General features: G+C 38.0%; 6 protein-coding genes and 1 long non-coding RNA gene across 9 annotated transcripts; 4 read left to right on the top strand and 3 right to left on the bottom strand.

Moving 5' to 3' along the window:
* Positions 1–10,385: 10,385 nt before the first annotated feature.
* On the bottom strand, positions 10,386–10,868 carry LOC116214443 (S-protein homolog 6-like). Its single transcript, XM_031549848.1, has one exon. It carries the CDS (start codon positions 10,866–10,868, stop codon positions 10,386–10,388), a length of 483 nt encoding a protein of 160 aa, XP_031405708.1.
* Positions 10,869–18,549: 7,681 nt separating this feature from the next.
* On the top strand, positions 18,550–19,807 carry LOC116213003. The gene is made up of 2 exons (XR_004157978.1): positions 18,550–18,899; positions 19,617–19,807. It is a non-coding gene; the product is annotated as an uncharacterized LOC116213003 (long non-coding RNA).
* A 2,454-nt stretch (positions 19,808–22,261) lies between these two features.
* LOC116212760 lies at positions 22,262–23,867 on the top strand. Its single transcript, XM_031547440.1, has 2 exons — positions 22,262–22,781; positions 23,416–23,867. Exons 1-2 carry the CDS (start codon positions 22,316–22,318, stop codon positions 23,493–23,495), a joined length of 546 nt encoding a protein of 181 aa, XP_031403300.1. The 5' UTR covers positions 22,262–22,315; the 3' UTR covers positions 23,496–23,867.
* Positions 23,868–27,390: 3,523 nt separating this feature from the next.
* On the top strand, positions 27,391–29,632 carry LOC116214442 (two-component response regulator ORR26-like). Its single transcript, XM_031549847.1, has 6 exons — positions 27,391–27,541; positions 27,814–27,975; positions 28,110–28,544; positions 28,672–28,796; positions 28,917–29,420; positions 29,522–29,632. Exons 1-6 carry the CDS (start codon positions 27,391–27,393, stop codon positions 29,630–29,632), a joined length of 1,488 nt encoding a protein of 495 aa, XP_031405707.1.
* A 528-nt stretch (positions 29,633–30,160) lies between these two features.
* Positions 30,161–33,102, top strand: LOC116212757 (pentatricopeptide repeat-containing protein At1g03560, mitochondrial-like). Of its 2 annotated transcripts, none has more exons than XM_031547438.1 (2): positions 30,161–32,083; positions 32,622–33,102. In XM_031547438.1, exon 1 carries the CDS (start codon positions 30,228–30,230, stop codon positions 31,977–31,979), a length of 1,752 nt encoding a protein of 583 aa, XP_031403298.1. In that variant the 5' UTR covers positions 30,161–30,227; the 3' UTR covers positions 31,980–32,083; positions 32,622–33,102. The 2 variants fall into 2 exon arrangements, with proteins under 2 accessions (XP_031403298.1, XP_031403297.1); XM_031547437.1 differs by having other exon boundaries at positions 30,162–32,121.
* A 104-nt stretch (positions 33,103–33,206) lies between these two features.
* LOC116212759 (probable glutathione peroxidase 2) lies at positions 33,207–36,580 on the bottom strand. 2 transcript variants are annotated; one of them, XR_004157914.1, is made up of 7 exons: positions 36,252–36,580; positions 35,297–35,373; positions 34,560–34,621; positions 34,307–34,425; positions 33,951–34,118; positions 33,735–33,834; positions 33,207–33,431 (listed from the first exon to the last, which is right to left on the bottom strand). XR_004157914.1 is itself a non-coding variant. In XM_031547439.1 (7 exons), exons 1-6 carry the CDS (start codon positions 36,444–36,446, stop codon positions 33,805–33,807), a joined length of 651 nt encoding a protein of 216 aa, XP_031403299.1. In that variant the 5' UTR covers positions 36,447–36,580; the 3' UTR covers positions 33,207–33,431; positions 33,797–33,804. The 2 variants fall into 2 exon arrangements, 1 of the variants encoding a protein (XP_031403299.1); XM_031547439.1 differs by having other exon boundaries at positions 33,797–33,834.
* Positions 36,581–44,748: 8,168 nt separating this feature from the next.
* On the bottom strand, positions 44,749–49,354 carry LOC116214725 (biotin synthase, mitochondrial). The gene is made up of 6 exons (XM_031550161.1): positions 48,878–49,354; positions 47,277–47,456; positions 46,873–46,979; positions 46,305–46,510; positions 45,929–46,068; positions 44,749–45,401 (listed from the first exon to the last, which is right to left on the bottom strand). The coding sequence occupies exons 1-6, from the start codon at positions 49,085–49,087 to the stop codon at positions 45,093–45,095; spliced, it is 1,152 nt and encodes a 383-aa protein (XP_031406021.1). The 5' UTR covers positions 49,088–49,354; the 3' UTR covers positions 44,749–45,092.
* Positions 49,355–71,109: the final 21,755 nt, after the last annotated feature.

The following is a 71,109-nucleotide window of genomic DNA, read 5'->3' as shown; positions in this document are numbered from 1 at the left end:
ACTCTCTACCACGGTCAGATCTGACAAACTTAATCCTTTTGCTGTGTTTGTTTTCAACCTCGGCCTTATACGACTTGAACATGTTCAGTGCCTGAGACTTCTCACTAATTAGATAGATGTATCCACACCGAGAGTAGTCGTCTATGAACGAAATAAAGTATTGTTGACCATTCCAAGCAGTCGTAGGGAAAGGCTTACAAATATCTGTATGTATAAGTTCTAAGACGTCTGAACTTCGGTTGCATCTAATCTCTTTACGTTTGTCTATTTTCATTTTATACACTTAATGCATACCTTAAAATCTGCCAAATTTGGAATATCGAGAATTCCTCCGGACACAAGTTTCTCTATCCATTGTTTGGATATGTGACCTAATCACTTATGCCATAAAGTGACAGAATTGTCCTCACTTAATTTACGCTTTGTACCATGCGATCTTATATGGAAGGTTTCGTTAAATGAGGCAATAGTATCAAACAAATATAGGTAATCATAACTAGATAAAGAACCAATACCAACAAGATATGAACCATCAAAAAGACTAAACTTACTATCTTCAAACGAACAAGAATAACTAGATTTGTCCAATGCAGAAATAGAAACCAAATTCCGCCGAAAACATGATACAACATATGTCTCTTTTAGGTCCAAATAAGAATCAATCCTCAATAATAACCTAAATGTGCCTATCACCTCAACTTCAATTGATTTGTCATTGCCCACATAGATGAATCTTTCAACATCACTTGGCGTTCGGCAGTTTAGGCAACCCTGCATAGACACACATATGTGAGTAGTAGCTCCTGAATCTATCCACTAAGTATGTCTACGTACTGAAACTAAATTAACCTCATAACAAACTAAAGTGAGAAGTGTACCTTTTTTATCACACCAAGCGTGATACTTGGTACGATCATTCTTCAAGTGCCCACCCTTTTTACAAAAGTAACAGGAGGAGCCCTCAGCTTGTTTCTTTGGCTTCTTTTGTTGTTGTTGGACACCCGTAACTTCCTTAGTCTTTTTCCTTTTCTTGTCTTTGTCCTTAGAGGTCGATGCCAGATGAGCACGCTCTGTCTTATCTTGCTTCAGTCTGTCCTCCTCTTGCACACAATGGGAAATGAGCTCATTGAGACTCCATTTCTCCTTCTAGTAGTTATAATTGATTTTAAATTAATTGAACTATGTAGAGAAGGAGATCATAACCAGATGCACGAGAACGTCATTTGTGATATAACTTTAGTGCCTTAAGTTGGAAGCAAGATTGGAAATCTCCATGATGTATTCCCTTATGTTCTCCTTGCCCTTGTATCTCATTGATACTAGACTCGCTAAAAGCGTGCTCGCTTCAGCCTTTTCGGTTCTTACAAAACGCTTCTCAATGGCAGCAAGGATTGATTTGGCATTAGTCTCTTCAGACATAGCGCCCCTGAAACTTTCAGAAATGGTTCACTTAATTGGCCCTAAACCAAACCAAATGTCCTTGAACCGATTTAAAAGTTGCACTGAACTGGACGGGTATTGATTGAACTGGTCAAATTGACCAAATCAATCAAACTAGCTGAAACCGGTCAAATTGGTCAACTCTTTACCACAGAGTCGAACTGGGCTGGATCTTTTAAACTTAATGGGCTTTAGGCCAAGCCCAACCTAGAAGGACTGAAGTGGATCAGAGTAGCTCAGTTGGGTCGAAATCCAACAATAATTCAGGTCAGACTTAAACTAGAGCGAGCCGAAACTTGGTAGGTCAGGCGAAGCCAAAATCGACTCGGTTCGGGTAAACTTCACATTCTCTACTCGACTCCTCTTCCAAGCCTCGAAACCCTAGCGTCGCTCCCCCTACACAACCCTAGCTCGGCCCAGTGCAATTTTTGCCAATCATGGCCTCCAACGCACCGGCAATGGGTGTGCTAGAGTCTGGCCGCGACCTTCGGGCCACAAGTCGGCTCGGGGGAGAGAGAAAGAGAAAGAAAGATAGAGATGAAGATAGTCCGAAAGCTTGGGATCGAGCTGGATTGGGGCACGAGTCATTGCGATTGCAATCGAGGAGGTCGCCCACGATTCTGACTCACTGGCGAGAGCAATCGACGGCCCAGACCCTCCTAATGCAGTTGGTGGCCTCAAATGGTCACAACCGCACTACCGTGACTAGGGCTGCGATCACAGGCCAAAAGTCGAGGCTCCAAGCCACGATCAGGTCTGGTCTCACTTGCTATTGTCTTTACCCAATCCTAAACATCGGCGGGAAGCACGCCCACCATTGATTCCGGGGCAGGCTTGTCCCGTTGGCTACTTCTTTCGATCGCCAGAGCTGACCGCGGCCACTCGAGGCCCTAAAAACCCTAATTTGGCCCTTAATCATCTTTAATCACAATAATCAACCATAAACAACAACAATAAAACCCTAATTTCACCGAATCAACTTTAATATGAAACCATAGACCCTAATTCTCAATGATTCAAACATGCGTGGCTCTGATACAAATTGTTAGAATACCATAATTTCAAATCCCTAAGTTCACACATGCTAAACCACTGAGTAATTAACCAAATCAGAAATGTACCTAAATCCTTAGTGCGTGAATCGTGAGCAAAGGACCGGTACATGGTCTTCCAAGTCTATACGCAGAGTCTGTGTTAGTTTGATGAGTAATGGGGTCTAAAGGGACTGCATTTTAACGTACGACTCAGATACCATAACCCCTCAATTGCATCTAAGTATCTGAGGTTATGTAATTTCTAATTCAGCTCATCACAGAAACCAGAAATTACATTACAGTATCTGATATTAGATCCCATATTTTACCGAAATATCATTAAGGCCCATTATTTCAAACTTTATTATATCACTTAATCTGACCTACAATTAGGATAATCCATAATACATAACTATTAATACATATGTGGATCCACATCATTGAATGAAGAAATTCAACGGAGACAACTGCCACAAGCAAATTGACAATTAAAGAAAATAAATATCATAGTGCACTACCAAAACACGCACTTGAGTTGAGGAATAACTTAGGCTAGTAAACATTACATTTGTTAGTGTTATAAGACTAACTTCTAAAGTTGAAAATTTTTTCGGTCTAAGACATGTCGAAGGAATAATACTTCACTTTACCAAAGGGATTTGGCCTTTCATCTCTTGCTCCTCTTGCCCGAAAAAGAGGTGGACATCCTACAGGTTATCGGCAATTATTTCGGCCACGCCGATCTCGAAATCCTCATCATATTTGTTCATAACAATATGGACTCTTCGTTTCTCTTTTGAGCGGCCATACCTCCTCTCGAAATCCTCTCCAAGAAATCTTTTGTAGTTGGCCGTCTTCTTTGACAACTAAAAAATTTACATCTTGAAACTTTTTTTTCAGCTTGTGCTCGAGGTCGTTTTTGCACAGCCGAACAAACTCATACTCGGGGAGTTAAGTTCGGCATGTTTGTTGTGCCAGCTTGAACCGCACCACATAATCTTCAACCCTCTCACCCAGCCTTTGGGTGAGATGAAACAAATCTGCGAGAGTTGTCTCCAATTAAGTCTGGTAGAACTGGATGTGAAACTTTGCCTCCATGTCCTCCCAATTCGTAATTGGTTGGGCCGACAAGATGATATACCAGTTGAAGGCCGTGCTCATGATCAAATTAGAAAATAATCGCAATTTAATGTAGCCATCTCCAGCCACCTTGCTGCACTGGCTGGTGAATCTTGTAATATGCTCAGCGAATGACTATGAGCCGTCACATAAAAATTGAGTAAATTTCGTTGTTTTCAAACCTCTTGGAAATTAATGCCTTGATCCACCCATTCGAGATATGGCTGGAGGTAGACTAGCCTATCCAAGGGGTTTAAGGTTGGCCCGTTCATGTCTCAAATCAATTATGGCAAGTCATTCCGATCAATTTGTGGCAGCCAAGCCTCTTGTTGTACTAGTTGATTGACTGGTAGCACTGGTAGCGTGGGTTGCACTCGCCTTTATTGAACTTGCAGCGGTAGTTGAACTGGCTGCAACTGTTAGGCCTAAAGTTGCTGGGCAACAACGGATAACTAGAACTAATAGGTAGCAGCGGCTGGCTGTATCTACTATAGCTAATAGGCCAGTTGTGTCTGTTGCTGCGCTGGTGGCTACACTAACCGATTCATTGCGACCTGCCGACGTTGTTGCGGCTGCTATATTGGCTAATTCACTGTTGATGTTGTTGTGACTACTGTATTGGCTAATCTGCAAATAGCGCCTGCTATTGTTGTGCCTGCACTTCTTACATGGATTACATTGGCTGATATGTAGAAGCCGACTGAGTTTGAGGCACCAAAGAAGCCGAAGGTTGCACTAGTTGATTCGAAACTGGTTGGAACTGCTGCAATTGAGGTGCTAACGGGGTTGGATGTTATATCGATTGCGACCCAACCAGCTAAGCCGGTTGCACGAATGGTAGTTGTTGTTGCATTAGCGGCTCAGGTGCGCTTGAACCTATGAAATGGTCGGCGTTACGGGCCGTAGCGTGATTGGCGTCATTGATGGTGCTTGCAACATCGGCGGGGCATGGGGTTAGCGTCGATAGAAACAATCCATTAGGTGAGCCTATTACCCATTTGCAAGCATGGACATGATGGTTGTGTTGACACGGACTGACACGTTAGTGCCATAGGATATGGAGGCGCACCACCTAATGAACTCGCTCCATTTGACCTGATATAAGCCTTCTCATTTAGCTGGGAAACTATCTCGCGAAATCCTTGCAAGATCGTTTGGGCTAAGTCTTACGAAGTTTCACCCATCTTTGAAACAGTCTGCTCGCTTTGTTTCTACGAGAAACCTCTTGATCTCGGATTCTGATGAAAGCATTTTCTTCTCGAATCTCATGCATTTGGCAATTCATCTTCTCTAGGAGGTCAGACGACCATCCAGGCGTATTCTCCGTGGGAGGCTACTTATTACCATCATGGGAATTCTCAATCCCGACTTCTTGAGGATCCTTGTTGTCGCGAGTCAATACGAGCATATTTCACTACACTGTGGGTTCTACCGGGTGTGCCAGAAACTGTTTCGCTCGGATTCTCACAAGCACCTCTCTGGCTTCCACATGACGGTTTAAGTTGCCAGTCATGTCAGGGTGCTGTGCCAAGGATGTTGTCGCGAAACTCCAGTTGTCCTCACTGATCTGAAGCATAGCTTCTCGGTCTTGCAGGCCTGAAGGGTCAGTTGGCAGTTGGGTTTTGGAAGAGATGTCGATTAGATAGCCATAGATTACTTAGACAACGTCATGGCTCGAGGATTTAGCTGCTTCGATCCTCCCAAGCGTACGCACGATAAATGCCCAAATCGATCGAGTAAACAACTTGGGAGCCGATCTTAGGAAAATTGCAGCCACAAAACCCGGAAGAATCATGATTGCGTGAATCTCGGCTAGAGGTAGCCGAGAGGAATCGTGCTCTGCTCGGAAGCTTGAGCTCGGGCGGTTGTCCTCTCTTTGCTCGGAAGCATGGATTGTGGTAGAAGTGTAAGGTGATGATGGATAGACTTAGTGTGAGAATTAAGAGTGCATTGTATTGAAGTGTGAAAAAGGTAGATATCTAGGGTGCGGTGCAAGAAAAGTAAATGTGCATGAAAAGTAAAGATAAGAAGAACCGTGCGATAAATTGATGTGCCGAAGGGGGCGTGATAGATGAAGATCGATCAGTATATATAAGCGTACATCTAGAATCGAGCTCAAAATACCGAGATCGGAGAATCGTTCAATAAAACGAGGAGCTAACCTAATGAAAGCAAATCCTACGACAGCGAACAATAATGTTTCACGTATTTAATAATCCCAATAGCCTAATAAAATCAATTATAACAAAAATAAGATTCATCATATATGGAAACAGGCTCTAGCATTGCCGTCCATAAATCCGTCGTCCATCTTCTCCGTGTGCCTTTCCTTAGCTGAGCCGTGTCTTACCATAATCGGACCCCAGCCGGCCTTGCCTTGAAGCTTGTCCACATACATCTTCAACTTGAATTGAAAATGGCCATAACCCTTTGCCTTTGCTACCATATGTGCTCTAGATCAATTTGGATTAAATCTTTCTTTCCTATCTCCATTCTTTTGAGCGTCATTTGCCTTGGAAACGCAAGTTAACCCTCCTTTCATTTGGCAATAATGGGTATCTCTTGCATGTGAAAGACATATATTTCAAAAACGTGGGAAACCTTGATGTAAGCCAATAATTATTGCCTTAGCTTGAAGACCCTTCCCACGATTTCTGGATGTTACCGAGATTTCCGGGTCAGGTCAACTTCAAGCTTTAATCGCGTGTTGCTCATTGCATGGGCCCTCCTTCATGGGCCGTCCCCGGGGGCATTACACACCTAATCCTGCATTTACTGCGAAGTACGAAAAATGAGTATAAATATGAATGTTGTCTAAATAAATTGTGGTTGAATTAGAAAGTTAGTATTGTAAATAAGGTAATTTGTATAAAGTTTTAATTCAAAAATGGAATTAATTAAGAACTAACACCGGTAGTCTTAGGAGTTAGATATGACACATGATGCAATTTGAGATGCCGCCTATGGAGAATCAATTTTCGCACTGAAGGTATGAAAATCCTAAAAGGTATAAAACACACACAGTAACAAGCACATAATTCATGCTAGAGTATTATGGTGTAAGACGATGCAAATCCCAACTTTTCCCTCTTTAAGGTTCTCGGTCATTGATCATGAGAATGTGCTTTAACGGTAAATTGAGCTTCTAGTGGGAGGATTTTATCCATAATGGAGAACTCTAAAATCCAGTAGAAATGTGTCATACTTAAAATCAAGTTGATGTACGAGTGAAATTTGTCTCAGTTAATATGCTAGAGCGATGCCCAACTGCGAGAAATGGTTGTCATTTATTTTTGTATTAATCGAAACGTCCTTTGTAATGGGGAAACCTTTTGGAAATTTCCAAAAGTGGTGCCATCTTCTTGCGTATGCTCTCTTGCTTTACTCCACAATCAACGGTAGTTGTTGAAAGTTGGATTTTGGTACTTGGAATTTTCTTATTTTGTTAAAGGACAAGGCCATTTTTATTTTAATATGGCAAGTGCATCTGAAGTTGTGATTAAGAATACAAAAGAGTGCAAAAAAGGTGATTAAAAAGAAGGGAGATCTTATATCCGTGATTTGTCAAACAATTAAAAGTGGGAGCTTTTCGAACTGTTAAGTGATAGATTACGTCGTGGATTTATAATAGTTTGTGCTATAGACGAGTGGATACTCAAATCGGCTTTATCATATCAAGGTCGCTAGCATTAAAAAGTTCTAGATCACGACCATGACTGATTCTTTCAGATCAGAAAAAGAGTCGATCATACATGGATGTTATGGTTTAGATCCGGATAAGCTACCCGATGTAGTTTAATCTCACTCCGTGGTCCAGGGCGAGGATAGGTTTCGCCCAAACTATATGCAATTTTGGAAATTAGAAATAAAGATTAATTCATATGATAAGAGAGTTTTTCTAAATATCTCGAATTCAAATTTCGGTAGGAGGCTCTAAGAAGTTCTTTTCACAAGGGCGCTAGACCCGACATAGATGACTTACCAGAACTTGATGATGGGGAGGAATTTAAGCTAGGCTTAGGTCCAGGAAACACTGACCGTCACCTGGTGAAAGAAACATAGGATTCATCAAAAAAAAGAAGGAAACATAGGTCTTGGAAGGTTTGAATTATAAAGGACACATCTAATTCGATGAGCCTGTCGACTTAATTAATGGGCCCATATTTTATGGGCAATCAAACTCAAGAAAAGCCCAATAGCAAACCCAAATGAGTTGGGCTAGAACTGAGAAGATACGATTGGGTCATCTGCGTGTATTACTAGTACAAACAAAAAAAATACTAAAATTGTGCTGAAATATAATTAATATTCTCTAAATAAAGCAAAAAAAAAAGTGCATTTAGCAAATATAGTCTTAAAGAAAAAAAATTGAAGTTTATTTCCCGAGATGAAGTATGTAAAGAGTTAAGTGAAATTTAAAAATTAATTAAAGAGTAATAGCAAATTCCCCAAAATATTTGACCGATGTCGAGGTTGTGAGAATAATCCTACTATTACAATTAAGCCCGTGTGATGCCGTAGAATTGAAAAATTGCATTTAATAATCTATTAAAAAATGTGCATAAAAAATCATTATTTTTATTTTTATTGAGGGTTAATTTTCAAAAAAAAATCTTAACTTTACTCTTTGATTAAATGTAGCTAAAACGGAAAAATGATATAAATTAAAGCATCTTCTTTCAAGTAGTTTTGTTTATAATCACTTTCAAGTTTTGTTAATTTTTCACTAGGAAACAATAAATTTTAATTTTAAAAAAGTAAAAAGTAAATATTTTCCAATAGTGAGGCATAATTTTGCTAGAAGGTTCCAAAGTTTTCTTTCTCCTATAATATTGAGTGCAAATTTGTATCATCAATTAGATATTTACTGGTATATATGTCTCATCTTAAGTATTATTCTCTATATGTATGAAAAGTATTGATCTCTTATTTATATGTATGCTATATTTCCTTCCCTTAGTGTAAAACTATTCACTAATTTTAATGATTATAATCACGTCGTATTTCTTAAGTTAATATATCAATATACATAATGATTAAGGCCATCAAAAAATATATTTTATAATGAGAAGCATATGTTATGGATTATAGTAACAATGAAATGATCCTTGAATTAAAATTATCTGTAAAGAAGTTATATAGTACGATTTTGAATAGTGTTGAAATTATGTATCAAGTGGTTGCCCATGTTGTTACTATAAATATTTGAAAAAATTATTATAATATAAAATTAACCATTATACTCTAGGATCTTTACAAAATATGTAGAATATATATAGCTTCCTCAATTGTTTTGGATGGCATGCATAAAAGATGAAAAATTCAACAAAAATATAATTTAAGATAAAGAGGAAAGATTTTGAAGGATATGAACGAAGAAAGGTGAAAGTTCAAAATAAAATTTATAAGAAAGTAATTATTAAAAGATTCGGCTAAAATTTCAAATGAAAAAGAAGAATACAAGTGACAACACTTGTTTATCGCACTCGCTTCATAAGTATTTTCTTCCTTCAAAATAAGGCTTTGAATTCAGTTATTGTCAAGGGAGAAAAACCACAATTATGAGAATTTTATCTTTTAAAGAGCAAATTTGAGTGGACCATAAATAATTCAAGGTCATTTGGGATTCAAGATTCACGATATCAATTGGTGCACGCTAAGGAGAAGAAAAAAGCAATTGTCAAAAAGGGGGAAAAATGGGAGGTCTGTGCGGGTGGGGAGACCCACCCCACTTGCCCCATACATTAAGTATGGGATGAGAAATCATTACTTGCATTATTGCATAACACAAAATATTTAATTGCATAGCACAACATTTTACAAAAAAAGGAGTTAATTCATATTGGTACATGAAATAATGGGTAAATATAACTCTTACTCCCTAAGGTATGTTTAACTTTTAACTGACTTTTAAAATTTTAAAATAAAATTTACTTCCTAAACTATCAAAATGTGAAAATATCACTCCCAAACCTAGCGAAATTTCAAAACTGCCCATTAAAATATTTAAGGAAAAAAGAATAAAGGAGAGAGAGGGCGAAGTGGCCTACTTTCCATTCCACATCAAGGGCAAGAGGTGAAACCCATGAATCCCGTAAATCAATTTCCAATTTCAACTTTGAAAGATATAATAAAATTTTGGGACAGTCCAATTTAATTGAATTTTTACTTTTGGGGATTAAAAAAAGGAGCTTTTCTCGTAGAACTTGATGGTACAATTAGAGAATGGTTTTTCGGGTCTATCTAAAATTAACAAATTTAAACCTGAAATAATTCTCCGGAATGTAAAGTCAGAAAGAAAACTATTAGGACCGGTTGCGAATGAGGCAAAAAAAGAAAACTCTTTTGGTTTATGTGGAATCACAATTTTATTGAATATTATCATACAGAGTTTGTTTATCCTTTTCTTTTGTCTAATAATTTTTATTATTTTTCCAGAAATATTAATCCTTTTTAGTTCTCTAATTTAACAGGGTCATTTTATCATTTTGCAATGGCCAGGAGAGCAATATTTTTATCTTTTATAATTGAGAGAGAATCTCATTTTCAAAGTTTTGGGGGCATTAAAGTATAGGAAGGCACAATTAACCTAAAATAAATTTACATCTCAACCAAAGTAGAAGTTAATCTGATAAATAATCAAAGTGAAGACAATCTGGAAAATAAATTCAAAATATTAATGAGATCCCTTTATTTTTCCTTTTTCCTATCCCTCTCTATACTTATTGCATGTGATTTCACAACCCTAAAACCTTGAAACAGTACTTATGCAGTGAATCATCTCTCTAAGATTTAATCGTTGGCATTTTCACTCGACTCATCAAGTGCCAAGTTAACGTCGAATATCTTTTGCTTCTTCCATTTATACAATAATTCATATTTGCGGATGTTCTCATTGAAAGAGTAGGCGCCATCCCGCCTTATGCTCCACCAGCACTTAAGCGAACACCTTGGATTATCTCTTATTTGCTTATAGACAGCAAATAGCTGTGGGCTGCCGCCATCCCACTGGATGGTACACCAGAAGAGGGTGTCCATAAGCCAACTGTTGCGGAACGACCACAGCATGTAGTCTCCCTTCACGAGGTTGTGAATGCCGAGATCATCGTCCTTCGACCAGCAGTGGACCATAAGTTTAGTTCCATCTAAGTCGTTCTGGATGCGCACCACCTTCTTTGGTCCATTTTCAGCTGCTTCCCCTGTGGCAGCGGCGCAGATATATGCTAGGAGTAGTAGAAAGGTTGTACCGAGGTATGAGGCTGAGAAGTTTCCCATCTTCCTTACTTTGTGTCGATTGAAGCATAGTTTGCCGGAGGATTTGTTATATATACAGAGTTGACCTATAATTACAACTGCAATGAATAAGTGGCCTTCGCAAAATAATTATCTGAAGTCAATGCATGAGGGTTGTTGCTTATGTAGAAAACAACAAATCCGAGCTGAAATTTGATAAAGGAATTAACAAAAGCGTAAGTTAATTAATTAGATATCGTGGGGCTTCGGCCCTGTAGTTAACCCAAAAAGAAAAAATTAATTTGATATCAGAGTTGCTACTTCAGTTTCTGCTGAACTCTGGGGTGTGCCTTGTTTTATGTGTTTGACGTGGTAGATAAGCTAATATTGTTAAATTTGATGATCGCTACCAATTTCCTTTTAGGTCTATTTTTATGTTTAATTTTTTTATTAGATTTTCACTTTTTAAGCTTAGGTTTGTTTTCTACGATTGTTATTTCCTTATCTTGACTTGATCAAATCAATGTGAATCAGGTCCTGTTTGATGGTGTATTTTAGTGGTCTACGTTCGCACTTATGGTTGGAGGATTAACTTGTGGTTAAGTTAGATTGCAGTTATCATTTGAATTTTATAACTGAGTTTAAAAAAAAACTGAATTCTTGAAGTTTGATTATTTAAAAACATTATTGAGTAGGGGTAGATTAAGTCGAAAAGATTATGAATTGATTAAATATATTAATCCACTACTTGAGTTGTCCTTGGTATGATTGTTATTTGGGGGTTCAAGCGTTATTATAGTGGATCACATGTCCCGTGGTGAGATTTTTAGCTTTCTACCGATTATGATCGATACATAATTTTTCAATCACTTCTCTTTCATGAGGGTTAATCCATATTTACGTTACTCTAGAACTTACTTCATATATTTGTCAAGGCTACATTCATATGCGTGCCTGAAAAAGACAAAAGCAATTAGATTGCATTTGAGCCAAAAAGCCTACCTATGACATTTTATATACCTTAGTGAGCTAACTTGAGCCTTATAATAGTCTCTTTTTTTTTTTTTTCAAAACTCAGTTAAGTGAGCTCTTAATCGTGTGATGAATTGTGTGCGTTGGTATTAATTATGGGGTGAGAATGAATAAGAAATTGAGTAAGATGATATGCAAATTGTTTTTTTCATGAATAGTTCTCTTCTTCCGAATGTGAAAAAAAGGAAAAAATGAAAAAAATGAAAAAAGAATAAAGAATAAAGAATAAAGAATAAAGAGAGGAATAGAAGTCAAGTGACGCTAATAAAAAGGGACACTCGAGACTCCTGGCTAGTAAAGGTTAATAGATTTGGAGAGTAATGAGTGATTGAAATTCATTGTGTGAGAAGAAAGATAAAGAGTCTAAGGTTTTGTTTGTATTCGAGAGAAAAGAGGAATACACCGTGGAGTTTTATCTCGGGATTTAGTTTATTTGGGTTTGAGCATCCTTCTTTTCCCTTATATTTCAACCAAATAGTTGGTTGAAATACCTAACCATATTACAATCAAAATTCAGAACTTCTGATTCATGTTCGCATCTGATTTCAATAGTGAAGATGTGATGAAAAAGCAAGTTATGATAGTGTATTTTCATGCAATTGGAATTGAGTGTAAATGCATACCCATAATATAATGAGAGTTGAGTACATACACATATTTGGCGAGGATCTAGTACCTTAATATATTAGACTTTTCAATGATATATCACGCAAAGACTCTTCTTGCAAAAAACAAATGATCATTAGCCATATTTTAAATAAAAATTTGATTCATATGTTTTGGAGATAGGTAATACATTGACTTCATGTCGAAATGGGAAGCCATAGAACCCGGCAAAGGAAAATAAAATGGATTAAATCTATGCTAGCAAATATAAAGCATTACAAAAAAAATTGTATTATTTTTATTCAACTATGATTACTTCAAATTTAGTGTTGCCATATTCCCAAAAAAAAAAAGAAGCACACATTTTATTACTTTTAATCATAATTTTTGTATAAAATATATGGAAACCATAAAATCACATTGAGTTCTTAGTTCAAATAACGTGGATGAGCTAAATCTATATCTATATACAATACTACAAGTCACAACGAAGAATCAAGATGCACCACATAGGGCGGAGCAAGTTTCTCATTGTGTAAGTTTTTGTGTGACCTCCAGTAACAATGTGACAAGCATCGACACATTATAGAGCAATCTAGCTTCTAAAAAAAATCTAATAATGAATCTATTGATTTACAACATTGGGTCCTCCGAGATGCAAAATCATTCACATTTGCTTAATTAAGAAGCAGGAGCCACTTGCTTCCTAAATTACCTTCATATCGAGAAAAATCTCGATGCCTTGCGATTTTGCTGACAATGTCTTCTCTGATAAGATCAGGTTGTCCTTCATTTCCCTTCATTAATTCGAACCTCATCATTTGTGTCCCCATTTGTATTGCTTTAGGAGGTCAATGTGGTTCTCTTCAACTCTTTTCAGCTACAAAATCCCAAACTAAAATGGAAATAATGAAAAATGAAAATCAAGTTCCAATTTGTAAAAGCTTTCAAGATACTTAGGATTGAAGCACAAGATATTAGAAGTGTGCATAAAATAAAAGTTAGAATTTTTATTTCAATTCAGAAAGCCAGCCAAAACAATAGTAGTACTTAAATTATCATAACTATTTGCAAGATGAAAACAGTTGGAAGATTACTATAGGGATGGGCACATAACATAAAATTTCGTCTGCGACTAAGGGATTGTTTATGAAGTTAGTTCTCATTCTTTTTTCCATTTTCAATCGCATATTTGCTTCAATCTCATTTCCATTTTCAATCTCATTGTATAGTACATAAGAGTTGAGAAGAAGTTTTGGGAGATGCCACCTAGGACAAATCTAATCCACCGTCTAGTGACCTTTCAATTGATGCAAATAAGAATGTGACAAATAGCGGAAATATTTGGTGCCACATCGTTAAAAAAGACCAAAAGTCTACCTCTTCGACCGATTATATTGTAGAACAAAGATTTACTTTGTTAACTTTAAAATTTCATTTGTAAGTTAAATAGTTATGAAATATGAAAAGTTAGAGACGTAAATAAGAAAAGATTATCACAGCAGAATCAGCGATGGCTGTCTTCTATTGGTTTCTCACCATAGATCATCACAACCAACAATGTGGGGATCGAGAGGATTGACAATTGTAATTACATAATGACTTCAACGATAAGGTATTTTGATATCTTCACTCACTAGTATTTTGTACAAAACTCACCATCTTAATAGTATTCCATTTTCAACCAGAAAAAATTGTATTCCAGTCTTTATGGACAATTCTCTACTTTGTACAAAACTTGTAATTTTTATTTTTGGCAATTTATAAGCACGAGTCTATATAAGAATGGTTTCAATAAAGTAGAAGGAGCAAATGCAAAATGGTTTCCCCTTACTAGGGATGGCAACAGGTTCATGTAAACATGTATTTTACCCGTTCCAAACTCTAATAGGTGCTTGACGTGTTTTACCCATTGAGTCATGGGCAGGATTTAGGGATTTGAGGTCAAAATCCTATAGGGTTTGTGAAGGGTTTTAGGGTTTAGGATTTTACCTCAAAATCCGTCCCAAACCCGTTAAGCGTAAATTTACTATATTACCCTCCACATTACTCATATTTACTAAATAATATTTATTATTTTCTCTTGTTTCCCTTCATTATAATTCCAATTTCTAATATTTGAATACTTGTTTATTGTTATGAACTTGAACGTGCAATATTATGAAATTATAAGTGTTGCGGTTCATTCTTCTCGAACATGTTATGAACTTATAAGTGTTGTGGTTTACTTTTTTTCGTATAATTATTTTTTTGGAATTTATATTTTGTATTTGAGTATTTTTTGTTATATCAAACCATTTGCTATAAATCAGATGTTATGATAAGCTAATACAAACTTTTTTGACAAACTTATTAACGGACGAAAAATGAATTCCTAGTTGATTTTTATTAAATTAGTGGGATGGATTTAGGAATTTTCCTTTAAAATATTAACGGATTTAGAAATGGTTTAGGATTGACTTTTCTTAACGGATATGAGTATAAGATGGATATAGCCGTCCAAAACCCTCCCCAATGCCATCCAGCTTCCCTTCATTCTTATCGTTTCGTTTATAAGTCAGAGTGAATACATATAACATCATTTTCGACTAAATGTTCATTTACAAAATGAATTGTTATATTTTATATTTGTAGATTTAAACAAAAGTACCAAGAAAAATCTAGTGGCACCAATACCTCTTGTCTATGCATATGTGCGGCCATGTTTGTCTAGTTTTTATCAATACTGCAACAGCATTTAGTATTTTAAGTGTTGTACTTATATAAAAAAAATATTTTTAGCCAACGAATGCTTGCTCTGTGTTATCCAATTAATGATTTGTAGTAATATTAATTGCCTAAAAAGTTTCAAAGAATGCATTTGGTTCATTTGTTGAGTTGAAAACATACGTGGTGCCAAATCTTTGCACCACGTATAAGGGACTGTTTTTTCATTCTTGATCAATTTTAATTTTATCACTTTTCTGGACATTTCAATAGTGCAAGGTCAGATACATTTTAAAACAATGCAAAAATTACGAATATCCTAAATATTGAAATAGACCAATCGTAGAATTAATCCCCGACAACAACAGTAATAGATGTTATCCGAGGTGGTCTATCTCAACCCTTTAAATATCCGGATTTAACAGATACGGGTCAAGGAAAGTAATACAATATGAGAATCCCACTAATTTTATCAAAATTTTAGATTATAGGTCTTTTATCACAACATTTAAATGATAGAATAGATATTCAATTTGCTATAAGCATAGGGATATATATATATATATATATATTTATTTTTTGCAGTTATCCCATTTGAGTATACATGCCCTGATTCAATTCAACTTATGCAGACTACTATAATTGGCTAATAATTTGTCCATGAATTTACAATTTTTATTAAGACATCGAGGAGATTCCGGCAATTATAATTAATCTTTGAGATATGGATATCTGCAGATAATTATGTGTGATCAGTTCACATGCATAGTTTGTGCAACAGCCATTTCATCAAATCTGCCCACATCATTAAATCAATTAATTAATGCCCAGAGTATGCAAGTTGCATAAATTCCATAACCCTTGCTTATAATAATCTTATTGATTTATATTATAATAATAACTTGTTAATATAATCTATATATATACGCGCACACAGCAAAACGAACTACACGCTTGCAATAAATGCGCGTATTAATTGTTATCAATATTTACAAAAATAATTATATATTTCATAAATTAAATATTGTTCTATATAAAATAAATATTATAGTTGATAAGATACAACAATAAATCTTTATCTATAGTAAAATTTACTTGAGTAGTAACAATGCTATTAAGTAGCTGGAATTAAATATTTTTAAAAACTTTTTAATTTTCAGAATTAAAATAGTAAAATGAACTACACTTGCAATAAATGAGAGTATTAATTTTTATGAATATCTAAAAAATAATTATATATTACATAAATAAATATTATAGTTGTTGAGATACAACAAATTAATTTATATCTATAACTATATATAAGTTGATGCAAATCTCACGAAAGATTGTGAAACCAGACAATCAAACTTGAATCAATTCTCGAATTGTCAAATTTCAGATTTAAATAGAAGATTATTGACACGTTGTTTATAGAGAAACAAGAACCAATAATATCAAAAATAAAAAATTACTAACCCGTTATTTATGAAGAAAGAATAACCAATAATATCAAATTGTGTCGAACCTCACAAGTTATTACACTTGATCATTCGAAGGAGTTCAACGGAGAACAAAAGAGAAAACTCACCAAAAATATTCTCCTATGATCAGCTTTTCAGCCTCCTTATATAAGCCTAGACGAAATAGGAAATAAATAAACTTAAGAAACAAAGTAATCTTAATTTCCTAAAAACTAAAAGACATGAAAGTAAATTAAAGACTTAACACCTAGAATAGCTGGCATTAATTTTATTCCATCTTCAACTTCTCTCGACCTTCCTTATGTATCTATTCCAATTTGGGTTAGACTATCCACTAACTCATTATAAGTTAATTAATTAAAGCACTCTGAAGACCCAACTGAATTAGAAACTTCTTAGTCCGAAAATATCCATCTCGCTCAAGGCTTTTAAATCTTTGTCTCTATGATTAGCAATCAAGCTCTCCATAACTTATTAGATCCGTCTTACCTTTACTCATGTGATTGGTCCACTTGACACATGCAAGTCTCCATGATCTTGTGCATCAGCTCTATCTTCACGCACATGATTTCCAAGCTCTTGTGCATCAGCCTCATCTTCACGTGTCCAATCCTCATCACTAGTAAAATTCACTTGAGTAGTAATCAATGCTATTGCGTTGATGCAATTAAATAAATAATAAATTATTTAGCTTTCAGAACTAAAATTTACTTATAGATATAGCAAAATTTTTATAAATATAAATATTTATACATATAGTAAAACTCACTCAAATATTAATTAACGTGCTTGACTTTATGCAATTAAAGATTAGGAATAATTAATTTTAATTTTCGTACTTCTTTAAAAATTTAATTTTTGGAATTAAAAAATACTTAAAATTTAGCAAAAACAAAAGTTTGTGAAATCCGATAAATTTGTGTTTTGAAATGTCTATATATATGACTTTATGTAGCATTCAATAACATTATGTAATACTATTAATTTAGAAAAGATTCAGAAGTTACTAATTTATCTATCTATATATAAGTAAAATTTACTTGAGCAGTAATCAATGCTATTAAGTTAATGCAATTGAATATTTAGAAAAATAATAATTTAATGTTTAGAACTAAAAAAATACTTATAGATATAGCAAACGTTTTATATATACAAATATTTATACTTGTCGTAAAACTTACTCGAATAATAATAAACGTGCTTTTGTTTATGCAATAGGAATAATTAATTTTAAATTTTGTCCTTCTCCAATAGAACATTTTTAATTTTTGTAATTAAAAAATAGTTAAAATATAGCAAATTCAAAGTTTGTATATTCTGTTAAATTTGTGCTTTGAAAATTCTATATGTGATCACTTTATGTAGCATTTAAAAGAACATTATATAATACTATTAATCTAAAAAAATAGCAGAAATTACCAATTAGATAAACTTATATTCATATAAGAAGAAAAAAATTTTGACAACTCACATGGTCATCAAATTTTATTTGCCTAAGAGACTTGTAATAATCCTAAAATAAAAAATTAAGTCAATACAAAATAAAATAGATATCAGACTATTTTCGGCTAAAAAATAATATATATAAATTATCAAAATTTGCTAATCATAAGAATGTACCATATATTAACAATGCCTAATATATTAAGATCATTCCTTGAAATTCTTAATTCTTCCAATTAATAAATCTTTTTTTAAAATTCTAAAAAATAATTATTAAAAGTAAGTCCGTGCAATGCAAAGATTTGAACTCTAGTTCATAATTATTGTTTTTGTGCCCAAAGATAAATTCAGTGTTATCAGAACCGGACCGGGCCGGCCGGTTCTACCGGTCGGACCGGAAACCGGACCTCTATCCGGTCCGGTTAGCTTAAAAACCGGAAATGCACTAATAGACCGGTGAATCTAAAAAACCGGCCGGTTTTTTGATAAACCCATCGAACCCATTCGAACCGGCCGGTTCATGGGTTTGTAATTTTTAAAGGAAATCCGAACCGAATTCCCTCGACCCGAATCGAAAATGAGCAAGAATTGAATCTTGAAACCCTAGTCTTCTTCTGTTCTTCATCATCTTCACTCTTCCCACTTCTCCGTTCAGTGACTGTCATCGCTCATCATCACCGATTTCTGCTTCGAGCTCGAGCATCGCAGATTCGCATGATTCCTCTTCTCCTTCGAGCGGTAGAGTCCAAAGTCTCCAGAAGATTCTTCCTCTAAAGTGAGCCCACCCAGGACGGAGAAAGTCTGAATTTCAGTAGTCGAAAAGGTAGGTCGATCTCTAAAATTCGATTAAGGTTGGTTTGAGAAACCGTGAAATCTTTTGTGCAAACTGCACAGGATTGTTTGACGAAGTTGAATTTCAATCACGGCCATACGGCATGAAACTCCCGTTGTGTGTTTGTATGTTGGCCGTGAGATTTGTACATATGGTGTGTTTCGGAGAGATCTGACCTTTTAGGGGTCTGACTCGTTATTAAGTGTACTTACTGAGAGGTGTTCTGTTCATTTTAGTGGTCTGCTTCTGCAAACGATGGGTTGAATATTGCTCGGCTCATACTGAGATTTAAGCATGTTTATCACCTGAGATCTTTAGAGGAAGGAACTGACGATGAGATCTGTTCTCAGTTCGTAGATGGCGGTGTTTATTGATCTGTGTTTCCTGCTCCTTCTTTTTCTTAACTGTCGATGAGCACTCGATTTCTATTGCTCTCCCACTTTTAACTTGATTTCTACTTGGCTTTAAATTCTTTTTCTCGGAATTCAAAATATTTCAGTGAAGACTAGACTTTGTGACCTCGGACATTGGCGTTGTAACATGCAAAAGCCGAAATTTTTTTGCTGAATAGCAAAAGCCGAAATTAACTCTATAGATTTACTGTCAAAGATTTTATCCTGGTTTTTCTTGATAGCGAACATGCATCATGGTTGGTTTTTGGTTTGTGGACACGGCCATGCTGATTCTAACATGTTGTTTTGGTTCTAGTGCTGCGTTAAAGCTCTATAAGGGAAAAGGAAAAAAAAGAAACATGACTGATTCAGGAAGGAGGGACTAAGGAGGAAGGAAAAGAAAAGAAACAGCTAAAGAAAAGTACTGAGGAAAGGTTCTTCAAATATATTTCTAATTTTTATGTTATTATTTTTAAATAATAAATATTTATTTATTTTATAATTAAATATGCGGTCCGACCCATCGAACCCCGGTTGAACTCATAAACCCGTGACCCCATACCTCGGCCGGTTCGATGTCCGGTTCAGTTCTGAAAACACTGGATAAATTTCCTATTAAATTTTTTATTTGTGCTTGTTGATTTTCAGATAAAACAAAACTAACTGAGCCGCTACATCAACCCACATGGTAGGTCCCCCACCACTAACTAACTACAGGCACCAACTCTTGGCCTGCCCTACCCTACGCCCCTGCACCTAAAGAAAAATTTTCCAGTTATAAACGGACACCCGTAACTCTAATGCAACCAATAAATAAATAACAGAGTCAACTCTATTTAAATTCTTTTATTCTAGAGAGATGACACGTGATGCCTCATTGGACGACACCCTTTCTTCCCTAAAACAAAAGTTTCTAGTTAAAAAAACATATTATTTTTCAATGAGGGGCAAAGCCCAATTCTTTGAATAAAATTCAATAAATAATAAAAAAGGCACGAATATTTCCATGATATAAAAAAGTCAATTGGAGAAGGTCATTAAGCATGACATGTACGTGAGACCAGCGGATTCGATTCGCCATTCAATGTGCGGGCAGTGGTTTTTCTCCTTATACGTGGGATTCACTCTTCAGTAGCACTTGCCATTATTGAGGAATTATACAAAGGACAGCGATTAGGAGAGTTTGTACAAAATGTTGGCTACGAGATCATGGTGAAGGCTGAGCTTTGGAGACTCTAATAATACGGCATGGGATGGAGCTGGTATATAATATATGAAGCCAGGAGGATATCTAATTTCATCCTGAGGTCGCCAGGCCCTCGACGGGAATCGCCATCTGCTCGGGTGACCTCGGGCCGAGGTCGCCCGAGCTCCTAGCCTCATGGCGAGCCTTATGAGCTCTCAGAGAGGCTCTTTGTCGTCCCCGTGGTAATCTAGTTTTCGCTCTATAGCCTTTCTGTGACGAGACCATCTGGGTGTTTCAGTTTTTTTTGTGTAAATCATGGTATTTAAAAATTCAATTGGACTCCGATTAATCCAGTCGAACCAGTCAGCCAACTAAGGGATAAAACTCTTCCAACGTAGATTTTTTCTATTCGCAAGACTTCAACTCGAGACTCTTGTTTAAGGAAAATCACGTTAGTGGTGTTTCAGTTTTTTACTCCATTCTTTATAAGTCAGAACTGCATTCGGATAAAATTGGGGGTTTTGCATATCCCCATCGGTATGGAATTGGTGAGAAGTCGAAATTCATTCCGAGTCCAATTCGCGACCAAACGTGGGTTTGGGAACAATTATATCCTCTTTTTCCCTTTATTTCTAGGCTCACTTGCGTCCCTTATGAACGAACAATTATATCATAATTTTTTTATCGAAAAGAAAAGCGATATCATCTAAGACATCACAATACTTTCACTGGAAAAGAAAAGAAAAGAAAGATATCACAATACTGTAAAACATGATTTCCAATTCAACATGGTAGAGAAAATCCATCAACTATATGTAAATTTATAAACATATATATACCAACGCTGTCGAATTAGATGGACAAACGGGCTAGGTCGAAATACTGGAGGAGTTTTGGAGAAATCTGTCGAATTTAAATCAAGATTCATCGAATGGCCTTCTCAGAATTAGTTTCGTTCATCAATTTGATAGGTCTTTTGAACTGTAATTTGAGCTAGTAAGTCGAAATTCAAGCTCGGTCGAGCACAACCACACCTATAAATTGGACCACGTCCTATATATCCGATGTGGCTATGTAAAGACATACGTTGCACTCCCCCATGCATATCATATGGCTATTTAAAATTAAAATAGATCCATGACTCATTTGGTGCGTGGGCCACTGCCATATGATGAGCCATTTTGTATACAACTGGCATATATTCAATCCAACTTTTCACGTCTTTTCTTTTCTTTTTTTTTCTTTTTTTTTTTTGTTATAGGGGAGATTCATTTACCTTATACAAGGTAATAGAAATTTACATAAAAAGACACAGTCTCACAAGTTGAGAATCGAACTTGGAACCTCTTGATTCTTAGTCGAGAGCGTATGTCATTACGCGGACTCCTTTCTCTCTTTCCCTTTTTGTTTTTGGTGACTAAAATGCATGTGTCGCTTTAACTTGTTCGACCTATTATTGCACGCTCTAATCTACACGTAATCTGGTGTTTTCCTTGATGAATTTCCGTGAGAGGTGTACATATCTATGTCGAGCATACATGCTATACAAACTAAAGTCCATATGCTATTGTAAATGCGAGTCAGACACGTAAACAGATGCCCGTAATATGCTAGCGTGGAGAATCGAATCGAAAATGAATACACCGCACTATCGATCGAAGCAGGTCCGTGTCCCTTTCGTGACAACGACATACACGTGGTGAATATTTTACACAATCTCAATTGATTTACGTCAATAATAACCTTACAATAATTGCTGCAAAGCCGATATGGAATAGATTCTTCTTCCATCTATATATGACACCTGCTCACGCCTGGTTGTAGAGCAGATGCTGATGGGGTCTTCTTCCGAATCAGAGCAATCAATCCCTGCAGAGATTCCTCCTGAGTACGAGGAATGGCCTTTCATCACGAACGACGACGACAACCACGAGCGAGGAAACAACAGCATGAGACAGACTCACCAGCAAGAGAGTAGACAGGGGCTGCTGGAAGAGGAGCCAGGTCCTGCTAGAAGGCTACGTGGGGGTGAGCCAAGAGGAAGAGTCAATGATGAGGACGAAGAGCTAATGTACGATGACCTCGACGAGCTCAAGGGCTGCCTGGATCTCGGTTTCGGGTTCAGTTATGATGAGATTCCTGAGCTGTGCAACACCCTGCCGGCTCTGGAGCTCTGCTATTCCATGACCCAGAGGTCTCTCGATGAGCAGCAGCAGCAGCAGGGCCGGTCGCCGGAGGTTTCCCCGGTGCCGGCAGTGTGGAGCCCCGTTGCTAGCTGGCGGATCTCTGCCCCTGGTGAGTCCATTGCAGTTTCTATGAAAGAAGTACTGATCTTTCTTACTTTGAGCGGTCTCTGCTTTCCAGAATTTATTTAGCTAAAAGATGGGATTCTATTCCTCGTGATGAGGGTGAAACCGAAGCCAGAACGGGATTAAACAACTCCGCCAATAGGCCGAGAACTTCCACGGTCTCACCAGAAAAAAAAATGGATAGAATAAAATAAAAGACGTGTTTTGTTTTAGATCTGAATTTATTGATTACCATTTGTATTTGTATTCTGCAAAAACCTTATACTGATGGTCGGGGAACAATTTTCATCAGCTACTTTCAGTAAAAAATCTTTGCAGTTCAATCCACTGTTCTTTTAAATCAGCATTTATTTATCATAAGATGTGGTTCGGCCGGCAAACTGCACTGCCAGTGGTTTTCGGAGGTGAAAACATCAAGTATGAGAATATTCTTAGGGTAAGGGACAACTCTGGGGCATTAGCAGTGCTGTTGATGGCTTGATGATCATACGATACGATTCTGTAATTTACGCTTCCCAGCGATGGACTCTTATTTCATTTTCGGTAATAAGGAGCGAAAAATAGAGCATTCGCACCGATTCTGATTACCACTGCTATTGTTGTCCTATAATTGTGGTCAGGTGACCATCCGGAAGCAGTCAAGGCAAGGCTCAAGGTTTGGGCACAGGTAGTGGCATGCACGGTTCGACTATGCAGCTAAGGATTGCCAAAGCCCTTCTCGAATCATCGTTACAATTCCTTAGAAGAGAACTGGATGTGCCCTTCTTTGTTCTAACTGAGGACCAACTTCACCTTGTTAGTGAATATCCCTACTCACATGAATGAGTCCATAGCAGCGGATCTATAGACCTCTGGGAAGACGCGCCACACCCTCGATCACTGGTGTTGGGTTTCAAAATTTTTGAAGGAGATGTGAATGCAAATGACAACATTTTAGACTGACAAAGAACCAGATTTTGTTCTTCATATGTTATTATGTATCGGTTTTGTGCTGGTAAGATGTTTCCATGTAAATAAGAAAGAATTACTTCTTGTGGGAATGAATGTGTTCGCATTTCACATTGCTTTTTCACCTGTTTTCGGAATGACAACGAGGTCCTACCCCGGCTATGGGCCAGGCTTTGCAGAAGAAAAGCAGTTCCTGCTCGAAATTGACCAAACACTAGGTATGAGTAGGTCTGAGAGTTGATTCGATCCACACATAAACCGTTAAACCCGACAGTTCAAGCCATTTTCGAAAAAAGACTTCGTTTCAATTTCATGATCTGCATCGGAGTTTCCTGATGCGGTTAGAGCTGCAGGTTGCCTTCAAGCAATTCTGTCTCATGAAATTTATACAAAAGATTTTGAACTATGCTGTGTCATTTTCGTTGCAACATTAGTCTATGTGGTTGAGCTCAATATTCCTTGTGTTAGTAGTTTGGGGAGCTGACTTTTCCATGTAAAAAGTTGGGGGACGGAAAGTCTCACAGAACCAAAATTCAAGGAGTGAAATGTGATTTCTTTATTTTTCTTCGTCTTCTTCTTCAGCTAATGCCTACTCTAGCCGAGGTGAGCTCAGAGAGGATGGAGCTGTGGTTGAGAAGAAGGGTTCCATCCACTCCGTCGGGGGCTTCGGGAGCAGCCCTCTCTTCCATTGTAACCATAGTCTTCTTCATTCATCTCTCTGTTGTCATGATTTCTGCTCGGAAACTGCAATTTCTGAGGCGGAGAAGGCTCAGCTGTTCTTGGATGAGATGAGGTTTAAGTGCAAGACTCATGGCTTTAGAACCCTTGGTCGAGCATTGTCTTGCTTCGACACGATGATGGGATTCCGGCCCTTGCCTTCGATTGCTGATTTTAATCTGTTATTGGGGGATCATTGTCCGGATGGGGCACTATGCTGATGTTATCGGGCTAATTGAACAGATGGAAAAGATCGGGATCCGCTCGGATTGTCATGTCCACACCATTCTCATCAATTGTCTTTGCTGTTTGAAGAAGGTGGACCTCGGGTTAGCTGTAATGGGCAGAACGTTCAAACTCGAGTTTAAACCGGACTTGGTAACATTGAGTACTCTCGTCAACGGGCTCTGCATTGTGATGAAACTTTCGGAGCGGTGTGGTTAGTTGATGTTACGAAGGACAGACGGTTTGAGCCTAATGCGTTCACCTGTGGAGCCATTATTAAGGGCTTGGTTAGGACAGGCAAGACATCTGTCGCCCTGTGGATTGCTCGAGCATGAAAGGGCAGAAGCTGCAAGCTGGATGTGGTTACGTACTCCACGGTAGTTGAGGGCCTTTGCAAGGAACAACGATTGGCGGAGGCTTTTGAGCTCTTCAACAAGATGATAGAACGAGTTCAGCAGGACAAAGGGAGGAGGTTGAAACCCTGCTGAAGGAAATGCTCCAAAGGGACGTCATGCCTGATGTTTGAACCTTCAACATGATAGTGGACACGCTTCGTAAGGATGGGATGCTTTCTGAAGCAGAGTCTAATTTTGATGCTGTGATTCGAAGAGGTATCGAGCCGACCTCTGTCACGTACAAGTCATTAATTGCTTGATATTGCCTTCATAGAATGGACGCTGCTGAGATTTTATTCTGATTGATGGTGGAACGTTGTTTTACCCCTGATATTTTTGAAGCGAAGGTTTGAGAAGGGGGCTTGCTATTTCCTGACCTAACCGATTCGAGACGACATCTTGAAGTTGACATGGACTCGTGTGTTCCGCTCTAGGCTACTCAGGAAGGAGGGCGTTGTCATTAACAATGACGTGGTCTCAGCGGGGCGGATTGGACTCCCCAATCCAGTCCTCGTCTGATGACTGGGCAATGCATGGAAGGAGTGAAGGAAGCTCGGGGATGAAGAGGGGCCCGGGGTAGTGCTGAGGATCAACCCGATGAATCAAATGACTGTAAGGGCACCAAATGACTGTGGTGAAGCTCGAATGGCACGGGATATATAGTGTCAAACCAACCCATCCGGCCATCGCCCTTCGATCTTAATCTTTCAGAATACTTCAATCCGCTCTACACTCCTTCAGAGATCCAATGAAGTTCCAGTTGAGCAACAGCATCGACATATAGAAATTCATTGGATCCCTGAAGGAGTGTATAGAAATTCTACAAATTGAAGTTTTCTGAAAGATTAAGCTCGTTCATTGGAAACCAGAGCTCCAACAAAAGTTTGTCGAGGCCCCACCATATAATCAGAATGGCAGCTCCAGCAGACCTGCAGTTCTGGCTTCCCTCTGTCTTTGCAAACCAAAACCAGCCACTGATTTCATCATCAGGTTTGCACTCGATCAACCGGTCAACTAATTTCTCTCCCATGGTCGATCATTGCCAGTTAGTCCAAGCCACTACAATCTAAATGAGGTCAGTCAGTCGTCATCTCATTATTGTCCAAATTGCTAGTTGAGTTTTTGACCTGAATGTTCCCTTCTGTTCCGACAGGAGAACTCATCATTCCTAAGCGTACATATATACAGGACAGTTAATTCAGTTATTTGATTGATTAGTTTCACCAGTTAAACAAAGTTATTATATATGGAAGGAGACTAATTCCTATTTTTTTTTTCCATGCAGGACATTGCACAACAGATCAGTTTCGATGATCTGCAACGGTTCGAGAACTGGACTGGGGAACTGATCGAGAATGCATGGGAACGAACGCTAAGTGCTGCTTGAGATTACATGAACATGAACAATTGGCTCATGAAATTATATATGCAGTTCTTATATTGAATGATCTTCCAAAATTGTTTCTAGTAGTATTTGTATTCGGCAGTTTTCCGCCATTGGCAATTGTATTGTCTAATCTAATGTTGACTGATTATCGAGAAATGGGAAAAAGATTTTGCAAAAAGTTGAGGCAAAGGTATTTGTTTGGTCTCTCTGTTCCCTCCCCCTTCTTATAGTGACATGAATACATAATTGCAAATTGAATAACTAATAATCCATTAATTTATAGTACAATATATAATTCCTCTCCTCTCCCTCTCTTTCCGTCCCCTCTCCCTCCCAAAAAACCTCCCAAACATAATGTTAGGGTTTTTCGACTCAAAAAAAAAAAAAAGTGTTAGGGCTCTTTTCAAGAAAAAGAAAAAGAAAAAGAAAATAAAGAGAGGTAATTAATCTTTTTGTTTATAATTAAGAGAGATAATTAATCAAAACATTCTAATTCACAGTTTCTTTTTTCGCCGGGGGAGAGCAGCACGAGACAATGTCGTGATCTTGACGCGTCAGACAAGAAATTTCCTTTTCCACCAACGGTCAAATTGGTCAAACAAAATATCTACAACTGTATTCATATGCCATGCCCTATATATATATATATATATATATATATATATATATGAGTTAACAGTAGATATCAAAGAGGAAATTATTTTAAAAGCAATCTCTCACCACACTCCCAATCACAAATTTCCTTTCTACTTTGTTCGGTGAAATTAGAAGCTTCCCACGTTCCGCCATTCTTGATCTTCGCCCCACTTCTCTCTCGATCAGCGTCGTGTCTTGTCGCATTATTTCTTCTTGTTGGTCCCTGATCAGTCACTGCAAAAGACAAACTTGCAGTAGGGTCGGTGTCGACATTATCGAGATTCACGATGTCGTCGAAGGAATCAAGCCTTGCGAAGACATTGGAGCGATCTCCAGCCAAGTTTGATGCCACGGGTCTGCGGGTTCTCTTGGTGGGCGATAATCCTGCGAGCGTCGAACCTTTGAAGAAAGCCCTACAAGAGATATGCAAGCACGAAGGTACGTAATATCATAAATTCCCTGAACCGCCCTACGCTTAACGAACATATAGATACCGGAAACAACATTGTAATAATATTTCAGTGTTGCATCACTTGCCCCTTACTGATGAACTTCGGGGATGCTACGCGTGCGCCCCCAAGGAGATATTATCCCCTCTCGGACATTAGGGTTTTATATTATCCTTTTTTTCCAGATTATATATATCAAAGCTTAATCAATCGGCGTATTATTGCATTTATTAAAAGTTGGATTTTTATTTTAACTTTCAGTAACCACGTGCACGGTACCGAAGGATGCACCGTCTTTGCTGCTAGAGAAGAAAAGGTTTGACATCGTCTTGATCGAGTACCGAATGGGCGACATGGATGGTTTTCAAATCCTTGACTCAATCCAGTCGATGGAGAAGGCGGACGACCTTCCCGTTATATTCTGTGAGTCTCTCATCTCATCAGAATTTCCTTTCCTCGCGATATTTAATTAAATACGTATACATGCATGATGTGCACACGGACATACACCCATATACTAAATATATTATTTGTCATGTGTCTTGCGTGTGTCTCAGTGTTCTCCGGAGGCCAAGACATGGATGTTGATGTTCTGAAGCGAGGGGTTGAGAAGGGGGTTTGCGATTTCTTAACCAAGCCGATTCGAGACGAGACCTTGAAGTTGATATGGACTCACGTGTTTCGCTCTAGGCTACACAGGAAGGAGGGTGTCATCGTTAACAATGACGCGGTCTCGGAAGTTAATCGGCGGGATAGATTGGACTCCCCGATTCAGTCCTCGTCTGGTCATGACTCAGCAGCACTCGGAATGAGTGAAGGAAGCTCGGGGATGAAGAGGGGCCGGGATCATGCCGAGGATCAACCGGATGAATCAAATGACAGTATCGGCACCGCATCGGCTGCAGCAATCACGAAGAAGCCACGAGTTCATTGGACACCGGACCTCCAACAAAAGTTTGTCGAGGCCATCGACAGGATTGACAAAAGAAAAAGTACGCATGAATCTTTTGAATTATATATCATCATCTCGATCGCATTTACTTATTATCTCCAAATTATTCACGTTCTATAAATAATAATTATTCGATCAGTTTTTTAACATGTTGATCCTATATTCAGATCCGGGTAGACGATTCAGAAACGATGAATCAGAAGAACAAGCTGTTCCGAAGGAGATTCTGGATGAGCTGCGACGTATGGGTGTTACCGGTCTTACCCGACAAAACATCTCCAGCCACCTTCAGGTTATTTTGAATTAATCATGCTAATTAAGTTCTAGTTCTAAATATGCACATCAGTTTAGTATTTAGTTGTTCAACCATCGGAAAGCTTAACAATGAATATGATTGAACTTTGTCTTGCAGAAACATCGGACGAGCAAGAAGAAGCAAGGCCAATTGTCAGAGTTACAGAATGGACCCCTCATCACGATGAATTACTCAAGCCCGGGCCAGTATTCTTCTCTGTCAATCGAGTCGTCATATCCTCCTGCTCCAACTGCTCCTTATCCTGCTCCTACTCGTTATCTCTCTTCTCAGAATTTCTCAATCGGTCAAGCAATACAACAACCCGACAACTACATCTCGATCGGCCAACAAGCAGGTCCACTTCCAGTAGGACCGATGACGACCCGGCAGCTCACACTGCCGCTTGACCAGATTAATCAATTGCCTAATTTCTGGAACTCAAGCCCCCGCCATGTTATTGGATCAGCTGCTCCGGGGAACTTGCATTTCGGGCCTCCCTCTGTCTTTGGAAATCAAAACCAGCCACTGGTTTCAGGTCCGCATTCGATCAACCAGTCAACTATTTTCTCACCCGCGATCGATCATTGTCAATTCGTCCCAGCTGCTACGAGTCTAGATGAGGTAAGTCAGTCATCTCATTTTGTCCAAATTTCTCATTGAGTTACTGAAATAAATGTTAGCTTACTATTCAGATAAATTTACTATGGATTTTGTCCATGCAGGACATTGCACAACAGCTCAGTTTCGATGATCTTGACGATCTGCCTTGGTTCGAGAACTGGAGCGAGGGACCGATCGAGAATGCATGGGAACGTACGCTAAGTGCTGCTTGAGAGATTATGAGAACAATTGGCTCATGAAATGATCTTCCAAAATTGTAGTTAGTAGTATTTGTACGTATCGGTCGTCTTCCCCCGTTGACAATTGTATAGTCTAATCTAGCGTTGACTGATTATTGAAAAATGGAAAAAAAAAGATTCTGCAAAAAGTTGAAGCAAGATGCTGTCTGGCTCCCTACCCCTCCTTATAAAGGTTTATTATGAGATGTCTTCGTTCATTTTACCAGTGGGCAATTTTCATTTCCTTGCGTTTAATCTGTATCAATAATAAATTCCTTAATCTATAATAGAATATACAAACCATAAATATGATTATTTACGAGTACAAAATATTTGTAAACTCTATATATTGATTTCGACCGTCCCAGTATGCACCGTGGAATTTGGGACAGCAGTGCCAAATGGGATCAAAATTTAAAATTTAGGGTGTCCGATGGGATAGAAGAAAATTCAGGATGCAAAAAAAAAAACGAAAGTAAAATATTGGGGCTGAAAATCAAATTTTCCATAATTTATCCTTCCAGCGAGAAAACGGAGAACGCCGGTGAAGGTGGTCTTCTCGAACTGATTGCTGCTCCCAATCTTCCTCATGCTCTGCAGAGCTAAGCATGGCGATCTCTCCCTCGCCCCGAGCTTCGTCGAAAAGCTCGCACCTTTCCTGCTCCATTCTTCGGTATCCACTGCTTTCTTCACGACCCGACATCCACACTCTCGTCCCTCGAAGCCAAATTCCAGAAGACCCACTTCAAAATCTTCTCCCCCACGTCCTGTTTCAGCAATCATGGCCGCCCCTTCCCCCGATGCGAGCACAATCTGCTCCTTACTATGTGGGCAGGGCGTTGAAACGTCAAATTTCGATTCTTTGCTCAGAGATTACAAGGGCAGGCTCAGTTCTCCCCTGGTTCTTGATGTCTTGAGGAATTACAGGTTCTTGGGTAGGGTTAGGACATTGGAGTTCTTTTCTTGGGCTGGATCGCAGATGGGTTTCCGTTTCGACGACTCGGTGGTGGAATATGTGGTTGATTTCTTGTGCAGAAGGAAGCTTTTCGATGACATGAAGTGCCTCTTACTTGCTGTCTCGTCGCAAAAGGGGCAGGTTTCATGCCGGGCGTTTGCGATCTGTATCCGGTTCTTGGGTAGGCAGGGGAGGGTGAAGGAGGCCCTGTGCTTGTTCGAGGAAATGGAAGTGTCATTTAGGTGCAAGCCTGATAATTTCGTTTACAATAACATGCTGTATGTCCTGTGTAAGAAGGAAAACTCGGAGGAGTTGGTTGATGTTGCGCTCTCGATCTTTAAGAGGATTGAATCTCCCGATACGTATTCGTACAGTAATGTTCTTGTTGGGGTTTGTAAGTTTGGTCGACTTGAGTCTGCTCTTGAAATCTTTCAAGAAATGGGACGGGCAGGTGTAGTCCCAACCCGGTCTGCTGTGAACATTCTCATAGGTGACCTGTGTTTGCTTAGCTCAAAAGAGGGGGCTATCTCAAGAATTAGAGTAAATAATGTTCGTAGACCCTTTGTGGTTTTGGTGCCGAATGTAGTCACAAAGACTGGTGCCTTAGAGCCAGCATTAGCTGTTTTCTGGGCGGTCTACGAAAAAGGTTTGTTGCCCAGTGCGTTTGTTATCAATCGGCTCGTAGGCGAGCTCTGTCAATTGGGTAGACTATCGGAAGTGATTGAAGTATTAGACGCTCTTGAGAATAAAAGGCTCACTTGCCTAGAAGAATGTTACTCTATTGTGATAAAAGCTTTATGTGAAAATCGATTAGTCGAGGAAGTATCTAGCATGTTTGCAAGAATGCTTTCATCAGGATTGAACCCGAAGTTAAGGGTCTATAACTGTCTAATTTCAATGCTATGCAAGGTGGAAGAAAGATTAGAGGAAGCTGAACGGGTATTTCAGATTATGAAGAAGAAGAGGTGTGAACCTGACAACGTGACTTACACTGCATTGATCCATGCCTATGGTAGAGCTAATAAATGGGAATCGGCTCATAGCTTGTTAACCGAAATGTTGGGTTCTGGCATTTCCCCTCATTTTGACACTTATAGTTTAGTTGACCGACTGTTGAAAGAAAACGGGCGGGTTGATTTGTCGATGAAATTGCAAGGTAAGGTGGAATCCCAAATTTTGCTTAAATGCTGCAAATTGGGTCGCTTGGAGGCCGCGTACCAGAAGTTTGCAGAGATGCTTCAGAAGGGTCTCTGTCCACCAGTTTACGTGTTGGATGCTTTTGAGTGTGCCTTTCAGAAGCACGGGAAAGGTCAAATAGCTCGGGAGTTGCTTGACAAGATTGATGAAGTCCAGAAAAATGGTTCCTTGGAAAATACTGAAACTTAAAGGGCTATGTCTGCAATTACAGGAGAAAGATTTAGATGAGGACCAAGGACCTCTGGCCCTGCAGATAAATTTGTACATGCAATTCCTTGAACAACTCGGAAAAGGTAAACTGGCAAATCTTGGCAAGGTCTTTGACACTGAGGTAGGCCAATGAAACTGACAATCTACTTTTGCACTTTCGTAGGGTCAGTTATAGTATTCGAACTATGAAGCAAAAAGACCAGAAATTTACCCGATCTTTCTCTTCATTGTGACTTATGTGGAGGGAGAGATTTGTAGAAGGGTTCTTAGTGGTAATGTTACCCTGGATGTCAAGCTCGTTGATTGGTGGTGTGGGAATTGGAGCTTTAGCATGTTGCAATATGCAATTATAGTTTTTTTTTTTTTTTAATTCTTTCGGGTACAAGTACATGGGCTTAGAAGATGATAGGGGAGGGACATAGAATAAATCCAATGATAAGAATCGAGCTTGACATCATAGTTCTTAATGGCTGAGAGTGTTGCTGCACCAAGACCTCTTTTTCTTCTTGTTAGATCCTTTTGATCGTGTTGCAGATATTGCTGGTGCATAATAAACAGATGTTCTGCATGTATATGTACATTTATATGTGTTAACACTATTGGTGGGCATGGTTTCGACAGATCGAAGAGAAAACATCAGTGGCAGATAATGGTCTTCCTACTGGGAGAAGAGAACAGAAAGATCAAGTGTTCTACCTGGTCTAAACGATTGGAGACCATGGTGCAAAATTCGTGTTTGATCTACCAACTAACAATGGGGCCAAGAGTCAAATTCCAGGCATTCAGATTCAGGCAACTTGGTTGAAGTTTATTCGGGATGGATGAAGGAAAGGGATGAGGTTGACACAAGATTGTCAAGATGGTCTTGAAGTCTCATTATCATTGGACATATATAACTGACGCAAGTTCATGGAAGGAGGGCAATGGACTGGAAAAAGAGAGCAAAAGGGAAGCTGATTACTAGAATAGTAAACTAGCAGCTGTAATGTTGAACTATCTGCTGTAATGTTAAGCAATTGTTAATGTTCACATTAACATTGATCTTGCATGGATATCGAGCTCTTTAAATTTGTAAATCATAAGTGATCGTGAATTGACTAAAGTTTGAAAATGTTCCGTGAAAACGTAGTTCTTAATTATAGTCTCTTCGTTTTCCTGTAATACTTCTGAGTTTTGCTCTAATTGTTTTCACAAGGATTATTCAACTGCCACAATAAGAGAGGAAACATAAAATTCAAATGCAGGATTCATCTGGCTGTAGGAGTCATCATACCAAAGGAAATATAAAATTGAAATGCGATTCCCACATCGATTAAGAACAGTATGATCGGTTGCTCTAACAGTGTATAATATCTAAGAATTCTTATTTTCTGTTGACACCATTAACAGGACTAGAGGGAGCAACTCCTTCCGAACCCATAGTTCCATTTCCTGCAACATGATAAGGAACCATCACAAAATGGAAGTAAAATTGCAAGTTTAAAAATATAGATAAGCTGGCAACTGATTTCTTAACAAGGCTCCGCCACTGTTTAAATTTCTCGGGATGGGAATACACAGATACGAAAATATGAAACCAGCAGTTAACTAGCAACAAATGTCTACCCTACGAGGGTTCTCTTAGCACGAGTCCTGTAGTAGTATTTGTTTAGTAATGTTATTGCAACATTGTGAACCACTCAATACTCTCTGGTGATGGAACTTTCATTCTCTCATAGAGGAAAGGAAGCTTGCCTTTGTTTAAGTCGACGTAGTACCAGTTAATAGAACCAGAGTGTTTCAGAGGAAAAAAGAACCTTATATCTCAAGAGGCCAGCAGGTTCTGTATGTCTTTCTGTAGAATGAGCAACGAAAAAAAAAACAAAGAAAGGGAAAAAAGGAATTCAGCAGAATGAACAAAAAGATTCCCGAACACATTCATTCAGAATCATGAAAGAAGAAGAATCAAACCTCAATCTTAAGAGGAGACGTGGTGGGAGCATATCTAGCCACGACCTTCCCGTCTCTGCCAACAAGAAACTTCGTGAAGTTCCATTTGATGAAGTCTCCAAATAATCCTCCTTTCTGTGCCTTCAGGTACTTGTAAATAGGAGCTGCATTATTCCCATTCACCTCAACCTATTAAAGAACGGGGATAAAACTGTTAAATAACGGAGGTTACATGCTGCATTAAACTCGAATATTGAGTAAAGTAATTTATGCAAAGTTTGTGAATCACTATATGCAGTTTGAACACACATGCATTTCTCATGGAGCTAAATTCACTAGAGATAAATGTGTGCTTGAAAACTGGAGAATATCAGTACCTTATCAAAGATTGGGAATTCAGCCTTAAACATAGTGCAAGCAGTCTCCTGGATCTCCTCATTGCTCCCGGGTTCTTGCCCAGCGAACTGGTTGCAAGGAAATCCAAGTATTTCAAGTCCTGCCATTGCCCAACATGACCTCAGTATGTAGAGTAATTAGCAAAATCATGAACAATCTGTTAAAGAAAAGAAAAGGGAGGGACAAAATAAAAAAGCCAGGAATGCAATTAATTTATGAGAGCAAGTGATGAACCTTGATCCTTGTATTTCTCATACAAAATGTTCAATTCCTTGTAGTTCGAGTGGGTGAGACCACTGAAAATGCAAATCAATGCGACACATTAAGAGCATGGCACACGTGCAGATAGAACTTCTAGCTATCTCATTATAATAAGACAATGAACCATAAAATCATAAATCAACTGCATCTTTTTTATGCACAAAGACTTATAACACTTCACTGCCACAATGAGTTTATAGGGAACTTCATTAACCATCAAAGTATCATAAAAAAGGTTTCAAATAAAAACTCGTAGAGAAAGTTTGTATCATGGAAAAATAGCACTGTTTTAGCACTCCTCCGTTAAGATGAGATCGCATCCCATCTTCTATTAATTCGTAAAATAAAAGGACAGCCAAGGAGACTTTTCTCTTGTCCCAACAAGGCCAAAACTACTAGTCTTTTGCAGATTTACTACTGATCATTTCAATTCTACACCCAAATTTTCTTGCAAGCTCAAGGTATTAGTGAACTGCCATCATCACATATGTTTAATCTTTTCCAAGAGAAGTGAAAACCAAAAACTAGGAACCTACAAAACATGCTCCCATGCAAAGCGTGCAAATCTGCATGGTTTCCTTGATGATTTATGTCATTGTGATGAGTAAGCTGTAAAATACACATATACATAACACGAGCACAATGAAAAGAGGAATGAGTTACATAATCTAGCTGCAAATACAAATGCAAAGTTACATCAGTGAGAATACCATTTTGAAGCAACATTCACTATCAGAAGAACCTTCCCTTTGTAGTCATTCATGCTGACATCATTCCCACGAATATCCTGCAATCAGAGCAAATTAGGCTTCTCCAACTGATGTTGCCAAGCAAAAATAGCTGCAAGTGCAACTTCATGAAAAGAGAATTCATATAAACAGAAATTACCGCCTGAAAAGAAATAACTCGGAACAGATAATGATCTCGGAAGATTCGAGGACCAAATCTCAGTTTAATAGTAGTTTTCACAGGGATTTCTTTACAACGGTTCTGAATATACCCTTCTATTTTCAAGGTCTGATTCCAACTTTAAAAGACCATCATGATTGTTTTCCCAAATTTCATCAGAGTTGGAGAAATTATAACAGACTGAGGTATTTGTTTGTCAAATTTAACTTCGCATCTAGAGGTCTTGGCGAGCTCATAATGCCCAAGAGCACCCGTCTCCTCCAAGAGTCGCCTTTCCCAAAGGACAAACCGTGCATGCTGCACGGATGCACCCAAAGCGGACAGTAACTCTTGGATTGACGTTTCCATGTCAGCCCCCCTGGACCCGCATGATGAGTCAACCGCATCACATTTCGTTCTAATTGGACCACATTTTCGAAACAATTGGATTTGGATGGATAGGAAATTGACACCAGAGTTGTCGACACATTTTACATCATCAGATCTCAAGCACAAACACACAAAAATGTAATATTTGCTGCCCATAGAACAACAATCTTGGATCAAGCAAAGCATATGCATGTAACAGCAATATAAATGCTTCAAATTAGAAGTTCAACATCTGTACAGCAGATTTGACTTAACCCATATATCACTTATAGCTCAAACTAATCTGACAATATCAACCAAACCGAAGCTTTTCACTTCCTTGTCCCATATTATCTCAGAAGCCAGACAATAAACGGAACAAATTAGAAGAAACAGACAGTCTCTAACCTTGACAGTGAAGTCGTGCAAGGACTGGGGCGATTCCTCCGCCATGTTACCGCTCTTAGGATACACCGAAGAAGACGGGTTTGTGTAAGAATAGTACAAGAACGCAAGACCCAGAAAGATAACAGATACCCAGTTGAGAAATCTCCAAGATGTCATATAAATTCCCAAGATTTCAAGAATCAGAAGCTGACTCATATGGAAGACAACCTACAAAACCAAAGCTATTGCTTTGGGTTTTTGTTTCTTTCTTGCCAAGTGAAAGAGATTGAGACTGATTTGTTGGGGAAATGCCACTTAATGCCAACGGTTGAGTGTATGAGCCGGCAGTTGGGCTGATCGAATATTAAATATTAGACATGATGGGTGTGAACTGAAAAGTAGGGCATGGAGAAGTGTCACACGTTTCTGTTCGGCAATCGGAAAATTTTCGCCTTTCGATTCTCATTGTGAAATTACATCTATCTAATGCAGAAAATTTACGTTGGGAGAGCTTTACCCCTTAGTGGGCCAACTCGGCTCGACTGGATTAGTCGGGGCCCAATTAGGCTACCGGATACTAGCGTTCAGACCGAAAAAAAAAAATACATCTATCTCTTCCTTTACTAAGGTTCAAATTCATATTCGAAAATTTCTACGGATATACCTAATTTACAAATATGACTTAGATTGGGAAGAACCTCATCTCTGGGAACGATCAGATTTGACCCGAACAACTGATTTTCTGGTAAAAATTGCAAAGACATACATATTTATTCAAAAATAGGGTAAAAACTAATTGATTCAGAAAATTCCAGAAAAATTCGAGAAAATAGGAAATTCAATAACGAGTTCAAAACCGCAAAAATTACTAAAATCCTATGTCGGAGCGTGGTTTTTACTAGACTCATGCGTTTCTCTCGTAACTGAGGAAAAAAAAACGAGGGGTGTGGACCAACTATGCATTGCCAAGTGTCTTTGTATGGTAAATTGAAAATAGGGGAAATATTTCAAATTTGACTCTCCCACTTTTGGGTTTTGGACATTCAAGGCCCTTTGCGACTTTTATGATCAGTTTAGTCATCAATCATCATAAACAAGTAAAATCGTTACATTACTTATGTGCTCATCCAGCTCCTTTGCTCCATCCATATTTTTTTCTCATCAGATCCAAATAACAACTATTATACTTTTGTTTATTCAACAAGCATTAAAGTCGGGGAGATCTCATCCCTTTAACAATGAGAGTGTACAAAGAAATGATTGATTTTATCTTTCAGATAGTCAATCGAGTTCAGCGAGGGATCAGCAGGGGCCGAGAAAGAGTGCGAGGTTAGAATATAGTAACAACTTACGCAAGCTTTACAAATCAAAATTCAGGTGCCAATTGCCAAAGGGACTAAGTTGTCGAGAAGCGAAAGAAACAAGGTCCATATGTGAAGCCTCCCCATGCGAATTCCATGAGTTTAGATCTCCGACAGGGCAATTGTAATCGTGTATTCCTAGGTTTCTAATTCTATCATGGAAGCCAACAATTGGCTCCCAAAATTTATGTTATCGATGATGATCATAATAATAATAATAATAATAATATAGGGAAAAAGACACTTTAGTCATTAAATTTTTTTTAATTAGTATCAATTTTATCTGCTAAAATTTGATTTGTGCCAGTTGCATACTCGTAATTTGAAATCACGTCACTTTTGCTTACCACCAACTATGGATACATCTATTATAATATGCAAAATCCGACAAAGGCCCATGAGAAGTTATTTGAAAACTCTTAGTTCAAAATTGATTGTGTTCTCGACTATTAGAAGTAATTAATTTTTTGCGATAGATTTATCTATTTGTCCATACCTTATTCATAATACTTCGCTGCGGACCCTCTGGCCACCACGATACAATATTCCTCCCTTTTCGTCTGTTCTCTTCCCTAAAGTCATCTTTCGTATTTTCTCGTTAAACGTTTTCGTTTCCCCCATGGCACCACAAGAGCTTGGCTTCTTCTCTACCAAAAAATCTTGCTTTCTTCTCCTTTCGCAGATGCGACTGCGGTTAAATAGAAGCTCTGCAATAGCAATCTTCCAGTACGGCGGCGGCCATTTCACCGGCCCTCTGGCTACCACTGTATCCACGGGCCTCCATGTCTACAACAATAAGTGTCATTGGGAACTCATTTCGCTTTAAAACTGGTTAGACTTCTCTTTCCAATCTTTATAGCAGACCGTTCCCATGTTATTGTTCTGTAGCAGATTACCCCATGATTAGAATAATGGTTTGATTAAAGTTCTTTAAATCGATATCAGAACAATTAGCATGTTCTTTTCATTTTAGTATGCAGTATTAGTGCTCCAGGTTTAGAGCGGACTAATAAGTACGGATTTTTTAAAATTAGTCCTCTAGCAATTGGAGATTTGCAATGTTGTATACGTATATATTATATGGATTGAAACAAATCATTCCAATTTTCAACGTTGTCTCGCATGGATTTAATTTTGTAACAACTGAGCAAATCATTATCTATTAGTATAAACTGATCAATTTTTACTCTTCCCAGGGTCTCATAGAGGAAGAGAAGCTAGACATCCTAGACATGCCCTACTACACGGCTCGGAAGGGGAACTGCAGGACAAAGTTGGCAGAGAAGGATCCTTCGCATTGGAAGTCATTGAGAAATTTGAATTGGAGAGAGGCATCTCAGAAATGAAAGCTGGGAGATGAAGAAGAAACCAAAGAAGAAGAGATTCCATGGAGTAGAGGACGGAAGCTCGCGAAAAGCATGAAGTCCTTCACCGGCTCAATCATTCAGCGCCGTCTAGGGAGGAGATCATCGACAAGCTCTACAATGAGAAGTTGGCTAATCTGATTGGAAAAGATCTCAGTTCTAAGGAACTCACCAAGAGCACGACCAACGTCATTGTGCTGAGGAAAAAAATGAAAAATTAATCGAAGAACTTTGAAGTCCATGTTCTTGGTTGGAGATCGTTTCCTGCACAAGAGACGTACCTCTCACAATACTCGGAACATGCTTGAGACAACTACTTCCTGGATCATGCGCATTGCGCTAGGAAATAATGACCCGCCTGCTTGAAAGTTTTTGGCATGCTGCAAATTTTAGTATTCCCTGCGTTAGATCAATGCTGAATGATCCTCATCGAAATGTTAGCAGGGAAACTATTTTATTCAATCCTCTGGACTTTCTACTGAATGGACTAAATTGGATTTTTTTTTTAAGTTGAGGGATTTGTCATGAAATTAAATAGATAAAAGTACAGGGACCAACTCAGCTATTATTTTTCCGATTACAAGAAAGACCTAATGGCCTTTGCACAATGAAATAAAAAATGTAATATCTAATTAAGAATCATTGGTAATTTTATAGTGAGTATCGAACCTAAAATCTATAAATTATCATACTCATTTTGGCTTATTTTAATAAGCAGTGAAAGCATGAACCTAAAATCTATAAATTATCATGCTCATTTTGGCTTATTTTAATAAGCAGTGAAAGCATGAACCTAAAATCTATAAATTATCATGCTCATTTTGATTTATTTTAATAAACAGTGAAAACATGCATTACTGTATTATACCTATACGAAACCAATACCAAAAGATAATCTCCAACTCTTTCTTTTGCAATGTCAGAAACTGTAAACAATATGAAACCCAAAGTCAGACCTAACTATTGACTTCTTCTCACAGTTAATTTATTTCAAGTCAAAGGCCTTTGGTCCTCCGTGGGATTTTATTTTATTTTATGTACTAATAAATTCATGACAAATCCCTTTAACTATCAAAAGTTCATCACAAGTTCATGTGCGTGAAGTCAGTAATGTCTATGAACCTTTGGGGAGAGCAGGTACGCGACTCCTGTTAACATCTTCGACGTTTCTCTAGAGAGTGACTTCACGATTTGCTTAATATGATGAATTCGCTCCACCAAGCCGAAAATTCCGATGTTAGGTTTCTTGTTTCGTTCTTTGATCAAGTTCTGGGAACAGGGAGAGTATGGAAGTGAAGGAATTGTTGCGCTACATTATGACCTTGACCCAGGATCTAGAAATGCATCTCTTATTCAATAATTTTTCTCTGTATCAAACGAAGTAATCCTAGAGAATGCAATTGGGCCTGGGCCCCAGCTCAAAAAAAATTATTACACTAGATATTCATGGTATAACTCGTTTATTAAATCTATCGTATAGTTTAAAAATTAATCAGGAATTAAGAGAGGGAATAGCACAGTGGTGCACCTCTCGCCTGGTGACCAAGAGATCTCAGGTTCGAACTACCCGTGTCCCTTTATTAGATATTTAGAATTTCAATTTCAATATACTAGGTCCATGGGCCTCCCTTATAACCGAAAAAAAATAGTCAGAAAGGCTCATGATTTACATTTAATTCAAAATCTATCCTAACGTCAATTCTCCATCAACATTTTAACAGTATTCTGACGTGAAAAGTAAGTGAGCCCACTCTTGTCACTATGGCCCTTTGCTCGAAATAGTCTGAGAAAAAAATAATATCATAGAATAGATTTGAAAAAAATTAAAATCATATGATAGATTTGAAACCCACTTACGTTTCACTGACAGACAAATTTACAGCGTAATAGATTTGATACAATTGTAAACCATAAGTTTTTTTGAATAATTTTTAAAACACGTGATAGATATGAGAAAACGGTAAAATTATCGAACATTAGACATAAAAATTCCCTTAAAAAAATAAAGTATTCAACACCGATCAAATCAATAAAATGGGGATGACTTGCATCATGGAAGAAAACAAAGACTGGACCCAACGCCTTGCACTTATCAGTTACTGATTGGCACCGCGTTGAGCAGCATTTTTTTTATTTTTTTTTATTTGACCGAAATTAAATTAACACATATGATCTGCCAATGAATATAAATATAAAGAAACTGTATGTTAAATATATTATATTTTTATTTATTAAACAGACATGATAAAATGCTACAAATTGTAAAAGAAGTACATATCATTATGGCAAACAAATATGCAGTCTAGTCATATGAAAATGGGAATAATTTATGTATAGATAGTAAATAATCATGTAATATGAGCCAAGATTGTCAGAATCGCGATTCTACGTAAAATCGGTCGAGGGTCGTAGAATCGTGAATTGCGATTTGAATCGTGAATCGTAAGATTCTACCTGTAATTAAAAAAAAAAACATCTATATATATATGTAGCATATTTTCCTAAGCAAAAAAAATCAATCATTGTTCATTTAAATGAAGATCACAAACCAACAAATCAACAATAAGTCATAAAAACACAAATTATCGTTACTTGAGGTCTTATCGTTATAGAACTTCTATAAATAACAGTAGCCACGTACGAAAACTTGCTATAGCTACGTAATCCTGCCTGTACAACACCAAGAACACCTGTGGAAAAAGCATGAAGTTCAAAACTAAACGAGAATTATTTGGCCATTTCTCTGCAGGAAATCAGTCTAATCAGAGATACAAATCCAGTAAGAAGCTCAATCGTAGCAGTTAGAGCTCAGAATCGAAGCTCGGAGAAAGCTAGCTGGTCGGAACGGAAGAATTAGGGCAGAACTCGTTGAAGACTCGAAGATTTATGGCAAAATCGAAAGCCCGGACTGAAACTGGAAATATATATCCATCTTTTCTTCTGTGCAAATGTTCCTATCTCAGCTCTCGAGTAAGCAGCATCTAAAACGCGAAGAATGCCACGAGGAAACACCAATATCATCATATAAAATTTATGCATAAGTTCAAGTCAAATTTCTTTCCCCCATAAGTTCAATCTAATATTATAGCATTAATGATATGAACATGATTGCCAGTTCAGAATACATTCTTCATTTTCAATATGAGAAATCTTCCGTTCTTTCTTCTCCATTGTAAGGACCAGAGATAGGGCACCGGCGAAAACTCTATAGCGTAAGAACTAAAGCTTGGAGAATTCTTGCTTAGTTTTATGACTAAAATGATGAGACAAATTAAGCCAAATTACGCCTAAATGCAGCAAATTTCGGGGAAAATGACGAAAATTGAAAAACGGAATCAGAATCAAAAGCAAAACCAAGAGCTCTACGAAATACAAAGACAAAGCAGCACAGGCAAAGAATCTGACGACAAATGCAGTTCATCCTCCATCACGAAGGGGCGCCTACTATCAATCGATCACTGGAGCGACTGAAGGATTGAAAATTACCGCAATTTCGTGTCGAATTGGAGGCCAGAGAATCAATTCCGGTTGCTAGTTCGCCAACTGAAGAAGGAGAGAAGAGAGAAATGGTGTCAGCGCTAGACGAGGGATTCGGATAGAGGGAAAAAAAGAGGAAAGGGGGGAAAAGAGGAAAACTCAACTGTAAAAAAAGAATAATGGGGGGAAGTAGGGGGGCAAAAAAGAAAAAGAAAAAGAGGGTTGGGCCTGGGCTTCGGCCCGCTTCTGGCCTTGGGCTACGGGCCTCTTCAGGGCCTGGGTTTGGCCCGATTCTGCAATTTTGCGATTCGTGGCGTGATTCCAACGGATTCTACCTCTTCCGACTCATCCCTTTGAATCGGAATCGGTGACTCCCTAGAATCGTACGATTTTACGATTCGAATCGCAATTCTGACAACCATGATATGAGCTAAATAGGAATGGTCTATATGAAACTAAATGACTGATCCCATGACCTTGTAGGGAATTCATGTAAGTTGGGCGATTAGTCAGGCGAAATTCAGACATCTCTCATTGTCAAATATATATATATATATATATATATATTCATTGGTACAATGAAAAATGAGAGATATCGTACGAGAATTAGAGTATGAAAATTATAGTAATAAAAATATGACGGAAATAACTGAACTTTTGTTTCATATTTATAGGGTATTTTGGTATTTGGATCTCTAAAAAAATCTCTTATAACAAGGACTTCATTCAAATTTTTGAGTAAACTTTTAACATTTCAAGAAGATAATCTATTTATTATTAAATACAAATAATATAAATAAATAATTAAAATGCATCAGATATGTCTAGTGGAATCATGGAGGATCATCATTGATGAGTTTTCGAAATAGTCAATCATTTTTTTAGCTTAGCCCAAAATAATCTATCTGTGACTCAAGGATAGATCATCGGCTTTGGTAATATAAAAATACAATGCACTGTTTTGGAACCGGACCAGATCGATCGATCGGACTGGTTCGATTCGGAACCGACACCTTGTCTAGTTCGATTCTCTTAAAGATCTAAGTTGTACCTTTAGACCGGTGAGCCCATTAAACCGAATAGTTTTTTGACTGAACCCAATAAAACCATATGAACCGACCGGTTCTATAGGTTTTCTTTTATTAAAAAATTAAATTGCATGCATGAATATTTGAATCAATGACTTCAACCTCCCTAAGAGCGACATGCCTAGCCTCTTAACCATTTAGGCAATAGCCATATTTATTTCCTTTTGATCATTCTTTATCTCTTTAAGCATAACAAAGGAAGAAACAATTTTAATAGAAATTTTTTTCATTCATTATTTCAATTATTTGAATTATTGTGTATATATTTAATATATCATAATCTTTCTTAATTTTATATGCATTATTTATTATTTAATTAGATGTGCGGTCCGACCCATTGAATCTCTGGTTGGACCCATAAACCCGTGAACCCATACCTTGACCGATTCGACGTCCGGACCAGTTTTAATAATATTAGTAAATTGCATGTACGATACGTATCATCTACAATAATAGAATAGAAGATTACACTATTTAGGGAATTGTAAGAAAAGAAAGAGAAAAAGATCCTTTTTTTTTTCCTGAAGTTCTTGTTTGGCCATTTAATATATACTAGATGCAAGATCCGTGCATATGCAGGATAGTATCATTAGACATATCTAAAAGAATGATCACCACTTTTGTAAAATTTCCATTATAACTTTAAAAGAGATTCTTCGACAAATATTTCTTCCTCAGAAAATTATTAGTTTTTATTTTTTATTTTCCACAATATTTTTTATTAAAGTTGATCTCTTGTTAATCATGTGTTGGTTAAAATTTTATAGATATTTTTCATACTTGTTGATAATGTCTTGCAAAGTTTATATTTAAGTATTGTCAATAAAAATTGAAGTTCTTCACGACTTTCAGAAAAATAACTTTATCTTGGTCTTGTGAATATGATGATAGTGCACATATGATGAGATTTTTCACCTCTTAAATACCATTTATCAATGACTCTTCGACGTTCGTAACTAAATGACCTTTGAAACTCTGAGTGATCTAATAATAAGATAACATTTGTCACGTTTTAATTTGTAAAAATTTCAAAAGCCACTCTACTACAAACAACCTATGTCCTACGTGACATTATCCTAAACTTTATTTCGACTTTTATAATTATATATATATAGAGATAATACCTACCTCTAATCAAAGATTTTTTTATTAATACGTTTGAACAAAATATATAGTAAAATTCATTAAACTGAAATATCTATTTTACGTGGAGGTAAGGATACTGCAATTTGGTTATGGCATGCTTTCTTCTCCCGACTTTTATATATATTATAATTGATAATTGATATGAACTCGACATCAAGCCTAAAGAAAATGTTTGATTGAGCGACCTGAACCAAGCTCAGTCGTGCTCAGCTTCCTGCTCCCTCAACTGCAAACGTTTGCTTTCCCTGAACTTTTTTTTCTGCCTAGAATTTTCACCCTTATGAATCAGGCAGCCATGAAGAGCATCCTACTTGTTTATGCTGCTTCTACCATAATAACAATACTAAATGCCGCATGAAATTTCACAATGATTCCATATAAAGGACATCCCCTAAAACTAATACCCAAATATTATTAATGATCCTCTCAACCAGTGACTGAAACGGCTTCCTCGCAGTTTTCTTCCATGCAATCTTTCAGGGCTCCTTCCTCGAAGCTGGGCGCCTTAGGGATGAGTCCAAGGAGCTTGAACATGAGCTGGTCAGAGTCGAAGTCGTTGTTGGGGGTCGTGAGAAGCTTCTCGCCAGTGAAGATGGAATTTGCCCCAGCAAGGAAGCATAGGGCCTGCTCTGGCATGGAGAAGCGGACCCTACCAGCTGATAATCTCACCATTGCCTTTGGCATCACTATCCTCGCAGTGGCTATCATCCGAATCATCTCCCATATCTCAACCGGCTATACAAAGCAAGAAAAATCAGATGCCTCCCAAGCTTATATCAAAACTCATAAAATTCCAATGATTCTTCAGATTGGATCCATAACTGTAGTGGTTATTGATGCAGATCCCATGTTTGATTCTAATGCCACGAATTGTATCTAATTCAGCCTGAACAAATCTTCATAGGCTTGGCTTAGACAATAAAGACAATAATATGACCTACTTGGAGGCATCATTGCAATGAAAAAATTAGCTTAAAGTCAACTGCCATTAATATCAGGATTTGCAGAGAGTGATTGCTATGAAACCACCACATATGTGCTTCAATTCTAGGGCATACATACCCAGGCTAATGATATTTATTTTCTTTTGGCCTATGGATGTGGGACAATTCTTGCTCCTCTAATTAGGAAACACCAAACAGCAGCATAGAATGATGATGATGGCAATGAAATGTAATTGCTACTGGAGCAAAATTATATGAGTTAAAGCATATTAAGTGGAATGCTGATCATTTCGAGTTAAAGCATATTAGGTGGCGTACCTTCTGGTCTTGCAGAGGTGTGCCTTTCACTGCAATGAGTGCATTAATTGGAACACTTTCTGGGTGGGTTGGAAGTGTTGCCAGAGTGTGTAGTAAACCAACTCGGTCCTCCTCTGCTTCTCCAAGCCCAATTATTCCTCCTACAGATACAAGTATTCTATAACCAAGTGGAATTTTAACTTCAATTTGCAGTTACTTTTTTTTTTCTTTGTTCCCCATTATCAGTTAGAAAAGAAGTCTCAGAAAATGGATTATGATTTGAAAAGCAAATCAACACATTTTAAAAGACATATACCATCTTAAGTCAAGCTTATCACAGTGTAAAGTAAAAAGGTCTTCGGTGAAGATGGAATTTGGGTAATATTCAGGGAAGTACCTGAACAGACATTTATCCCAGCATCCCGGACAAACTCAAGGGTCTTCAGGCGCTCATCGTAACTTCGAGTTGTAATTATATTTGGGTAATATTCTCTCGAGGTGTCAAGGTTATGGTTATATGCAGTCAGACCTGCCTCCTTGAGTGCAACAGCTTGCTGCTTCTCTAGCATCCCCAAGGTGCAGCAAACTTCCATTCCCATTCCCCTGTTTGCATGGTAAATTGCTGACTGTTAGGTCAAATATGTCAACAAGATATCTCTTTTACAAAGAAGACTACACGAAGAAGATATTATGAATACGAATCTAGAATGTGGAGTTGTGACAGGAAGCAGAACCCAAAAACATATGTTCAGAGAGACTCCAATTAAGATTGCAAGAGTGGGTAATCTCCATGCAACTCATTTAAAATGCAAATAGCACAACTTCCAGAAAGCTCAAAGGATGGACATTATCAACCAGAGATTTTCCCTCACATTTGGCAATTTATCTATAAGCGACCATTATCCATTACCTCAGCCAGTTTACAACAGATTACATATAATATAATCTTAACGCATTAGAATTACCTTATTTCTTTGACATATTCAAGAATTTGGTTGAAGTTGGTCTTCCTTCCTATGGTATCTCTCCAAGCAGCACCCATGCAGAATCTTGTGCTTCCTGCCTCTTTAGCCTGCAGAAGCTTTTAATAGATTTAAACACAAAACCAAAGTAAAAGAGTATAGTGACAGAAATTGTTAGCCAAAAATCTTTCAACACAAGCTACTGACTAGGGTAGTGGAGAATATTGTGTCACTAGGAAAAAAAACTCTATGTCATGAGCCACTTCCGACTCGCTCAAAAGCTTTAGTTGGTAGACAGAGGCACAGTATTATATTCCTTCTTTGCAGTTTCAATATTTTGATTCTTACAAAGTGAATTACAAAAACATATAATTGAAATTGGAAGAGTTGGGAAAAGAGAAGTGGACCTTTTGGGCCGCCTGAAGAACATCATCCTTGGTCATAAGCTTCTGCGCCTTTAAACCAGTGTTGTACCGAGAAGACTGTGGACAATATGAACAATCCTCACTACACCCGCCTGTCTTGATAGACAGGAGTGTACACTGCTGGACTTCCCTAAAGTTTTGAGCATGTCTATGAACTTGAGCCTGGGAAACAGCAATTCAGTTGAATCATAGCTAATAGATATGCAAAACGCTTCAAGAAATGGCCAGATAACCATTAATCATTTATGCAGTAGCACCTAGGCATGAAGCTTTTCTATGATTTTGTGCAAAGTTTAAGTTCCAAGCATAACCTCTTTACCACCAGATACTTCGAAACCAAATCAGTAAGAGCACTGTTCACAAAAACCTCAAAATAATGGGTTCTTCATTGTCAATCTGGAATAACCCCAAAAGATGCAGCTAACATCACAAGTTCGACTACACACACACACACACACACACACATAATTTATTCATTTATTGTGCTTTGAAGTGATAAACAAGCAGTTTGGTCCCTCAGAACCACCCTCAGGACCCCTCCAGCATTGGCCAACAAAGCAACTCTCACAGAGTGCAATCCACCAAAAAGGCAAAAGTAGGAACGCCAGGCTGATCTCACCTAAACACCCAAGTTGACCATCCCTAGCCTCACCAGTTTGACCACATCTTCAAAAAATACAAGTAAAATGCATAGTCTACTCTTCACAACTATCAGCACGACATGGGCACCAGCTCCCGGACAAGTTTCCTCCTCATGCTCTTTCAGCTCAAAGGGTCTATTAGATGATCCGGTTATTCCTCAGCCCATTAACTATAAATGCAAGGATAGATACTTCTCACGACCATTTCTAAGCCAAGAAGAAGTGATCTCCACGGTTTCACCCACAAAAGCAGCAGTATGCCAGTCTTCCACCAAAAATTCTCCTCCGTCATACTTCAAGAGGTCATTATTAGACCTGACTTAAACTTTTCCTGGCAATAAAACTCAAATCTTGCTCGACTCATTGTCCTCCATGAAGGCAGGAAATCATATGCACTATAATTCACCCATCTGACAGCCACATCTTTACTGGGAAACTGAAAGAACAAGAACTTCTACCAATTACACGAAATCCGTAATCGGGGAATTTGTGCACAAACTCTAAGTATCCAGTCCAGCTCTCTAACTTCCGCTTAACTTTTTACCAAGTCTATTGGATGCCCGGGCTAATGAATCGACAACAGTCAGCTCAATCCAATCGGCGTAATGCCGAGACTCAGGATATGATAAAGGAAAAAGAAAGAAAACAAGTTTAGCTGGGCACACTTCCAACTTTCGATGTGCCCATCTAAAAGGAATAAGCTAACGTACAACAAAAAAAGAAAAAGAAAAGAGGGGTATAAGCTAACGATGAAGCCACGGGACGAAATGTCAGCAACTATCTAATCCAAAACCTTAAAACAAGCAATGCCCATAAATGGAAATGGTGCCTGCAATTGCATTGCATATCAACCCAACACAATTGACGCCTCCACAAGGAACAAACCACAGATATCAATTACAGGGGGGTCTCAGCACTGAAGAGGTGGGTGGTGGTGCTTACGCCATGGAAGAGGAGATCGAGAACAGGGGAATCGTAGATAGACTTAATCTCGTCCCGGGCCCAATCGTTCCGCGGCCCCTCCCTTACGGTCCTCTCCGCGTGCGCCGCGGCCGCCGAGGAAGTGTAGGAGCAGCTGCTGAGCTGAAACGAAGCGGACAACAACGGCCTCGCGGCGGCATTCCCTCGAATCGCCAACCGTATAACCAGCATTTTCGCAGTCGAATCAGTCGATTGGGTCGAAGATGAGATCCCCAGGGGAGGGGAGGAGGGAGGCAAGATCGAGACAGACACTCACTCAACTGACCCTCCGACACTCACACGCACCGTGCGTCTGTGTCTGTGTCTGTGTCGTGTCGTTATATCCAAAGTGGGGGGGTTGAACTCTGCGGTGCGTACCCTTCCTGCCCACCTCCACCCTACTCTCCTACTTTCTTTCCCGGACGGTAACCTCTGCCTCTTTCCTATATGACGACAATAATAAGTCAAAAGAATTGCTACAAAAAAGATTGCCTCATATAGTAATAAATTAATAATGACAATTACCTAGCAAAAAAAAATTAATAATGACAATTGTGGGGCCTTGGGATCGGCATTACACCGAAATGTGAAGATTATAAAAACGGATCACTCAGAAATTTTTTTAAAAAAAATAGAAAAGCTTTTTCCTTTGAATATCTCTGCTACGATAAATGCCCATGCTTTTAATGGCAGTTACGTATGTGCCATTTGCCTCTACTTTCGCACCATCCGAATCGGAGGATTTTAGCCTCGGTCGTCAAGACTTTTTTTTAAACGGTCGTAAAATCTTAACCCGATAGAAGTCTGTTTTTACGTCCAACCGACCTAACATAGCGTCAAAATTTTCGGATTTTTCATGGAAATTCCAAATATTATAACAAAAGAAACACACCAGAGTTAAAACGCCCCCTAGGGAACTCAATTCTCTTGGATTGGGAGGCCGTGGGAATTATGTTCCGCGTGAACAAACCCAACACAGATGGCATGTTTGAACTAATGTGGAGATAAAAGCAGGTTGAAATTTGAGTTTTAAAACCCTGACCCCACAAAAAATAAATTAAAATTGAAGCTTATCCCGTTCTTTCATGGAATAGTGCTCGAGTTGTGAGGAACTTATTTTGCCGGCCCAAAATAAACATATAAAAAAAGTTAATTTATATATTTTTTTTCCAACGATTACAAATAATATATAGAAGTTATAATAAAGTTGTTGCCTGTTTGGTATGAAAGTTAGATTATATAATTAAATCAACAAGAACAAATTTCACAAAGAAAATAATAATAAAGGCAATTGATTTGTGGTAGCTGCTTTTAAATAAATGAAGTCATCACAAACTCAATTGCAACAAATGAAGGTTCAATTTATAATAATAACTCCCTTCAAATAAGGAGAGTTTTCATAAGTTAAATTGAAGATATCAAAAGGTTGATGATCATGCAAAAATGACAGTTCAATAGATAATAATTCATTTGGGTGTTAATTTTACAGGAACATCGCAATAAGTGAACAAGGTAATTGTTGGGAATTGGTATATGCCCTAGAGGCAATCTATCATCAGTTCTGTAATATGACATGTATTTCATTATATTACGAGGCATATCTGTTATTGTGTAGATTGCGTTAAATATGATTTTATACAATAATGTCCTTGGAATAGTATGTTCAATAGGCATCAAGTGTGACTTGATTGTGAGATCCTATAATTACCGAACATTATTCCTAAATGTCCATAGTCAAAGTATTATCATTAATTAGGACAACGATAATACAGTTAGACTAGTGTGGGTGTTGATTGATGACCAAGTCTCACAGGTCATGGATATGGAGATATCAAATCACATCACATGTATACATTAAGAGTAATGTGTATTGGACTGATCCGCCATGATATTGCTACATGGGTTGTTACGTGACTGTCATTAGCATATCTCAAAGTGACTATAGTGTAATGGTCCTTTGACTTGAGGTCACCATGGATTCCTACGTGTAATGTCGTATATTTTGATACTGTCAAACGCCACCGTAACAGGCTGGTTATAAAGATAGTTATTGGGTATGCCACAAAGCATGGAAAAGGATGTGAGTGACCAAGATAGGATTTGTCCCTCCTACGAAACGGGAGCGATATCTCACGGCCACTTGGTGGTTAAGTCTAAAAGTGTATGCATACCCAAATGAGTCGATATAATGATATCGAGCTCATTTGTTCTGATAGACTTACCCGGTAAACCAAGAAAAAGAGATATTGAGCCATACAAGGATGTCATCGACCATGCCTTGGGCTCAATAGAGATATAGAGGACAAAGAGATTATATTACACGGTAACGTAGGTCACAAGGTTCGTCGAGAAATTGACTTTCCGATTACTTGAGTAATAGTGATGCATTGCTAGATGCCGCTCACTGTTTGTAATATTGAAATAGAGATTTCGATATTACTATCAACGTAATTGGGAACCTACAGGGTCACACACTACGACTAAATTGACGAGATATTTTGAAATAATAAAATCGTCTAATTTAGATTAGATGATTTATGGTGCGATTAATTAATCGGATATTTAATGAGATTAAATTTGTCGATTAATTAGACTCGATTTATTAGATTAAATGGACACAATTGATGCACGATCCATGTGAGGACACATGGCAATTTGGAATTCTAAATTCCTCTTGTCCCACATCGGTAAAGAGACTTGAAAGTCTCCCCCTGATGGTTATATATATGTGTGCATGTAAATGTACATAGATATATACGTGTGCTATATATATACATATATATGTGATATATATGTATGCATAAAGCATATACATACATATGTGTGTACGTGCATTAATGAGGGGAAATTCAAGTTGAATTGTTGAATTTGAATTAACCCCATTAGTCTTAAAAATTCGAGTGTTACATCGGTGTTTCTTTCGAGTGTTGGCCGCTAGCACCGCCGATCTCGAAAACTCGTCGACAAAGTCGGTGTGGATACCGGTAGAGGCGTCACGAATGGGACGCTCGGTCGACAATTTTAAATATTCCAGATACGCTTTTATTTACTCTTATTCTTCTAGTAGGTCTTGGAATTAGTTTCACGGGTAGGAAATTTTGAATTTCTGTTCCTTTTTCGCTTCCGTTGCGCCCCGTGGAACTAGCAGTAATTAACCCGGTGAAAATGCTCTATTATTTTAACCACTTCATAAATGCTTATATACAAAATTTTAGATCATGAACTAGCATTCTATCTCGTGCGCTGTAATGGTATATTTTCATGTACCTAATAATCTATTCAAAATTGACATAACAACAGTGTAAAATTATACTAAATTTTAGTAATTCTAGTATTTATTAATCAGCTAATGTATTATTTGACATATTAGAAACATTCAGCTCGAATTAATAGTAGGATAGATGATTTTTTTTCATATTTTTAATTGTCATCAAGAGAGTTTCAATTTATTTTACGCGAAGAAAATTCTATTTTTAAAATTTCTTATTTCGTTTATTAATGTTTTAAACCTAAGAATAGCAAGTCACCATCAGAAGTTGTTCTCTTGTCAAAATTATTTTGATCCACCAAAAAGTGAAAGAGAGGGGCTCTTTGCAAGATGACGTGAACAAGGTCCCGCCGCCATCACAAAGAGAAGTCCGGTTATCAGAGACACAAAAGCCATTGGCTGACGGTTTCCTTCGTTCGTTATCAAAAGTCGAAACTAAAATACATCAGATTAGATTCCTTCTACAAATTAGTATTAGAATTAGGACCACGGCTATTATATTTTCATTAGACTTATACAAATTTAGAATCATTTCCACTTAAAAACTCAAAATGAAATAACGCAGGGGATATAATACATGGTATTAGAGCAAGTTATACTTTCGCGCCATGCCAAGTCTAATATCTCTTTCTGTGAAGAGAGCCAAATATGCTCACATTGAGCTGATAGGTGGTGATACCCAATTTCTTATCAATTCACTGAATTCTCTTTAATTATACCATGGAGATCTAAACTCTCAATAACATGCGAATTGGGAAAGGAGATCTCTATACATAAACAACCGCCTAGCGATATCAACATTTGCCCCTCTATCGTTGGCAATCCAAAATGCCTACGAGAAACTTCACGCGAATGCGTCCTCATACGGAGTGTGTAGTCCCTCTTCTCATGAAGATGGTGTGTAGTCCCTCTTCTCATGAAGATGGACGTGCTCGTTTTCCTGCTCCTAATACTTTAGGCACCTTTCAACAACTCGAGCATGCTTTGTGCTCCCGCTTGAAACGGAGACGCTCGCATCGCTTCCTCCGTATTCTCAGGAACCTATTGCGTCAATCAGTCACTTGTCCTTATAATAGCAAATTCTCTTTTTAGCGCGTCAGATCGACTAGGCTCTGCATCCCGCTTGGCTAGCAAGGCGTGCATGTGGCGTACCACTCATCATTACTAGAAGAAACCATGATAAAGGCCATAGGAAGGAAAGATGAAAAGGAACGGTGTCTTTCCTATTGAGAGCATGTTCTCTCACGAAATAATGGCCTTTATCATTGGATCCTCCAGCAATGACAAATGGTATACACACATGCAAGTCTTTGCTAGTCAAGCTGGATCTCGAGCAAAGCGATCCGGCAAGCTGCTCGAAGGAGAGAGAACCTGCTTTTGCTAGGGAAAAGTGTCTGACTGGTGCAACAGGTTACTGAACATGGAGGATGCGGGAAGAGATGTGCCATCTCGAAGTGACCGTGGTCACGGCTATTGCTTCTTACAAATATGGTTTTCGCGCGGTGAAATTTGGTGACCCCTGCAACCCAATAACTGTGATTGGAGGTAAGGAGAGGTCATGGCTGACTTAAGCACTCATCTGAAGAGCAAATGGCACAAGCGGTGACCACCATGCCCACTTGCCATATGTGAGAGGTTTTGTTAATAAAAGAGAAGTGTGCGGGGCAACACAAGAGATCGATCAAAGAGGAGTACATGCATATAATAGATTCATGGGCCTTCCTTGTAATCGAAAAGAAAAAAAAAATGTATACATACATGTAGTATATTCATGGATCTTTCTTATAATCCAAAAGAAAACAAATGCATGCAACCATAGCGGTAAGCGGTGAGCTCATTCTAAGGAATTTAGAAAGTTTTAATTTCGTATGCATCATCAAAAGTTAAAAGATTGTCTGTTGTTGCAGATTGTTCATTGCATGCGTCTATTCTTTTATTATTCTTCTTTTTATCTTTTGCGTCTATTCCGTTGAGCGAATAACTGATGCAATTTTGTGCGTTTAGGGGTGAAAATTTTGTGATTTGCATTGTTGGTCCAAAAAGTTTTACAAATGTTATAATATGGAGCAAACAGTTTTTTTTTTTTGCTATTCAATGGTAGACAATCTTTCAAAGTTGTTTCAGTATAGTTCTGTTAGAAAATCGAGCACGTGCGCAGCGAAAAGTCTAATTACGGTATAAATCAAATTTTTATCGCGTGCTCGTTTAATCAAAAACTTCAAGATCACATCTTGACACAAGAATCGTCTTCTAAACGAATTAATAACATCACACAATGAATCCATAAGAAAAGTTGCGAACTTTTCACTAACTTTATTGATTCGAGTAGATCAAATTAGCCGTTCAAGTGTCCGGCCTCTAGCTCGTCCACACGAGCACGTCTCCACCGAGATTAGACTCCTCTCGACCCGTACACTCCGATCTAGGTCATCGATCTCGAATGGAATCGTCACGGAATGAAAGGATCTCTTCAAGGACGTCAAGGACAATACCCAAACACCGAATTGGAGCCGAGAAAGACTCCGAATTGCCTCGGAAATAACGTGGCTGAGCTGCTGTAATTTTCAGTTGAAGCCTCCTCTCTTTCTCTCTAATATATCGGGTCTTATTGATAGATCGTGCTATAGGGTTTTCTGTAAGAACATATCTATATATATCTTTACCCTAGGGACTAAAATGCAATTATTAATTAATCCGAATTAATTAATAAATCACAAATGAGTCCTCACAATTTAAGTCATCCAATGACTTACCCTTATAGTTAGAAAGAAAGATTAAATAAGTCCTTGACACGAATTTTCATAAATAGACGATCTATTTACAGAAACTCTCCAAATAAGGAAACTATCGTATTTCCTTAATTAGATTTATCCTTAATATTGAACTCGGCTTCAGGATGTGCTAGCACCCTTGCAACCACATTGCAAACCTCGTTCGATAATTAATTTCTAATTAACTTCCTTAATTAGAATTAATTCTTTTCTCGGTTTAGACACGCTCAATGTGTGTGACTAACTAGGTTCATCATCAAATGGCAATAGGATTATAGTATCAACTCATTTGATACTACTAGAAACTCTTTCTGTAATCGAAAACATAATTCCCAAAATGTCCTTGGTTCCCAAAGTTCACGAGTGACACCTAGCAGCATATCGTGACAATCCAAAAGATGACGAATGTATAATTGAAATATTCTGATGAACCTCTGATCATATATACCATGCACTGAATCCTTTCACTACAAGATCCCAATCTAGCTAGAGCTACGGTAAATGCCAAACTCTATAGCCGATCATATGGACTCTCTAATTTCATTCTTAGATCCGTAGCACTTGAACAGAAACTCCTTTCTATTCAAGTCTATCTACCCCGGCCGAGGATTTCTCGATCCAGAATAAAACTCATATCCATAGGACATTTTCCCTGTTTACTCAGGTTAGTGAATCCCGTCTTGATCAGACACCTAACTCCGAGTATAACTAACTAGGACCACTATCTGCCGAATACTCACGCTAAGCACAAATACATTAGCAGTATCAAATCCTAATTACCTATGCTTGAGATAGCGTTCCATCTCAGGTCGAAGGACTATATGCACTAATACGATCCGGATAACATTCATTGATATTTAGTAAATTACCGTATGAACGTTATCTGCACGTCACGTTCGACTACTTATCATATAAGTATCCACATATCTGTCATGATAACAGTTATCAAATAGCATGAGACTCACTACTCCATCTTCATTAGTATCTGTATACTAATCATGGAAACAAATAGAGGTGACGATCTATCTGGAGAATAATATTCAGTTAAGTCTCCTACGATCGTGAACAGTTTAAAGATATTCTTACTGAATTACTTCGTCACTCATATTCTTAACTCTTAAGAATGAAGTATTCAAAATATCTTAAAGACTTTATTCTAATAAACATAGACAATATACGAATAATAGAATAAACTTTATTGCCATAAAAGGAATTATCCAAATACATAAATCAAGCTCTAGGGCATATCACTAACAATCTCTCACTTGCACTAGAGCCACTCAGTACAGTATCTAAGACCCATCTTCTCAAGATGTTTCTCTAGCTGCTGCTGCGTCATGGCCTTCGTGAGTGGATCAGCAACATTATCTGCTGAAGCTACTTTCTGCACAGCTACATCGCCTCTCCCGATAATCTCCCTGATAATATGATATCTCCTCTCAATATGTTTGGACTTCTGATGTGACCTCGGTTCCTTTGCCTGAGCAATCGCTCCAGTATTATCACAGTACAGCTCTACTGGTGACGATATGGAGTGAACAATACCGAGTTCAGTCACAAACTTCCGAATCCAAACTGCCTCCTTTGCTGCATCAGATGCAGCAATATACTCAGCCTCTGTAGTGGAATCTGCAGTCGTCTCTTGCTTAGAACTCTTCCAGCTAACTGCACCTCCATTACAGGTGAATATATAACCGGAGATAGACTTTCTATCATCTACATCTGATTGAAAATCAGAATCTGTAAACCCGTCTAGTCTCAACTCACCTTCTCCATATACCAAAACCATATCCTTAGTTCTTCTCAAGTACTTAAGGATGTTCTTGATAGCAGTCCAATGATCAAGTCCTGGGTTGGATTGATACCTGCTAGTCATACTAACAGCATACGCAATATCCGGCCTTGTACACAGCATAGCATACATCAAGCTACCTATAGCCGAAGCATAAGGCACCTGTGCCATCTTCTCTCTCTCCTCAGGAGTCTTGGGAGACATCGCTTTAGAGAGATGGATACCGTGTCTCACAGGGAGCAATCCTCTTCTGGAATCTTGCATGTTGAACCTCTTCAACACCTTATCCAGATATAGAGCTTGGGATAGACCTATCAATCTTTTTGGTCTATCTCTATAGATCCGAATACCTAGTATATAGGTCACTTCTCGCAAATCCTTCATGGAGAATGTATTAGACAACCAGACCTTTACAGAAGTGAGCATACCAACATCATTACCCATCAGCAGAATGTCATCCACGTATAATACAAGAAAGGCGATCATGCTCCCACTAACCTTCTTATACACACATGGTTCATCTTCGTTTTTGATGAAGCCAAATGACTTTACGGCCTCATCAAAACGTCGATTCCAGCTCCTCGAAGCCTGCTTAAGACCATAAATGGATCTCTTAAGCTTGCACACCTTGGACTTATCCTTGGATTCAAAACCCTTGGGTTGGTCCATGAATATGTCTTCCTCAATGTATCCATTGAAGAAGGCGGTCTTGACATCCATCTGCCAAACCTCATAATCATAGTGTGCAGCAACGGTTAGCATTATCCTAATGGACTTCAGCATGGCTACAGGCGAGAAAGTCTCCTCATAGTCGACTCCCTGCTTCTGGCGATAACCCTTCGCCACTAGCCTAGCTTTGTAGGTCTCTACCTTTCCATCAACACCAATCTTCCTCTTGAAAATTCATTTGTTCCCTATAGGTACTATACCTTTAGGAGGATCAACAAGATCCCAGACTTGGTTCTTGCTCATGGAGTCCATCTCGGACTTCATGGCCTCTAGCCATTTACAAGAATCTATATCTGATATAGCTTCCTCATAAGTGGTAGGATCATCCTTATGATCATTATCTCCATGAACGAACAACTCTTGTACGTTCTCATAGAGATTAAGGTATCTCGCGAGAGTATGAGTTACCCTACCAGACCTTCGAGGTTCTGTGACATTCTCAATCTGAATAGATGTCTCAACTGGTTTATCAATGTCCATCGAAATGGGCATATGATCGGTTTGTGGTACTGATGATGCCTCATCAAGTACTATCTGCCTTCCCATGCCACCTTCCTGGACAAACTGTTTCTCCAAAAAGATCGCATCTCTACTAATAACAACCCTTTGCTCAGTAGGAAAATAAAAATAGTATCCAAGGCTGTCACTTGGATAACCAACAAACCTGCCTTTCTCGGATCGGGTTTCCAACTTATCGGTCTTCTACTTCTTAATGAATGCAGGACAACCCCAAATCTTAACGTGCTTAAGACTAGGTGTCCTACCATTCCATATCTCATATGGAGTGGTAGAGACCGACTTGCTTGGAATTCTGTTAAGCAAGTAACACGCGGTTTGCAGCGCATATCCCCACATCGAAATTGGGAGATCTGTATAGCTCATCATCGACCGAACCATGTCCAACAGGGTACCGTTCCTCCTTTCAGAAACTCCATTCAATTGTGGTGTTCCTGGTGGAGTAAATTGAGAAACAATACCGTGTACCTTTAGGAAGTCACCAAACTCAGTACTCATGTACTCTCCTCCTCGATCAGATCGAAGAGTCTTGATGCTCTTTCCTTTCTGCTTCTCTACTTCAGCCTTGAATTCCTTGAACTTTTCAAAATATTCGTGTTTATACTTCATAAGATAAACATACCCAAAACGAGAATAATCATCGGTAAAGGTGATGAAGTAGGAATATCCACCCCTAGCCACTTCACTAAATGGACCACACACATCACTATGTATGAGTTCTAAAACTTCCTTAGCCCTCTCCATTTGTCCCACAAATGGAGTCCTAGTCATTTTGCCTTTAAGACAAGACTCGCAAGTTGAATTGGGTTCAGAACCCAATGGAACTATAAGTCCCATCTTCTCCAACTTACTTATCCTATCATCTGCAACATGCCCTAGTCTAAGGTGCCAAAGTTGCTTTAGACTTGGAATAGATTCGGATACGGTGTTAATCTCAATCGTGTTCGGAATCGTTTCATTTCTAGCTCTAAGATAATAAAGGCCATCGTGTAAATAACCAACGCCAATAACTTTATTACCATAATAAATGTTGCAAACATCATGTCTGAAATCAAACAAGTATCCACTCCTAGTCAAACTAGAAACAGAAATAATGTTCCGATAAGCGTTTGGTAAAACTAAAACACGATCTAGAAATAAAACATGTCCATCCAGATGTAATGAAGTCGACCCCAAAGCTTTGGCCGCAACACTTGCTCCATTGCCGATCTTTAAGCAGACTTCATTCCTTCCAAGGACCCTACTGCTTGCTAGCCCCTGCATAGAGGTACAAACGTGTGAGCTTGCACCAGTATCAAGAACCCAAGCTGTAGATGAGCTATATGAACTATTGGAACTAACATAACAAGAGATAAACATACCTTCTAAAGGTTTCTTTCCCTTATTTGCCTTCAATGAGGCGAGGTACTGTTGACAGTTCCTCTTCCAATGTCCATCCTTGCCGCAGTGGAAACAAGTTCCCTTATCCGCAACAACCTTTGCCTTGCCTTTATTCTTGGACACCCCTGCTGACTGCTGAGGAACAGAGCCTTTCTTGGACTTCTTATTCTTTTTCCCAGTCTTACTGGAAGAAGTACCAGCCACAAGAATGATTTCCTTATCCTTCCTTTTGTTGTTCACAGCATTCTGTGTAGTGACCAACATGTTCAACAGCTCAGACAACGAACATGATAACTTGTTCATGTGAAAGTTTACAATGAACCCTGAGAAAGAATCTGGGAGAGACTGAAGAACTAAATCCACATGGAGTTCTTTGTCCATCTGAAACTCAAGCTTCTCAAGCTGTTGAATCAGCCTGATCATCTTCTGCACATGAGCTGCGACTTCAGTTCCCTCTTGCATTCTCGCACGGAACAATTCCTTCGATATCTCATATCGTGCGGTCATGCTATTCTCCCCATATAGCTCCCTGAGATTCTTCAAGATCTCACGAGAACTCTTCATGTTCTCATGCTGCTTCTGCAACTCATTGCTCATGGAAGCAAGCATATAGCAGCGGACCTTCGTGTCATCAACAGACCACTGATCATATGCGTCCTGCTAATCACTCGTAGCATCCCCGCCAGGGAGTTCAATCTCCTTAGTCTCCAGGATATATCCCAGAGCCTCCATGTTTAGGACAATGTTCAGGTTACGGAGCCAGTCCGAAAAGTTAGGCCCAGTGAGCCTATTATCATTCAGTATGCACGAGAGAGGATTCATAGATTTCATACTTATCATGACTGCAGAAAATAACAAGATTAAATTAATGAATTTATGTATATATATAACCATAATGATCATGGACTTTCAATCAAAATGGTCTCCCACTATCTTTTCGAATCCTACACTTCCAAAATAGGCAACCGAAATCCTAATCGGGAAAGATTCCTAGCGGGTGATTGAATTCTCATAGAATATTAATTCCCTCAGGTACCCGCCATTATTGAAAACAAGCATTCTATAAGTGAACAACTCCTTGTTCAGTACATCTCTATGTACGGCTCAATCAATTCGGCTCCTAGTACTCTGGACCTCAGGTGCCTGCCGTTATTGGTCCATTATACATAGTTAAGTCTAACCCACCAAAACCGTAGATGTCAGCTACCTCAGGTGCCTGCCGTTATTGGTAACCGACAATCTAAAACATCACATGTTTTAAAACATTCATGCAAAAAGATCTCTTAGTCTGTCTCGAGCCCCCGTGTGTCCACGACCGACAACGAAACAAATTAAAACTCTATGGAGAATGCTTTGGTGGAGAGCCATGACAGAGGTTCGCAACCTCATGCCATTCTCGACTTAATATTTTAATTTTGGAAGATTTTCTTTAAGGTGACCTAATTACTATTCGGTTTCACTTTGCACATTATCCGTATTCACACATCACATGCATAAATATGTACTCGGAATCGATAAAAACATGATCATAGACTTACTATTAGCCTAGTCCTAGAGTCACAAGAATTAAGCAAAATTTCCTAAATCCCATAATCACACACCATGCTCGAAATTTATAAAAGGAAACTAATAGCATAAAAGGAAATAAATTTCGTGCCAATTTTGTAACTCTTTACAAAATATCCAAATATCTCATATTAGGAAATTTCCAATTTTAAAATTATACAAGATATCATATATCTAGTGTATCTTCAAAATTCCTTTTTGATATCAAATATCAAATTTCTAAGCTCATTAGAATAGGATATCAAATATCCAATTTCCATAAAATCAAATTTTACGAAAACGATTTTGGTAATTAATTGTTTCGGAATTCTAATTTCCAAAATTATCGAAAATTGCCTATTGTGCGACCGTCACCGGCTCAAGACAGCCGAGACATCTCAGCCACTGCAGCCGAGAAGCAAAGCTGCCCGGAACCAGTTGCTTTTGGCCTTCAATTGCCCGAAAAAATTCCGGTTAGTTGCAGCCAATCAGCAGCAATCACGAGTAGCCACTGATCGGTTTCAACCTTCCACAAAACAGCATAGTCAAAGAGCAGCCACACGTAGGAGCAACCAGCAGCTTCTTGGGCGTTCAGCAAACACAAAGCTGCCACGAAATCAACTCAGCAGCCACTTGTGGAAGCTATTCTCCATCCAAGACCAATAGCCACTAATTAGGCAACAATTGCCCAAAACAATCAGACAAAAACAATGTTCTGGCCGTGAATGATCAAGCTGTAGCTGCTAAGCAGCCAAGAGACTTAATCAAATTGAATTTCCGGCCGGTTACGAGAAACAATTACTCGTGCCCAATTTGATACCAATTCATTAAACACTTTAATAAATCACAATCAACACCAAAATTAGGCACCAATTATGTATCTAAACGATTAGAAGGATGGCTTTGATACCAGTGTTAGAAAATCGAGCACGTGCGCAGCGAAAAGTCTAATTACGGTATAAATCAAATTTTTATCGCGTGCTCGTTTAATCAAAAACTTCAAGATCACATCTTGACACAAGAATCATCTTCTAAACGGATAGATAACATCACACAATGAATCCATAAGAAAAGTTGCGAACTTTTCACTAACTTTATTGATTCGAGTCGATCAAATTAGCCGTCCAAGTGTCCGGCCTCTAGCTCGTCCACACGAGCACGTCTCCACCGAGATTAGACTCCTCTCGACCCGTACACTCCGATCTAGGTCACCGATCTCGAATGGAATCGTCACGGAATGAAAGGATCTCTTCATGGACGTCAAGGACAATACCCAAACACCGAATTGGAGCCGAGAAAGACTCCGAATTGCCTCGGAAATAACGTGGCTGAGCTGCTGTAATTTTCAGTTGAAGCCTCCTCTCTTTCTCTCTAATATATCGGGTCTTATTGATAGATCGTGCTCTAGGGTTTTCTGTAAGAACATATCTATATATATCTTTACCCTAGGGACTAAAATGCAATTATTAATTAATCCGAATTAATTAATAAATCACAAATGAGTCCTCACAATTTAAGTCATCCAATGACTTACCCTTATAGTTAGAAAGAAAGATTAAATAAGTCCTTGACACGAATTTTCATAAATAGACGATCTATTTACAGAAACTCTCCAAATAAGGAAACTATCGTATTTCCTTAATTAGATTTATCCTTAATATTGAACTCGGCTTCAGGATGTGCTAGCACCCTTGCAACCACATTGCAAACCTCGTTCGATAATATATTTCTAATTAACTTCCTTAATTAGAATTAATTCTTTTCTCGGTTTAGACACGCTCAATGTGTGTGACTAACTAGGTTCATCATCAAATGGCAATAGGATTATAGTATCAACTCATTTGATACTACTAGAAACTCTTTCTGTAACCGAAAACATAATTCCCAAAATGTCCTTGGTTCCCAAAGTTCACGAGTGACACCTAGCAGCATATCGTGACAATCCAAAAGATGACGAATGTATAATTGAAACATTCTGATGAACCTCTGATCATATATACCATGCACTGAATCCTTTCACTACAAGATCCCAATCTGGCTAGAGCTACGGTAAATGCCAAACTCTATAGCCGATCATATGGACTCTCTAATTTCATTCTTAGATCCGTAGCACTTGAACAGAAACTCCTTTCTATTCAAGTCTATCTACCCCGGCCGAGGATTTCTCGATCCGGAATAAAACTCATATCCATAGGACATTTTCCCTGTTTACTCAGTTAGTGAATCCCGTCTTGATCAGACACCTAACTCCGAGTATAACTAACTAGGACCACTATCTGCCGAATACTCACGCTAAGCACAAATACATTAGCAGTATCAAATCCTAATTACCTATACTTGAGATAGCGTTCCATCTCAGGTCGAAGGACTATATGAACTAATACGATCCGAATAACATTCATTGACATTTAGTAAATTACCGTATGAACGTTATCTGCACGTCACGTTCGACTACTTATCATATAAGTATCCACATATCTGTCATGATAACAGTTATCAAATAGCATGAGACTCACTACTCCATCTTCATTAGTATCTGTATACTAATCATGGAAACAAATAGAGGTGACGATCTATCTGGAGAAATAATATCCAGTTAAGTCTCCTACGATCGTGAACAGTTTAAAGATATTCTTACTGAATTACTTCGTCACTCATATTCTTAACTCTTAAGAATGAAGTATTCAAAATATCTTAAAGACTTTATTCTAATAAACATAGACAATATACGAATAATAGAATAAACTTTATTGCCATAAAAGGAATTATCCAAATACATAAATCAAGCTCTAGGGCATATCACTAACAAGTTCATTATGTCATCTCGCGATTGACGCCATCAGCCCGACGCTGACGTGGCTTATTATGTGTCAGCACTTACCGAACATGGCACAAACACTAAACTAATATGGCTAGGGCAGGAAAATTTGGGTTTCAACAGGGACTGGAATTAAAAAAAATTAAAAGACAAAATAATAAAAGGGCTCCAACACCCGTGAAATCAAAATCGAATTTCAGAGTTTACCATTTTGATGGATTTACAGAAGGTTCGCCTAGTATGCAAATGTGGAGATTTTGGTACAATGAGGACATCATGAACGAAGGCAAACCCAGGCCGACGATTCCTCGACTGTGGATCCAAGATGAAGGGTCGTCATTGTCGAGCTGAAGCAGTGAGACCAAGAATGAGTCGTAATGGTTATGATGCGATGGTTGTAATGGTTGGGAGAAACCCTCAAACTGATCAGATCTTGTAAAGGAAATGGCAATGTCGGTTTTTTGTGAAAGAACAGGCTTTGAGTTCATTTTTTACCCTTATGAAAACTCACATGTTTGGGAACAAAGCAATACACCGAGTCAGGGGAAGAAGATGATTGTTATCTATTTTTAGTTGAACGTAAAATGATGTTGCAAACTTTTATAAAGTTGTAACTCAGTAGTTCAAAATATTTATATAAGTATCTTAATTGTGCAAAATGTTTATTAAGTAACTTAAGGGTTCACAGTGAGACCAAATTAGAGGCAAATTGTGATAGCTAAGGAATAGCTCTGTAAAACATCAAAAAAAAAAGTAAATTTACCTCTAAAACAATAGCATTCTCACAGATAGAGATTACATATATGAGCATTAAGGGCAACAAGCCAATTAGGCTAGTAAACAACACAAAAGTTAACACATCCATTATTTGAGGTCAGATACAATCCAAAATTAAAACATAAATAGCCAATAGTTTTTAGGGCATGCCACAAAACAAAAGCAGAAAATCAAGATAGCCACCATTATGGTTCCAACCAACTGTCCAGTATACCAAAATAACTACAATCACTAGTACTAGTGCATATTCGTGTTATTGTTGCTTTAATTGTCATCAGGGGGACGCGGGATGGCTTAAAAGACTTGATCCATACCCATGTTCGGAATCTCTTATCCTTCTTATAGTTGGCTACTGGCTCATAAATCTCGGAGCAGTTGCACCCGTTCTGGCTCCGTTTCTTCTCCCTCTCCTTATCCACGTGCCTCTCCCGTTCAAGCATGTACTAGGGGCAGAAGGTTCAGGTGCAACCTAAGTATCTAAAAAACTGATCAATTGATCTACACAATATCCTTTAATTCAGTATGTGTAATTGATATATATACATGTGTATGATTTGCCATAATAAATTCTAATCTCATTGGTGTATTGTCTGGCCTAGTTACAATGTTATCAGGGGTGAGGGAACACTATCAGTTGCTCTCATCCTCTTTGCCTGTAATTGCAACTTAGAATTCAATGTGTAATAGAAATATGGAGTACCAATGTAAAGTACAAACTATTGGATAGCGTAAACTCACTCTGCTAGTATTTTCCTCAATGTTAGGCACTTCATCATGTTGTGGGTTAGAAGAACTAGTTTCAGCACTTGTAGCACTGCCTCTTTTCTTATAGGTCCGCTTGTTGTGACCCTGGCCACTACACTTATTACACTTGTTAATAATACATTTTTTATTTCCCACAATCTCATTACCATCTTTCTCGACTCTTACATTTTGCTCATCAACACCCTTTTTCCTGACAATCTTGGGTCTAACCCTTTTGGCACTTAATGGGAGGAGGTTTCACGGGGGGTAAACCAGTAGGATCGTAGACATCTATATCCCTTAAGGGATATATGATTGGCCCATATGATGATCCAAAATTGATCAACAGTATAACTCTTACGAATGAAATCCTCAGACTTTTTCCTTTCTTCCAAAAGATATGAAATGTCATGTTGACAGGGAATACCAGATAGTGGCCACCTCTTACAGCTACAAGATTTTTCTCCTAAATCTACCACATATAGCTTCTCACCAACATATACATTATATTTTTGAGCGCCAGACTCTGTTGGCCAACAATCAAAAGCAAGTGACATGTATTTCTTAAGCTTTTTCAAGATCTTTGAACAATACTTCCATGTATACTTCTCAGCTGCTTTCCTTTTAAGGACCATCATCTTCATTAGTTGTGTTCGGATAGCCTCCAATAAGGTTAGAATAGGCTTATCATTTGCCTCTAAAATCCACCTACAAAAGAAAGGAAATAAATTAAGCATCAACACATACTTTTAAGTTATAAGTTATACTTTTCACTTAAATGCTTAAATATATATGTTACCTATTGAAGCATTCACAATGGTTTTTCAACAGGACATCGCACTAGGGGTATGGTCTAAAATGAGACTTAGACCATCATGATGGGTCCTTAATTTGGAGCCATTACCAAGCCTATTTATCCTCTCTCTTCAACACTTCTATGACTCTAAAGAATTCAGCCGAGTAATTGGCTGTAGCAGCTACCCAGAGAAGATCTTTAAGCTCTTTTCCTTTCTTGATAGTTTGTATTATGCATAAATTCTTCCATATATGGCGTCTGCAAAACCTTTTCTCAGCATCAGGAAACAAGTCTTGAAGGGATTGTACAAGTCCTTAACTAACAGAGGAAGAAAAAGCAGTTAAAGCAACTAATAATATGGCCTAATAACTATGTATTCTATTATAAATGAACTCAGAGTTTACCTTTTCCTTGTCTCCCATGAAGGTCCAAGGTCTAGAATTCTAAATATTCGAGTCTTGAGCTAGATTTCTTAAAAACTAAGATCATGTTTCTCTGCATTCAATATCCACCACTTCATATGCTATAGGATAGATGCAATCGTTTGCATAAATCCCAACTGCTACAAGAAGCTACCCCCCATATATGCCTTTCAACCAACAACCATCCAACCCAATTAATGTTCTATAGCCACTTAAGAAACCCATCTTGCAAGCATCAAGACATATATATACTGTTTTGAAAAATCATCTGGTCACACCCAATGCAAACAGTGGTTCCAAGATTGGTCTTCTTAAGTTCTCCAGCATAGTCTCTCAACTTAGCATATTGTTTGCCCTCTACAATTCACTCTATTGCATTTCACCCGATAATCACAGTCCAACTGATGGCAAATGACTTGCTTGACCATGTTGGGTCAGCCCTAATGTAGTCCTTATGCTGCTGAGTTAGCCCCTTATATGACAAAAAATGAGTTGTTCTATCATTCCCACATGTATGCTTACCCTGGAACTTCTTTATTTGAATGGGTCAATACTTTTTATTAAGTGATGCTCTCAAAATCCAGTGACAATTTTTACACTTCACATTCACTATATTCTTGTGGTTTTTCTCAAAGACCACATTCACCATATTCAACATAGCATAATGTCTCAGTACTTGCTTAACGACCTTCGTAGTTGCAAATAACATACCTATTTGAAATTTGAGATTTTCCATGTCTTTTTATGGCCTAAATTCCAATAGCCTTTGTCTAGTCTCATCCTCATCATTGGAATCTATGCTTTAGAAACCATCAGATTCATCACCATGGTCACCTGCCTCCCATTCACCTTCCAGATCAATGGGACCTTCAGCTTCTTCATGTTCTACCTCTCCACATGCTGCATATTCATGTTCTTCCTCTCCACCTTCTACTTCTTCATGTTCTGCCTCTGCACCTTCTGCTTCATAATCAGCTTCCTCAACCCCCTCATGTTGAATTCTTTCTACCATTACAACATTTGCTTCATCATATTCCACATCATCAGTAATAACACAATCACTATCATTGAAGTTACTAATAGCATCTTCTACTAATTCTCTCTCAGTTCTTTCTTGCCCGTTCATAGTGTTAGGAAGTTAATTAACAGCAGAGGTTGCATTGAAATTCACTGTTGCCAAAGATATTAGCTTATCGATCTCTTCTAAGTTAATATCATCCCAATCAATATATGAAAATACATCAGTTCCCGGACATGCATCTCCAACAGTCCCACCAGCATTTCCTGATGCCTCTACTTTGTCTTCCCCACCAATGAATTCTGCAGACCAAACATCAGGTTCAATTATAGCCTCAACATCTATTCTAACTGCCTCCACTCTGCCTTCCCCACCCTTATTCTCAGTAGGAACAACCATAGGATCAACATCTCTAATATCCTCTATTCTTTCTTCCGCAGGCTTATCAACATCTATATTTGCCTCAATGCTCCTTACCCCTAATTTCATCAACTGAACCCCCATCATCTGCATGCTAACCAATAACAAGGGGTCTTGTTCTGTTCTAATGTCTCTAGGTCTTTGCACTAACATGGGGGGTTTTCATTTTCCAACTCCTCAATCATAACATTAGTGGAAACCTTCCTTGCTTGTTCCTCTTTGACATACTCCTTTAGCAACTCTTGTGCTGATTTAGTAACAATGTATGTATTCACACAATTCCCTTCCCTTAGAGCTTGATTTTCCATCTTCAATGCATCTTCATCAGTTTGAAGTTTCTCCAGACTATCACTCAAGTTCTCCACATCAGTTGTCCAAAAGTAATCTGCAAATTCCCTTATTCCTAACTTCTTAACATGAGCATCAATCTTTAATAAGGATATGTATTCAATAGATACAAAACCCAACCCCAACATAAAAAGTATGTATCCTGCCACGTTCCAACTTGCCACTATGATGATATTCGATTGTAAAATATTGAGAATCTTCAGCTGTCAAAAACAAGTAAGCATCAAATCAATTATAATGCATAATGTCCTTCAAACATTTCATATGCACTAGCAAGAAAAGGAAAAAAAAAAGGTTTAGATTTTCTCCAAGTCAAAAATCCTGAAACTATTTCAAGTAAGATCGTTACTCTTAGTTTCACTTCAAAAATGTGACAAGAGTTTTGCATATCCTTTCTAAAGCCAAAATTTAAAGAGAACAAATCATCCACATTGCTGGAAAGTAGATGACTTACCATACAAGGAAGCAACATCCCATTCATTTCGAAATCGATCTTCATCTTCGGGGACAAACGCCACTGCAGTTGACAACCCTCACAATGGTCTTTGATCACCTTGAAACTTTGATCGCACACAAAATTAGATTTTGAGATGTAAAAGGGAGAGTTTGGCCAAAGAGATGATGGGTTTTCTTGTTTCTCCCTCAATACTATGTCTCAATTTTTTGTTTTTTCACTTAGTCAACTTCAGGAACAAAGGGATTGCACTTAACAATCCCCACACTGGTATTTGATCACTCTAAAACCTTCGATTGCACTCAAAATCATATTTTGAAATGTAAAAGAGAGAGCTTGGTGAGAAAGACGATCGATCTTCTCCTATATCCCTTAGCACTATGTCTTAGTTCTCTGCTCTCTCTCTTCGTCTCCTATATTTCAAGATTTGTCTTTTATTTTTTTTATTCCCAATCCTCGTTGGCACCCATATTTTCCCACCCCAGCCACATTAGTTTAGTGTTTGTGCCACGTTGGGAAAGTGCTGACACGTAATAAGCCACGTCAACATCGGGTTAACGGCGTCAATTGCGAGATGACCAATGAACTACACTGAAACAACTTTGAAAGCTTGTGCATCATTTAGTAGCAAAAAATATTTTTGTACCATATTGTAACATATGTAAAGCTTTTTGGACCACTAGTGCAATTTATCCCATTTTCTTTTAATAAGAAAGGTTCATGAGCCATGTCTAAAAAGATTACAAATGTAGTAAAATGGACACCGATAGTACCATTATGAGCTTGAAAAATGTAGATCACTATGTGGGGGCTTGTGCAGGAATGGCCAGAATTTGGACCTAAAGGGGGCGAGATCCAAGAGGGCAAATAGCAAAATAATTTTTCCAAATTCGAGAGGTGGTTATAAGGAACTTCATAGGGAAAATGACACAATATATTACAGTTTGAGGTCCAATTTCACCACACATCATGTTTTCAAAATTTTCACGACACATCATGAAATTTTTTTAAATTTTCACCGCATATCATATCTTTACTTTTTCGTCCAAAATTGAATTGAATAGTAACGTTACGACATTTTCAGGAATACTATTGTATAAAAGAAAACTTGAGAGATTTAAACGAAATTAAATAAAAAATATATAAAAAAAATGTAAAGGGTTATCGGTAGGGGAGGTCGGGGGGGCCCACAGGCCACCCGGCACCCCCACCGAAAGTCAACCCCCAATCAGGGTGGGATCCCCCAAATTGGAGAGGCCAAGGGCGCCCCCGCTAACAATCGACCCCCAGTTGGGGTCGCCGACCTGGTCTGAGCTGGACGGCAACCCCGATTGGGGGTTGACTACCGGTGAGGGTACTGAGTGGCCGGCAGGGACCCCCGCCCTCCTCTCTCGAAAAAACCTTTACATTTTTCTTTTTTTTTTACATTTTTCATTTAATTATCCCTCAAGTTTTATTTTGTGCAATAGTGTCCCTGAAAATGTCGTAACGTTACCATTCAATCCGACTTTGGATGAAAAAGTAACGATATGATATGCGATGAAATTGTTTCTCAAATTGTGATATAAAGTGACATTTTCCTAATTTCATAATATTTGGAAGACTTATATGTAAAAAAATAGATTAAATATGTATATATATATTTATATATCTATATATCTGTAAAAATAAGAACATGGTAAGCTCGGCCATATGCCCTCAGAACACTCGGTTGCTAAATTAAACATTCTTGATTTTGAATTTTAAAATTTTTATAATAATTTTAAGTTAGAAATATTTTTTCAAATTTTCAAAAGAGATTTTATGATAGAATAAAAGTAAAACGAAATATTTTTCTAATTTTCTAATGAGATACTGTTAGTACATAATATTTAATAAAATCTAAGTAAAATAGAATATTTTTCTAATTCAATATCAGTGTATATATATATATATAATATAACTTATTTTTACTGATTGTAAATGACTATGTAAAATTTCAAAACACATGTATGGTAAATATATGATATCACAATCTACAATGCACTGGCTCCGTGATTAGTTTTAAATAGTTTTGGATCATCAATTTTGTAACTAATTCCCGTATTTAATCATCTGATATGTCGGTAAATATTACTGACATTCAGCTCCTATCTATCCATGAAACATCTAAACTTGCATACTGTTGAGTAACGGGAGCGAGAGTATGAAAGTTTTTTGTGCTATCGCGAAGCCTTTTAATTTGACATTACTTAATAATTTATTTTAGAAAAATAGCATGAAAAATTAATTACTTTTATAAAATTCCTCGATCTACCAATTTTTTTAAAATTCTGGTCTGAAAAATCACAATGTTTATCCCCATTTTTTCATATTTATCAATCCGTTGATTGGGCTGTTAAAACTGCTAACGTGGTCATTAACAGTGTTGATGTGA

This window comes from Punica granatum, chromosome 7 (assembly GCF_007655135.1).
Source record: "Punica granatum isolate Tunisia-2019 chromosome 7, ASM765513v2, whole genome shotgun sequence".
NCBI classification, from domain to species: domain Eukaryota; kingdom Viridiplantae; phylum Streptophyta; class Magnoliopsida; order Myrtales; family Lythraceae; genus Punica; species Punica granatum.
The sequence above is the reverse complement of the archived record's forward strand: the minus strand, read 5'-3'. Positions and strand labels throughout refer to the sequence as shown.

Excerpts from the sequence above, each read along its gene's own strand:
- LOC116214443 (XM_031549848.1), bottom strand. The coding sequence starts at position 10,868 with ATGGGAAACTTCTCAGCCTCATACCTCGGTACAACCTTTCTACTACTC.
- LOC116212760 (XM_031547440.1), top strand. The coding sequence starts at position 22,316 with ATGCTGATGGGGTCTTCTTCCGAATCAGAGCAATCAATCCCTGCAGAG. Across the intron at positions 22,782-23,415 it reads CTGGCGGATCTCTGCCCCTG|GTGACCATCCGGAAGCAGTC; the intron begins GTGAGTCCATTG and ends AATTGTGGTCAG.
- LOC116214442 (XM_031549847.1), top strand. The coding sequence starts at position 27,391 with ATGTCGTCGAAGGAATCAAGCCTTGCGAAGACATTGGAGCGATCTCCA. Across the intron at positions 27,542-27,813 it reads AGAGATATGCAAGCACGAAG|TAACCACGTGCACGGTACCG; the intron begins GTACGTAATATC and ends TTTAACTTTCAG. Across the intron at positions 28,797-28,916 it reads ACATCTCCAGCCACCTTCAG|AAACATCGGACGAGCAAGAA; the intron begins GTTATTTTGAAT and ends TTTGTCTTGCAG.
- LOC116212757 (XM_031547438.1), top strand. The coding sequence starts at position 30,228 with ATGCTCTGCAGAGCTAAGCATGGCGATCTCTCCCTCGCCCCGAGCTTC.
- LOC116212759 (XM_031547439.1), bottom strand. The coding sequence starts at position 36,446 with ATGAGTCAGCTTCTGATTCTTGAAATCTTGGGAATTTATATGACATCT. Across the intron at positions 35,374-36,251 it reads TGCACGACTTCACTGTCAAG|GATATTCGTGGGAATGATGT; the intron begins GTTAGAGACTGT and ends CTCTGATTGCAG. Across the intron at positions 34,119-34,306 it reads AATTCCCAATCTTTGATAAG|GTTGAGGTGAATGGGAATAA; the intron begins GTACTGATATTC and ends GTTCTTTAATAG.
- LOC116214725 (XM_031550161.1), bottom strand. The coding sequence starts at position 49,087 with ATGCTGGTTATACGGTTGGCGATTCGAGGGAATGCCGCCGCGAGGCCG. Across the intron at positions 47,457-48,877 it reads TCGATCTCCTCTTCCATGGC|GCTCAAGTTCATAGACATGC; the intron begins GTAAGCACCACC and ends GCTGTTTCCCAG. Across the intron at positions 45,402-45,928 it reads CACCTCTGCAAGACCAGAAG|CCGGTTGAGATATGGGAGAT; the intron begins GTACGCCACCTA and ends TGCTTTGTATAG.